The sequence below is a fragment of the Sparus aurata genome, chromosome 17 (genome assembly GCF_900880675.1).
Source record: "Sparus aurata chromosome 17, fSpaAur1.1, whole genome shotgun sequence".
In the NCBI taxonomy this organism is placed as follows: Eukaryota; Metazoa; Chordata; class Actinopteri; order Spariformes; family Sparidae; genus Sparus; species Sparus aurata.
The window spans coordinates 13387381-13448328 of record NC_044203.1 but is presented as its reverse complement, the minus strand read 5'-3'; the positions used below and the strand labels follow the sequence as shown (position 1 = coordinate 13448328).

At 40.5% G+C, this 60948-nt stretch overlaps 4 protein-coding genes across 5 annotated transcripts; all 4 read right to left on the bottom strand.

Moving 5' to 3' along the window:
- Positions 1 to 6260: 6260 nt before the first annotated feature.
- On the bottom strand, positions 6261 to 13153 carry sult2st3 (sulfotransferase family 2, cytosolic sulfotransferase 3). 2 transcript variants are annotated; one of them, XM_030392497.1, is made up of 6 exons: positions 10279 to 10707; positions 8814 to 9022; positions 8579 to 8705; positions 8365 to 8459; positions 7778 to 7958; positions 6261 to 7611 (listed from the first exon to the last, which is right to left on the bottom strand). In XM_030392497.1, the coding sequence occupies exons 1-6, from the start codon at positions 10415 to 10417 to the stop codon at positions 7496 to 7498; spliced, it is 867 nt and encodes a 288-aa protein (XP_030248357.1). In that variant the 5' UTR covers positions 10418 to 10707; the 3' UTR covers positions 6261 to 7495. The 2 variants fall into 2 exon arrangements, with proteins under 2 accessions (XP_030248357.1, XP_030248358.1); XM_030392498.1 differs by lacking the exon at positions 10279 to 10707 and adding an exon at positions 12712 to 13153 and having other exon boundaries at positions 7320 to 7611.
- Positions 13154 to 15807: 2654 nt separating this feature from the next.
- tmem147 (transmembrane protein 147) lies at positions 15808 to 21555 on the bottom strand. Its single transcript, XM_030395241.1, has 8 exons — positions 21439 to 21555; positions 20512 to 20614; positions 20020 to 20089; positions 19786 to 19851; positions 19539 to 19675; positions 19358 to 19442; positions 18123 to 18244; positions 15808 to 16749 (listed from the first exon to the last, which is right to left on the bottom strand). The coding sequence occupies exons 2-8, from the start codon at positions 20586 to 20588 to the stop codon at positions 16629 to 16631; spliced, it is 678 nt and encodes a 225-aa protein (XP_030251101.1). The 5' UTR covers positions 20589 to 20614; positions 21439 to 21555; the 3' UTR covers positions 15808 to 16628.
- A 797-nt stretch (positions 21556 to 22352) lies between these two features.
- Positions 22353 to 25077, bottom strand: LOC115567197 (macrophage mannose receptor 1-like). The gene is made up of 3 exons (XM_030393550.1): positions 24791 to 25077; positions 24063 to 24705; positions 22353 to 22977 (listed from the first exon to the last, which is right to left on the bottom strand). The coding sequence occupies exons 1-3, from the start codon at positions 25075 to 25077 to the stop codon at positions 22768 to 22770; spliced, it is 1140 nt and encodes a 379-aa protein (XP_030249410.1). The 3' UTR covers positions 22353 to 22767.
- Positions 25078 to 27616: 2539 nt separating this feature from the next.
- Positions 27617 to 40949, bottom strand: gapdhs (glyceraldehyde-3-phosphate dehydrogenase, spermatogenic). The gene is made up of 11 exons (XM_030393839.1): positions 40847 to 40949; positions 31755 to 31808; positions 31195 to 31291; positions 30653 to 30759; positions 29805 to 29895; positions 29591 to 29709; positions 29341 to 29422; positions 29053 to 29204; positions 28766 to 28928; positions 28243 to 28340; positions 27617 to 28117 (listed from the first exon to the last, which is right to left on the bottom strand). Exons 2-11 carry the CDS (start codon positions 31781 to 31783, stop codon positions 28048 to 28050), a joined length of 1008 nt encoding a protein of 335 aa, XP_030249699.1. The 5' UTR covers positions 31784 to 31808; positions 40847 to 40949; the 3' UTR covers positions 27617 to 28047.
- Positions 40950 to 60948: the final 19999 nt, after the last annotated feature.

Here is a 60948-nt window from a genome sequence, read left to right as displayed (position 1 = left end):
GAAAAGTGTGTTAAAGGTTTGGCCCAGAAAAGTTACTGTGGTCCTGATGCAGAATCTGTTATCAACAAATGAATGCAGAAAGGACAGTTAAGTTTAGTTAATCACAGTCTCAATTTATTTCCTGCATGTCTCATTTCCATCTCAAGATGAAGCACAACAGCAGGTGAATTAAATGGATGTCCTCTCAGGCCATTTGCCTGTAGGCTCTTTCCACGTCCTCTGTTCTCCCAGGCTTTTTCTCTGACGCCGCGTCTGTCTCTACGTGACTGGTCCAGGGTCAGTCAGTGCCAGTGGAGGCCGCCATGGCAGCAGATAACGCTAACTAGCTTCCTGCCATTACTGCTAATTGCCCCACGGCCCGGAACTGTGCAGACACCCAGGGTGGGGCGTGACTGAGGAGTGTGTGTGTCTGTGTGAGTGCTGAAAAAATTTGGGTCAATTTATCACTGCCTGTCCCCTGTCACGGAGAAACATGGTGGATGTGCTGTGCCAGTACTGTTGGTGCATTCATATTAAACGGAAAAGCGGATGATGGAGTGTAGACAGAGGCAGGATGGATGGGAGAGACAGCGTGTAGCCGGACAGAATGTGTGTTGTTTGAAAATCCGTTTTATTTCAGGGAAGATGTGTGTGTTCAATCCAGAGAACATAGACACAGTGTATGTATAGATGTCACACGGATGTGAAGTATTTATTTTAAAGATTTGGATTTAGGTCAAATCAGCAGTTAAGCAATTTCATACAAAACTTAAGAAACACAAGTACATAGAACCACCATTGTGAGGTCCCATATTGCTGTGTACTGTATATAACAAGAAGGCATACAGGGGTGATGGTTCATCAGTGTTCCTAATGACTTTCCTGTGTCATACAAAAAGGGAGGAGAGGATGTTTAGATGTTGCACTGTATGTTATCACCGGCCAATCCGCAGCTGTCCACAGCAGGCAATATGACCCAGGGGAGGGTGGCAGTGGGCTGTATGTATCTAACAAAGACATCTAGCATGAACAGTTTAGCTATGCAAATGACACAGATACATAATGCATAAAAAAAGACAGCTTCATGTGAAGAAAATGTAAGTAGCGACCCAAAATGTTTGATTTTCAGGCCTTTAGGTTTAGACGTGTATTTAATGTGTGAATCGGTATGTCGTTTTTGGAAAATACTTTTATACGCTCTCTTGGCAAGATTTAGAAGATTTTAGATTGTAGAAGGAACATTGACAACAAACATCAACATTGTGCAGAAACGCTTAAGGCTAAGTATCATGTAACATGTCAGCAGCCAGTTAGCTTAGCCTGGGGAAACAGCCAGCCTGGCGTTGCTGAGCTGTAACAAAATGTTACGCCAATGTATCTTCTTTGTTTACACTTAAACAGGTGTAAAAAAAAAAAACACATCAGTTTGCCTTTTTATGATCAGCTGTGTTGCAGACATTTACTTGTCATGACATCGATATTCCTGACTTCTAATCTAAAAGCAAAGCATTGCATTTGCTCGGAAGATTATGAATGCTTGCTGCAAATGTGTGTTTGAATGGCAGATCTGCGAACTTCAAAAGCAATGCTGCAGCTGATTTAACAGTTAAGGGCACTTAACAGAAAGACAAGAGGAGTTGGCTCCTACAGATGCTCCCGAAGTCTTCCATTGAGTACACATCAATTAAATGAAAGTAAAAATGACAACTATAAAGTTGTATTTCCTGCATGTTTCAAAAACAAACACTTTATACAGTAAGAAGTGATGAAGAGGTAAAAAGTCGTGTTTCCGTCTTGGAATTCCGACTTGGATGACCGATCCATTGCACTTTTCCGTGTCAGAGGTTGTTTCTTTCCCCCGAGTTCAATGGAATGCACCATTAGACTTAACAGTTTTCATTTCCAGGTCGTGAAATGACCAGCTGACCTGGAGATGAGACTCAACAATGAATCTTACAAATCGTACCTTAAGACAAGGGGAGGACATGCAAAAACATTTAACGTTACATTGGCCCAGAAACACAGGCCTGTTAATCAACCCAAAGTTTCAAGCATTTTAATCCCACACATGATCTTTTCCCAACCATAAGCATGTTGTTTTTGTGCCTAAATGTAACCAGACCAGAGGCACAATGTTGTGAAGACATAAAGTGTATAATCTAACCTAAAGAAACAAAAAAAAAAGTTACAGTTCCATGAAGTGAATTTCATCTTGGACAGCCAACTCCAAACATTGCAACGGATCAAAAAAACCCAAAACATTTTGTTGTCTCGACTGGAGCTTCATTCGAGAAATGTGAGCATTGCTCCGGGCGGAGGAAGTCAACGGACTTGAGAGGTCTTGGCTGACTGAGTGTTATAGACTTTAAAGAGATTACAGGATCTTCTGAGGAGTTATAGGCTATCTATGTGTGTGTGTGTGTGTGTGTGTGTGTGTGTGTGTTTTGGTGTGTGTGTGTGTGTGTGTGTGTGTGTGTGTGTGTGTGTGTGTGTGTGTGTGTGTGTGTGTGTGTGCGTGTGTCTCTGCAGTCAGTTGATGAGAAGAGGGCATCAAAGCAGGCTAGCATCCTGTGGGCCAGCCCAGGGCAGGACCAGTGGGCACAGGGCTGCAGCGAGGTGGGTGTCCTGGAGCAGGCACCGCACCGTCTGCCTCAACAGATACACACACACGTGCACGCACACACACTCAATTCCCCTCCTGGGCACAAAAGGCCACCGTGTAATTGAAGTAGTGTCAGAGCTCAGGGGACGGAGAGATGGGAGGGACACACAAACACAAACACACACTCAGCAGAGCTTCTCTTCAGCATTAACCGGTTCAGCTTTAAACACAGCGATTTACACTAATGTTAAGGACAAATTAAATGAAATGAGGAGTGTGCATTACCACTCACCGGTGGCTCAGTGGTTTTAGTCAATCAACATTAATTGAAAAGTACGTACTGAGATTCAAGGCTTTCCATACGTCAATAAGCAGAATTCAGTAAGCTTGAGATCACATCATGACTACATACACAGTCTTTTGTCACATTTACATAAGTTTACCCTGTAAAGGACCACCACATCTGAATCCTGCTAGTAGAGGAGTGTGTGTGCTTGTGCTTAGTGTTTAGACATGTTGTTAGCAAGGGAAGAGAATCTGGTGTATTATGTGTATAGAATCTAAGTTACGGAATTATTGATTACATATAGGTACAAGTGAAATTCTGTTGATTTGAAAAAAAATATATTATCATTTCTCCAAAACATCCAACTTGTATGTATTCATCCATGAATCAAATGATTAGTAACCAAGTATGAAAAGTTGAGCTTTTAAGTGCACTCCAGAAAAGATTTTGGATGACGAAAACCTGCCTATGACTGATGGGAATTAAAATCTCTCTTATTGGGGCGCCATTTAGCTCAGTTGGTAGAGCGCGCGTCCCATGTGCCAAGGCTCTGCAGCAGACCCTGGTTCAACTCCTGGCCTGGGTCCCTTTGCTGCGTGTCATTACCCCTCTTTCTCCCCCTGTTTCCTGTCATATCTTCAGCTGTACTATCAATAAAGCAATAAAAGGCCAAAAAATACTTTAAAATAAAATCTCTCTTAATGTTTTAAAATCAGCAAAATTGATCTTTCACCTCCTGAATCGTCCAGTCTCAGGAGCTCAGGCTGACGAAGTCCCACTTGTGTCCACCTTTCATTTCTGTTCCCCTTTTTGTTGAGAGTTCTAAAAAAATGAAAAACCCCAAAACTCCTCTTGTAGCTGTGAGTTCGAAATACCAATCACAATTATTAGAACAAGAACTATCACAATTCTTGTGTGGTTACTGGAACTGCAACCATATTTGTACAATATCTGTACAAACCTCCTCCTCCTTTGTCATCCACCAACCTGTCAAATAGTTTGGAGGAAGCTGATGTCTGATAACACACACAGATATTATACAAATATGGGTGCAGTTCCAGTAACCACACAAGAATTGTAATAGTTCTTGTTCTAATAATTGTGGCTTTCTTGAATCTCTTCTTCCCACTGTCCTCACGGGCGTGTAGAGCCTCATGGTGGCCTTTGCGTCTTGGATGAATGAATGTTCACCCTGCATCCTGATGTTGCCTCAATGTCAGCAGGATCTACATCGTCAAACCAAAGGTCCTCTTCTGTTGGTTTTCTCTCTTCAACCGCATACTTGTTTTTCTTGGCTGACTTTCCACTCTCCTTTTTCCTGTTTGGAGCAGCAGTCTTTGTCATCTCTGAGACACCTGGGACCCTCAGGTTCACCTGAGAGTCCTCAGGGACAACACTGGTAGGAACTGTTTTGTGCTACCAGACACTGTTTCCTTTTCTTTTTCAATGTGAATTGTTTCTCTGAAGAACTTTGGGCGTCATGTTTTGGCTGAAGATTCTGTCTACTTAGCCTGTACCTTTGACATTATGGCCACTTTCCCCAAAATATTCTGTATTATTTGTTTAAAGTCTGTAAAGTCTGTTACCTATGCTCAGCCATGCTGGACCGCCACAGCTCCATCACTCGATTACCAGAAAAACGTTTAAAACAATCAGTACTGTCTCACCGAGAAATGTTTCCCGAATGTAAGTTTACCCTGTAGCAGCCCCGAAACAGAATAGTTGTTCCTTAGTTGTCCTTAATAGCTGAGAAAATTGCTCAGTGGTTCACTTGAGGTGCTCCAAAGCCATGCTGAACTGTGTATTTCTAAAATCAAAATCTGTTGATTTGCATGAGTCGTATAACTGTTAAGTCGTCTTCGGCTTGTCAAACAGTTGTTTTCCTGCAACTCGAGGAGATGGAAGTTGGAACAGATTTGGGAGCTGCTATACATTTTAAAGAGATAATTGGTTTAAAGGGGTCTATTTCATAATTTTGTAGCAATTAAATCTTTAAACTTGAAGCACATTCTCAAGTGCCTCGTCTCAGTGAATCTCTGCTCTGCGAACAGAGAAATAGAGGAAACAGAGGCAGAAGTTTCACAGAGCCCTCTTTAAGTGAAGTACATTTTTAATAGATATTTTACTAGAAATTATTTATACAAGTGTTTTTTTTTTTTTTTTTTTAAAAGATCACTTTCACTGGAAAGACAGCGCAGAAGATTAATAAAGACAAGACACGGAGCAATGGTCCATTGTTTACTCAAATTCGTCAAGGGTCAGTGAAAGAGCCATTTAAAGTTTGTGAGAATTGGTGAAGTGTGACAGTTACTGGTGTTGAGGCAGAAAACTTGCATACCTAACTGTATATTGCCATCAGGAAACAAGCCTATTATATTTGTTTAATTGTAGATCATGTCAAACCCCGATCAATGACAATGTTGACATCCCTTTCATGACTATGTCTTGAAGACTTTCTTTGCCCTGGTCTCTTTAGAATACTGGGCACAGTCCGCAGAAACAGTGATGGTGTTTGGCTGCCACCTATTGGTTGAATCAAGTACATTTCAAGTAGATAAGTGATCTCTAACCCTAACCTGCAGCATTGACTTCAGTGTCAGTGAAATCATGCCCTGAAGTTGACTTTCTAAATGAAAAAATGCGTGTACCCATGTCAAAGATGCCAGATAGGATGTGTCTCTTTCATCCTCCCTTTCTTTTGACTGCTGAGTCCAGACATGTTTGAACATGGTGTCCCAGGTTTGCTGCCCAGCTGTGATGCCACTTGAGGATTGATAAGTAAACATGATGATGGATGGATGATGAATCCAGTGAGTCATAAAAAAAAAAGTGAGTAAGTGAAAACATATTCAGATGTACATCAACACAGATTAATTTGATTCTATAAAGGTATGTAGAAACACTACCCAAAGTTTAAACGGTCGTCTAGTTTGACGGAGTTGTGTTTTAGGACTTTTAGTTGGATTTAGTCCAGACACTTATGAGTAAAGCATCTTTGCCTTTGAATTGCTCGAAGCTAGAGCCTTTTTTTTTATTAACCCACCACTACTTTACATCAGCTCCTTGCAACTTCATACCAGATGTGTCCTCTGCACTCGACTTGTCTGAGCTTGTCTGCTGAAAACAGATACCTATGGTTGAATGTCAGCAAGACTCAAACATTCAGTCTATAGCAAACGTAGCCTCAGTGGAGCGTTAAAAACAGATAATTTGTTAACCTTTAAAAACCTTATCAACATTGACATTTTAATCATACATGTCTACCTCGAGGAGGTTAATTTCAACTTGGTAGCAAGTTTGTGCCTCTAGGTAAAAGTTCGCTGGTCTATGCAACCAAACGGACCAACTTCTACATACATACTCTTTATACACCTGAAGAAAAACAGAAACAGATGACCAAGTAGACTTTTATTTCAGTATATTCTTAAAGGTGAAGGAAGCATGCAACAATCGCAATTGAGATATTGAAGGAATGCAAATCAGTCCAGTAATAATTCAATAATAGTGAACTCAAACGTGTAATAATGACAAAAACGTGATTAATCAGTCAATACAAACTTCACTAAATGTTTCAAACACAATACGGAGTAACAGTAAAAAATTGACAGCTCAATACAAGGAAAACAAATCATTCAAACTCAACAATAAATTAACAAACTACGTTTCTGATCCTTCTGTTTGCTGGTGTAAAGAGTTGGACAGATTGACACTGTTGGGAAACTTTTAACTATGCAAGACCTCCTCATTGAGAAATTGTTATTACTTAGCAAAAGACTGTAGTAGTAGTATTATTAGTAGTAGTAGTAGTAGTATTAGTAGTAGAAAAAAATTAGTACAAGTAAATTATGCAGTAAATAGCACCAAAACATTTACTGTACAAAAGTGACATTGTGTAGGGATATAATTCAAGCTAGCATGAAGCCAACAATGTGCGTCCAATCATGAAATCTGTCCGGTCACGGAGCTTGAGGGTGTAAGAAGCTCAGCTGTGAGCTTGTTGTAGCAGCATTTCCTTGTTGGTACCTTAAAACAAATTACGGGGATGTGTTTTTTGCAGACAGTTAACTTTTGTAAATGCAACATTTACATCCGGGGTACATTAAAGGTGTAATTCGTAAGAAATGTACATGATTGAAAAGGTAGCACCAAAACGTAAGGGGGCGGAATAACCTCTTGCTGCTTACTATATACCCTTTGCTGTAGTTATCTTTGGCTGTATCGACTAGCAGCTGTTAGCAAGTAGCACACTTAGCCTTGGAGCTACATGGCCCCATTAGCTGACAGGAGTCTGTCCACACTGCAACCTCAGATGACAAGGGGAGTCCCAGCGGTCAATTGAGACAATCGACTCTCGTGGTCAGTTAAGGTCTCTGCAACCCAATACGACGACGTCTTTTCTGTTGATGATGAATGTTCTTAAAATGTTTTGAATGAGAAAATATTTATCCTGTTAACAACTGCAAAGAAGTTTCTTGTTATGTGAAAAAGTAAAAAGTCTATCAAATGCTTTTCATAGTATGACTAATATTAAAACGATAACTAACTCTTTGTACCAAATGCCTACATGCCTGATATGCCTTGATTTTATTTCTACAGCTTTCCTTCTTTGTCTATGCGACAGCTGCTGTTCAATCCAAGCTCCAAGGCAGAGAGAAGCTCTCATTCTCCAGCTCTTTGCGAATGACTGATGTGAATTTGGCCAGCTGCTCCGGGTTGAAATGGTTTCTCCAGTCTCCAACAACACCTAACATAAAAACACACAGATGTTCAGAGGAAATCTAAACCACCAACACACCTGATTGGATCTGGAATGACTAATCACCTTTAACCGAGTTAGAATTGTAAATCTATTCTGACATTTAAATTAAAGCTAACCCAGAGAAACTAATAATGAGCCCACGGATCCTCACCTTTCCTGAGAAAAGGAGATTTGTCGCTGTCCATCAGTACCTTTGGGACCAGGTTGAAGTTGGACATTGTGTTGACTTTCATTGCCTTGAAAGAGCAATGTTCTGCTATCTTCTGGATGACTTCCTCGCTCAGGTTACGGCCCAGGAAGTCTGACATAGTCCTGAGAGCTGCAGGAAGGTCCTAAATGAGGGACACGTGGACATACAGTCTTTTATTTACGTGGAGCAACCAGCGTTTGCCTTTATTATCTGATGGACATCTCAAATAAAGAACCTTTAATGTGACGCATGTAACTACACTGACATATCATTTGACCTGATCAACTTTGGTCTGAGACTGTTGCTCAGACCAAAAGATTCAAGACAGCAGTTTGTTCTCTGGTAACATATTTTCCAATTGTCAGATGTGGCCTTAAAACACACAGGAGAAATATCAAATGGAAAATCTTAATCGGTTTCCTGGAAGTGTGGCACACACACTGGCGGCCCACACAGTGGATGTTGTAAGAGACTATTCGTTCGTTCAACAAGACATTTAATGTTCAGAGTGAACCAGCACCTCTGGCCTTTAGATAGGAGTATGTCACCTGAACCATTTCTTCATATGTGATGTACAATATTCGATCTCCCAGCTCTGTGTGCCTCCAGCTCTTCACATGGTCTGTCCATTTTCCAAACAGCACTGCAGACAACACAGACAGTATAAATGCAAAAGACCACTGCTCTGACATGGGCAATAATGACAAACATGACCTTGTCCTAAAAATGCTATCAACATGCACATTCTAAGTAACCTCTGACCTTTGCCCTCCAAGAATGTGTCCATGAACTCATCAAAGGTTCCTGGATCTTTGAGGAATCCGGCCATCTGGTGGAAGTAGTATGAAGACACCATGACGTCCTTCGGGTTCCTCATGACATAGATCACCTGCCAGTTACAGACAACTTAGCATGAATAGACACTTTTGTCACAGAAACACGGCAGTCAGGAGCTCCTCGGACAATACGTGGTGACAATAGACAATCAACCATTTACCTTGGCTTTGGAGGCGTGGAAGGAGGGGGGCATGAGGTGGTAAGGAAAATGTGTGACCATCGCCCGTGGAGAAGTCAACTTATCAACAACCACTGCTAATCTCTTCTCCTCCAGCCAGGGCACCCTATCCCAGTTTGGGATGGTTTGGATCGGCGTCAGATCTCCACCACTCAGCACCAGAGGGAGGATCTCCTGCATCCAGATAGTACCTGCAGAAAAGAATCGTAATGAGTAACAAGATGACTACAAGCACTGACTTCTACAACAAGGAAAATACGCCAACAGAGTGATAAAGCACTCAACACTATATGATCCAAATTAAGGGTCGTCAAAATCTGACACTGGGTGGTTCTATTTTTGCCAAAACTGAATCATCTGCACCTCACTGAAACAAAAAAAAGTACAACAGCAAAAAATATTCTCTCTTTAAGACTGAGGCTACACAGTTTTCAGTCCAATGTATCCTGGGAAAGTCCCTGTGGCCATGAATAGGAATAAGGAGGTAAGGAAAGTAATCTATGAATGAACAGAAGAGCACATTCCACCTCCCCCAGACATCACGCCCAAGGACCACACAACACTATGTGCTTTTGTTTCCTTAACAAGGTTATACCCCGTGGAAACAGTTCTCAGTCTGCAACTTACTCAGATTAGTCTTTCTCAACTGATGGTTGTCAAATGTCAATATTTCTGTTCCGCACACAATCCAAAGCACAGCTGAAATCTGTAAAAGTCTATGCAACATTGAGATGATATGTCACTTTAAATGATCCTGAAGCCATTTGGAAGTAATGTCAGATTGGGTCACCAGTGACTTTCACATGCAAGGAAGACCTCTTATCGGTAAATTAAATCACATGACCGAGCTGAAGTTAATTAGAAGCATGTGGCCGCATCACTGTTGAATACACAAACACATACTGGAGAACAATCGACCGGAGGGTCTGAAGAGTTGATGCAGTGAAACAATTTTTTAAATAGGCCTTCTGACTTGTCATGTCTTAATTCAGGGCTTGCAACCATCAGAGGAATTGAAGACCAACTTATCCCAATCGCTGTTGGGAAAACTAGTTTTGCTCAAATCTGATTGGAGCTAAAAATTAATTACAATAATCAGTGTTGGTGCAAGCCCGCCTTCATTTTGACCACATTTTGGAACCGTTTCCCCATAAATGCATCATGACTTTCTGTCTGCTGGTGCCCATTTGATTTTTTTGGCCCCTGTCCCTCAGACAGCCTGAGCACGCCACTGTTGGCAGTCACAGCAAAGCTATGCTCGCTGTGAGCCAAACTCTGTAACTCATAACATGTAGTATAACAAGAACAATGCACCGTTCGCGGAGAAGCAGGACGGACCCAAAGCAACGCAGATAAACACTTTGTCACGTTACATGTCCACAGTAGGTTTTTACTACGACTCCTCGGTGAACCAATACAAGTTTTAGTCTTCCAGACAAACACCGACCTGTCTTCGGATACGTAGCAGCCACGACGTCATCATCTTTAAACGTGAATTCGTCCGCAAACTTCAGGCTCTCCACGGAGTGAGTCTCTCTGGGCAGCAGCAGTCCATGATACAGGAAATCCATCTCCTCAGAAGACATTATAGAACGCGGATTTTAACGGATCACTAAAATCACCGATAGAGCCTCCACTGCTGCATTCAAGTGATGTGGGAGAAAGGCTCAAGCTGTACACTGGGTGGTGCCTGTCAATGACTGACTGAGTGAACAGCAAATGTAAATTCTTCAGATAAAAAAAGCGAGTCAAGATAAGACTTACAATGTCAGTAGTACCAAGTGAAACAAACTGACGGCCTAGAAGCCACTTCAATCAAGCAATACCGTTTATAGCATCGATTTTCCGACAAGGACTTGAAGGCAGCACATCCAGTGCTGGTTCCACCTGAATGGTGACTGTGGCCATTATCCAAGTGTGTTTACCTCTTTTAAACTGAAAACACGAGATTATGACTTCAGAATACTTATACCTAATACTGATGTAGTTATCAGACATATAGTTCACAAGACTGAACTTAACTACACAGACAATAAAAAAGAATGAAAATAAGAAAATATAGCATTTGTTTGAACATGTTTACATAAATAAAGTGAGTAAAGTAAAATAAATAAAGATAGTGAAGTTTAAGTATGATGTGTTAACTTAAAGCCATGTATGTGTCCCTTAAAGTCCCAGTGGTTCCCCCTTTACCTGAGTTCCCAGTGGCCTCTGTCTCACCCTGTGGCCAGACAACTTCGAAGTGTACTAAAGTTTACTAATCTTACACAGTAAGTATACTCAGAAGTATACTTTCAGAAACTGACAAGTGGTTGAAAGAGTTGGTACGGAGCCCCAGACATGACATGGTAAAAAAAAAAAAAACTAAATTGTTGCCACAAAGTAGGTATAATGTGCACACGAAATACTAATTAATAATATAAATATCATTCCTGGACAGCTAGGTAAGCAAATCAAGCGCACTGAAATACCCCAGGTGATGTCCTTAAAGTGAGTGTCTTTTCTTATTCTGTTCTAGTCAATATCTTGTTATCCTGCATTTGGCAGTTATTTAATTAGGCCTAGAATATAGTGAACTTTTTATCTTCTGGGATTTTATTGAAAGGACAAATGTCCAGAGAACACTACAGACAACTTCAGTAGTTGAGTCAGAGCAACAAAAACCTGCAAATCAATACAAACTAGCTTCTGATCACTGATAGCCTATAGGTTCCCTTGGCAATGTGACACATAATGAGCACTACTGTGAGTCCATGGCTGCGTTCGGTGGCTCATATAACTTATGTATTCTCTCAGCTGAGAGTCTGACACACATGATGCTACTTTCAAAGGAGATGATCAGTGAAAGATGATCTAAATGCGGTATAACAAGATATTGATTGAAACACAATAAGAAAAGACACTCAATTTAAGGACATCAAGTAGGCTATTGCAGTTTGCTTACCCAGCTGTCTAGGAATTATGTTAATATTATTAATTAGCATTTTGTGCGCACATTATACCTACTTCGTGGCCATAATTTAGTATTTTGTGGCCATGAATTAGTATGTGCGCACATTATAGCTATATTGTGGCCACAATACATTTTTTTTTTTTTTTTACCATGTCATGTCGGGGGCTCTCTGTAAATTGGGAAATATAGTTGAACTGAATTTAATGTACTTAAGTTTACTTGATAAAATTAACTTGAAGTGTACTACTTTTTCTGTTGTTTTATTGAATTATAAAAAACCTTTGGGATAAGTTCATTTGACACCCTGTGTGTCCATCCATGTTCAACAGCATCATGATGTTAGACTGTTGTCTTAACTGCAGGCTGACACACTGGATTCATTCATGTCCTGATGTTGAACTACTCCATATGATTCACATTTTTATTTATTAACAAAAATTAAAAACAACACATAAGAATGACTGTAATGAGCTGAAGTTAATGCATGTTAAATCCAGTTCTGCTTTCAGGCTGGCCCACTGAGAAACAACAGAAAGACCACTGAAGGATTTGCTGGTCGCAAAGAGTCACTTTGGTAAAGTTCCTGATGCACATACATAAATGCAACACTAAGTGAAAGACTGACACAGAAGCATAGTACAGGTTATAGATGGGCACCTCAGTAGTCTTCTGATGCTCTAAAAGCTGCAGTACCTCAATGTCTTTTGGTGGTCTAAGCATCTGATCTGTAGTCCATAAATCTGGGGCTCTAGGGCACTAATAACATGAACAACATGGATTCAGACCATGACATTGCATCATGACGAGTGTATGTGTATGTATGTGTATGCTGCTGGATTGAGGATGAATACATATAAAACACAACGCATCCCTCAAGATTTAGAGTGACAGATGATAGACACATATATGACAATTAAAACATCATACCTGACTTGGGGTAAGTCACAGCAAACACATCCGTGTCTTCCACAGAGAATTTTTGGGCATACTCCAAACTCTCCATAGTGTGAGCCACAGGGGGCAGAAGAATACCCCGGTAGTGAATGTACTCATTGGAGAACATGATGGTTATAGCTGCCTCAGGGGTGTTTTAAGGCTCCTGCACGGGGTTAGTCTGGAAAACTGAAGACTTTCTCTATGAGCCAGTTCTGGGAGTTCTTCCGGTCTTACAGTCTCTTTTCCCTGAGCTCCTCTTTAGTTGCCGCTCAAGCCCATTCTTGTTAAAACCATAACATGTAAGGTATGCAACTCGTGTGTGCTCAGCTTGGCACCACCCTCACGTAGAGGCACACCCCTCTCATTGGAAGTCACAAGTTCAGGCTCATGTCAATGTGTCAGTGCAGCCTTCACTCTCTAGCAAGCAAGCAACCTTTTCAGCAGTAGCACACAAAAAGCAACAGTGCATAAACAGAAAGTAGTGTGTGTGTGTGTGTGTGTGTGTGTGTGTGTGTGTGTGTGTGTGTGTGTGTGTGTGTGTGTGTGTGTGTATTAGGTAACAGGAAAGCCTATTGTGGCATTTCAATAATGCGAGCATTGTTGGAGTCCAGAGGAGGCCCCAGCTGACAGGGGAGCAAGGGAGAAGGAGAAAACACATTCAGACTGTAGTAAACTAAAACACGAGGAGGAAGCATACAGATCTCTGACTTAAAGTTGTAGTCTGTAACAATTTTTTTGTTATATTTGCTAAAATTGTCATTATGATCTGACAGTAGAATAGTAATTTGCTTACAGAAATAACGTTACTCATGCTTCAGAAAGGCAGCATGGCAAAAATGTTGCAGCATTAATGATTAGCTGGTAACTCTACCGCGATGTGAGGAATATTATTTGTTACTCGTGATATCCACAGTGATCAGCATGAGGCATTCGTCATTGTAATTTAGTTGTATTGGTCAGGAAGAGAACAATCAGGGCTTATGTTGTTCTTGGTTATCTGGCTTCCTCTGTTACTATGGTTACAAGCCTGCTTGTGCAGGACAGGCTCCTCTGTGAGGAGGGGCTTTGATGGCAGGGCTGCAGCAGCAGAGAGCAAAAGAAGGAGGGACCTGGGAGCTGTAGCATTTCAACTTTCTGATTAGGTCCACTTTTTTCTCAAAAACAGACTGCAGCTTTAAGTAAAAGTAGTAATACCACACTGTGAAAAAATACACTTCGAAAACATCCCATTACATTGTAAATTATTTTTATCATACACTTAAATGATTAATTGGCTAGGATGAATCATCACAGCAGTTTGGTAGTTTAAATTCATGACAGAAACTTCAGAAGGTCTGAAGAGTTGATGCAGTTCCTTTTACGCTGTCTCAACTCTTCTGTGACAGAAACAGGATTCTGTGAGATAAATTCAGTGTTCTAAGGGTCCACTTTCTGTCTGTGCCCTCGACGACCATCTGATAGGGAAAAAAAATCTTGCATTTGACTGGTGTGATACTGATTTACAAAATTGACACGCTACATTTATAAAACTTGTCCCGTGTTTTGTGCAAAGCCTCTGGAATGTAACTAGGTTCATTCACTTCACATGATTCAAATTTAACCTAGATTCTTTAGTAAATCAAGGTTTCTGCATCATTCCCCTTCAGACTGAGCTTCTCTCAAGTTGATAATTGTACCCACTTTTTCTTGACATTTTGTGGCATGAGAAACCAAACAAAGAATGTTCCATTAAATGCTATTTCCAGGGTTTTCCTTCAAACATTTCACTGGATTGTCACTTTTGTTCTACACTGAAGGTGTTTTCGAAACTGAAGTTTCTCAGGTACATTCATCTCATTGTCTCGCTTATCTTTAACCCGCCTGCTAAATGGTTTCACTCCCTCCCATCCTCGCCCAGGTGTATTAAAGTTGTCCTCTCCCTCTCCCAGGTTGCTGTTCAGGACTTCAGTGTGTCTTTATCAAGTGTAATAGTAGAAGTGTGGGATCAGTGAGAACTGAAGAAATGTGGAGTTAAGCAAGAAGGCTCGAGACTTCAACATTCTAAGTGTGTCACCACTGGATAGTTTAAGGAGACCTCTGGATAATTTCCAGCTGTGGTTGTAGGGAGGAAAAAAAAGATATTTTTGACTAAAAGTCGGGACATCTCCAGTCGTGCTTGTGGTGAAAAGAACACGTATTTCAAGGCAACATATGATCTTTTCCTAACAGGTGGTGTTTGTCCAGGGGTTGTACACATTTTTCAAGGTCAAATTCAAGCACTTTTAAGGGTTATTTACAACATTTTCCAGCACCTTATCACTGGGGTAAAATACATATCTACAGGAATATATATACTCGTGATTATTTTTTTTCACTTTTTATCACAATTATGTACATTGTATTATGCTGTAAACATCTAAAATGATGATTCATAATAGCAAAAACTTTAGAAATTAAAGGAGAACAAAAAAAGGGAAGCCACTTGACATTCTTCAGGTACACTTGCACCGAGAAAAAGAAGAGACTTGAGAGCACCCTGTAATTTTCTTTTTTTACATGAACTTTTATAAGCTGTTCGCTTATTCATCAAAGTTTATTAATATTGAACGTGTCATCAGTCCAGATTGCATCAAATTCACCTTCTCCTCAGCCATCCTTCTCTATTGCTACCAGGCTGCATGTGTGATGATACACACACACACTGATTTTATTTCTACTTGTAATAAGCAAACTATCCAGTCTGATCCCAATGTTGCCAAGACACAGAGTTATAATGTCAAGCACTTTAACTAAAATCAAAGCACTTTTCAGACCTTGAAAACTCATTTTTTGAAAACACATTTTCACTTTCAAGGATTTCAAGCACCCGTACGAACCCTGTTTGTCCCTAACCCATCAAGACCATAAGCACTGCGTTGAACCTAAAGCAAATGCAAACTGCAATATAAAGACATGTAATGCTTGAACATGTCCATGGTTTGCAGTAACAAATCTTTCCAACATTTATTCTGTTGCTATGGTACGTTACAGTGTGTAAGAATTTCCCCATCAGCCGTAGACTCACCAACTACAAATGTAATATCTACAGTACATTTACTGTAAATTAAAGACAATTAATGACATGATTTTATTGTAAGATCTTTTAAGACTTTAAGAGGCCGCTGGAACTATGGATAAGACAAAGAGACATCGCTTTAATGTCAAAATCACAGATTCTCACAATTTAACAATGTGGTCATAATGCTGAGTGAACTGCAGCGTATTCATACTGCTGCTGCATTCAGGCTTTCAGTAAATCTTTAATACAACTTCTTCATTAATTAGAAAAAAAACTGCTAGTTATTTTTTTAACTACTTGTAATATTAACTTGAGTATAAATAAATTGATAAACGTGTGGCAACACAATCAAGGAACTATCATTGTCACTCGTGTTAAAAATCAGTTTACCGTTTAACCTAAGCATTCACGCTGGCTCATCAGACAACACATAGAAAAGAATTATGTTATTTATAGTTTCAACTCACTTGTGGTCGTTTCAATACAAAATTCACCTTTTAACAAAACCAACCAGTTTAGTAAACCAGTCATATACAGAAGCCTCCTAATATCACCACTCATCCTGCAGTTTTAACTGGTTACCTGAACGCAAACAAAGCTTCACCCTGAGTGCATGTTTTCCATCAGTTATCTGTGCAGACAAATCAAACCGGAAAAGCTGGTTGTTTTAAAAGTTGACAGCTTGTCAGTCGCCTGTTTTGTACATCAGATCAGTCCAACGAAAACAATATCAACAAGCATTTTTCAGTAGTCTTTGGTGCGATGGTAAGACTGAAACGGTATCAGGAGACAGCTTCTTATTCATGATGACCCCGGTCCAATCTGGACCAGAGAGACTGATGAAGGCTTATCCCAGGGTGCTGAGTTTTACTCAGTTACTGTGGACCAGGGTGACGAAGAGAAACAGAGAGCAGAGAGAGATGGCGCCTGTCAGCACGGCTTTGACCAACAGCACTGTCCAGCTGCCCAACAGGAAAACATGGACGAACAACCTGACGACAAAACAGAGAGGAAACGCAATGCAGGTTATAATGTGAAAGAATAAAACAAAGCATTGCACTGCTCAAACCATCCAGCAGAGCCACAGATAAAAAAAAAAAAAAAAGTTTAAAATTGACCTATTTTATTGCTCACTCTGTTGCTGTTACCTCGTACCATTGTGTTGTCTGTAAGGTAAAGTGCAGCCACAACACAGGAGGCCAGTTGAAAATACACTTATATCAGTCATAAAAAGGGGTCAGGGGTGAAAAAGGTGAGAAGGATAAGCCCCCTCTTGGGGGGTTCGGGGGTATGGTCCCCTGAAGGAAAATGTTGTTTATTTCATATTTAAAAGCATCAATCTGATGCATTTTGAGAGAAAAATCAAGCAGAATTACAAGACAGTATGAATGTATGATAAAGTATCTATCTATACATGGTCACATTATGCTGTCATCTTCTTCTTGTGCACTTCTGTTTGACAGTGTGCCCGCAGTGCATGGCTGCCCTTGTTTGCATAGTTAATGTCTTTCTGACAGAGAATGCAACATGCAAATCCCTGCTTACTGATCTTCCTGAACACATCTGCTAGACGGAATGCTAGCTCTTGTTCTTTTCTTTCTGTGACTTTGCCTTCTAGCTTGGGCCAAGACCAGTTCCAGCTGCACCTGATCCCTACATCCAGTTGTTTGACAACCACAGCATCTTTCTCTCCAAACACACTCATTCTGGAAAAACAATGTTAATGTTAGGGTTAACTTCTAGTTTAGCCCAACGTTAAAGTTAGCTAGCTAATCAGTCTGGAAAAGCTAGCTAGCACGAAAAGCTAATGTTGTTAGCTTGCGCCAACTTTACCTTCAGCCTCCAATCAGTCCCCTAGAGTTTAGATTCTCTACCTGAGCCCTACCCCGACCCAAGCCTGACCCGGGTCGATATTTCCCGCCACTATCCTCGGGCCGGGCCCTTGATCAAGCATTTGTGTTTGTTTTTTTTTTTTTGCTCAAAATATTGACTGTATTTCCAGCTAGAAAATGCGCATCTCTCTCCTCCCTCCATTGTTGGTTGTGTTTGTGTCACTGCGAGGTGTTACACGAGTTGAGTTGTCCTCATGATGAAAATGTGACTTGTCATGTATGTGACATCATTCCCCGAGACTCAAGAAGAAAGCAAAAATATATGTTTTTACTAAGGAAAATGACAAAATTTTTTGCAGTTCACTGATAATCTCCGATATACCTCCATGTCCCGTTTTTACCACTGAAATGAAATCATGAAAAAAAAACCCTCCACTGAAGATAAACTGTTTTAATTCATCTTTCTGTGTACTGTACGTAGTGTGTCTGAAGGTGTGTGAAGCACATATGAGCGTGTGTAAAGTCAGACTTACTCCATTAGGAAAGCCTTGTAGACGCAGAGAGCCAACAGCACAGTCACGGGAAGCCTGAAGCTCTTAGGAAGGTCATATCGTGTGAACATCCACACCACTGCTGCCATGGCAATGTAGTGGACCTATAAACACACAGAAATATTATATCATAAATATTATACAATTTTAACAGACTCAAGTCCCATTGTATAACATATATAATAGCAAAAGAATAGACCTTTAAATAGCCAGAAAGAAAGCACATTGAGAATTAAAAAACATAAAAAGAAGAAGACTGCCAAAGATGATTTTAAAATGTTACAGGGGAAGGAGATGAGATGGCCAACAGAAAAGACAACAGATGAAGTGAAGAACAAGACAGTCTGATTACAGCCCCTCAGAACTCTCTCCTCAGATCTAACGCAGGTATTACCACCACCTGCTGGTCAGAGAATGTATCTTCTTTTCCTTCAGGCCAAAGTTCACAAAATATAATTATATGAACACTATGGGCCTTTAGGAGACATCTAAAATAGTGATAGTGATGATACAGACCATTATATGTATTACAAATATAAAACAACACATCAGTGTTGAATTCTGAACTGCAAAAACAAATAACAATGCATTCAAATTAATAATTTAATATATATGAGTGACTTTTCAATAATTCTAAGCTTGCTAGGGTCATCAGAGCAAGGCAGCACAACCCAGAGTGACTACACACATCAGTAAAGTCAGTCTAATTCTACTTTCATGGCATCAAATATTACAATAACATTGATAATATATTCATATTTGTATTTAGAATAGGTGCATTTACAGTTTGTCTTGCTTTTTTTTCAACAGCAAAGTGTTTATTTTGAATACAAACATGAATACATCATCAGCATTACTGTAATATATGACGACATAAAAGTAGTGACTGGCGTTACTTACATGTGTTTGAGGCTTTGCTGTGTCAATGTCCCTCACAAGCCTGAACGGCCAAGAGAGCAGCGGTAACAGTCATGGTAACTCTCAGCTGAAAGGTTGCTCGTAGCGACAGCTGCTTTGTGCTAAATCCTAGCTCATAATAGATTCACAAATCATAATTTAAAAGGACTGTTCTGAATTTCTTATGCATTTCTCACCTCCGATTTGCACAGACACAGATTTCGTCCGTCTGGATAAGGTGAGATAAGTTTACATTCTTACTTTGTGCAACGGAACCCTACTCTGCTATACAGAAGTAGCAGAAGAAGATAGTTACTCACCAAACTAATGTTGGAGTCAAAGCTCATCTGGATGTATTTCCAGTCAAACTCAATCCCTCTGGCTCCCACCCACAGAGGAAGACACCTGCAGAGGACAAAAACAGTGAGCTTCAGTGTTTACATATGGACAATAAATTGACAAACTTAAGCTTTCTTCTGCAGAGAGCACTGTTACTGTTACCTGGACATCACAAGTTCTGCTGTTGCCCAGCCCATGGCAGCCACCATGATCTTGTACTCTCCTTTACCAGCATTGCGAGACATCACAAGATGGAGGCCCAACAGGTCCGCCAAGTCCACTGTTGCCTTCATAAATTCCTGGAAAACCAACACACATTACAGCCTCCTATGTAAGCTGGTGATAGTAGAGTGAGAAAATGTTAATCTTTCCTTGTGATGTCGTTACTATTACTAAGTTTCACACTCACCCCTACAAAGTCATAAACTCCAGCCCCTCCTTCCCATGTGGGGAAAAATGTAGCCAGGAACAACATCTGAAACACAGAAGGATACACACAAAATATTTACACTCTCAAACACAATGAAGCTAATGACATTGTTTGTGCTTCTTCCTGCAGCCTCCCCAGCTCAATTGTATTTGTTTTGTTCCAGTCGCTTTCAAAATGATGAAAAATAGTTTAATCACCATGAAGCTCACTCACCTTACAGAGCTGGACGAACAGGTAGGTTGCTCCAGCCTGGACACATCTCCAGAAGGCATTGTACTCTGAACTACAGATTGAACACACAATAACAGTTAGCCAGTTAAATGGTACGACTGTAAAACAAGCGTGCACAATATGACAAGTTATTATCAGACGTGGCAATCCAGGGATGCACGGTTTCACGATTTGTAAAGCGGTAAGAGTGAGTAAAGAAACAAAAGTTATGTTGTTCAGCAAAAGGCCTCCAAATTCAAGAGCACACCACACCTCACTAAGAAGATTACACGGACCCCTACCCAAACCTCCGACATTACTAAGCAGATTATTAAGAGATTTCTTAGTGCCTCGGCATATGCTGCTACAACAGAGGAATACAAAAGAAACCATAATAATGTGGTACAGCACAGTCATTTCTTGCAATCATTTATTCGTATTACGCTTGACTGGCCATGGACACGTTGCGGATCCCTGATTCAATCAGACACTTACAGGCCACTGCACTTGTATGTTATGAAGTAAGGGAAATACGCCAGGGCAAAGCAGTTCCCGAAGTGAAACAGCGTCATTATGTCTGGTCACAAAATTCAGCTCCCTGGAGAGAACGAGAGACACAGATGAAGAAGAACATTTATAAAAACAACTGGTCACACAGATTTTTTTTAATTCCAATCCCATAACAATGATAATAATGAAATATGATAGTTCCAATATCACAAAATATTGTGAAATGCCTCTAACAAATTTCAGACGGCAGGGTGACATGTTGAAATATTTTTTTCAGCCCCAAATATGAACATTTTCAATTCACCATGATATAAAACAAAGACAGGAACACATCACTGCGATCCAGGAGCTAAAACAAGACAATTGCATTGAGGTTGTTCACTGGTCTGATTGACTAATTGATTATTTGTTCAACAATTGTATAATAAATACCTGCATACATATTTTCTTTTTAATTATTTCTAATTTGAATTGTTCATGTTCTTATCTCCACAAAGAAAACTACTTTAACAGACTGTCATTACCAGTTGCATGATGTTAAAATGCCAGATGTACCGTTTCATCCATGACTACTGTTACAAATCAATGTAACAAGCTAACAGGCTATTTTACAGCATTTACAAAGCTATAGCAAGTTTGTCAACGCCAAGCAATATGTTCAGCAAGTGTCTTTTTAATCAACTTGCTGGGCTATAAGGCCATATAATGTCATTAAGCACATGAATAATCTGTATGTTAGCTAGCTAAGCAAAAATCCCGTCACCGGTGTGGACACGCTCCTGCTGCTAGCTAAAAAGCCTTGATGGTAGCTTCTCTGTGTCGACTTTAACTATAAGGTCAGCTTTCATTACGTTAGCATTTAAAACATATGGCAGCTACTGTCAAATATAACCGTTCAGAGCCAGCACTTACTACGTTTGAAGGGCTGAGATGAAGCAGACTGTCGTACTGTCGCGTTGAATGACAAACGGAAGTACGCTTGGCTCCACCTCGAAATGGCTCCGACAACTTCACCGGTCGGAACTTAACAATGTGGTCCGCAAGATGCTCTCCTCTGTGTCAGACAGCGTGTGTTAAACTGCTATTACTGTAAATGGACTTGATTTAAATTAATAAAATGCTTCATTGAGGTGTGTCTGTGTATATAGTCACTAAAAGTAGGTTTAAATGTGCTTGAGCAATTCCCATTTTCAAACTTGCAATCTGTGGTGCATTCAGGACAGTCCGACATTTGGAAATTAATTGTTGTTGTCAGTAATTAAACCCTTGTGATAAGCTGTGTACGAAATAAAAAAATAAAAGATGAAAGGTAAAATCAAGAAATCTTCATTGCACTGGACTCAATGACTGATGAAATGTACAGCTCCCTAGTAGTAGAAATCACCTATTAAAATCATTTACTAAACACGGAACACAATAGTATTTGAATGAACTGCAAACTTCTTAAAACAAGGTTAAAAGTTGTGCAGTAAAACAACATGCCATTTTTTCTTCTCTCTGTAACTCAGCCTTAAGGCTACGTTAACGGTTACATTCGTAGAACTGAACGGCATGAGATTGCAATTTCTATAATTAGCTGTTGAAGAATAACCTTGTTGTTTTGCCTCAGAAGTCCATTTTCACATATTTCATGCAGGGTAAAGTGAATTACTTTCAGGTCAGGTAATTGTTAAACTGAAATGTCTTAAGTATCTCATGACAACCTTTATAACTTGTGACAAACACAGTTGCAGAGACATATTTAAGCAACAGACAGTCCTTTTTAATCATCTAAACACAAGTCAGTTTCACGGAAATGTATTTATTATCTAACTTTGGTTGCCAACAAAACAAAACAAAAACAGAACAGTACATGAAAACCCAACAGCAGATCAGCAAGCACCCAGCACAGAAGGTATCTAACTGGAGACAGTAAGAGTTTCATGTTTTATAATGACAGCTGAAATGAAAAGTTGCCAATTATGTCTCTGTGTAAATTTCTATGTGAATTTCTACAGTGCTGACTACACAGATATAATGTGTAACACAAAACAAACACTCTATGGAGAAATCAACAGAGAAACATGTTTCTGAGTTAGTACCACATTTTCTTTTTTCAGAAATTACTACAATCACAACAAAACATAGAGAATATAGGTCCCTGTGATGGAGAGAGCTCCATCTGTTAGCTACATTAAACACATTAATAACACAATAATTAAGAGCAGTGAGAAACCTAAACTCTCATCGCAAAATTCTATTTCATGTTTCTAACATTTCTTTGACGCCGTAGCAGAGGAAGTTTCTTCTTTCGGAACAGTCCCTGATGATCCAGTTGTTTGTGTCGTGTTTGGACAGGGTGCCACAGTGTTTCCACTGGGATGGACAATCTGGCAGCTTCCCCTTGTCCGTCAGTGTCTGACCATCCACCCACAACCACTCCCCTCCCAGGAAGCGCAGGCCCGTCCACACCTGAAGAAAACAGGGCAAGCTTGTAAAAGGTTGTTTTTTTTTTTTATCTGTGACTGCTCACACTTTCATTCACTTCTTGATTTTTCAGTCGAGATTTCAATCTGTTTTTAATCCGGTTTCAATCTGTTGAGATTTCAATTGAATAACGAAAACACAGTGACAGCAAACCAGGTAATGCTGCTGTCAATTTAGGGTCCACCAAATATAAACAAAGTCAAAACGTTTGTTTATTTAGTTTGTTTAAGCACAAACAATCAGTCAATGAAGATCTTTCTCTTCTGAATCAAAAATGTTGTCCCCTAAACTATGCAGTGCACCTTTAAACAGCTTCAACAAGAAACAACATATCTACAAGCTGGTATTTAGCTTTTTTTTTACATCTTGATTGTCTTTCAGTAAATTGAACTTGGAAGTATTAAGCACGTCGATTCATTCAAAATGTGCTCCTGCTCTATAAATTAAAGCAAGACACCCTTAAGTCTTTAATGTCTCATGTATTTAAAAAACAATACATTTAAAAGAGACTTTATCATTTGATTACTTGCATTTATATTCAAATAAAAAAAAACTCATAGTAATAAAGTACCAGTTACTAAATGTATTATCATTATTATCGTTATTATTATTATTATTATTATTATTATTAGTAATATTATTATTGTTATTGTTATTTTTATTATTATATAGGCTTTCTGAAGTTGACTTCACGTTCCTTTTAATAATATATCATGTTCTATCCCAGAGATTTCTGCAAAGGGGCTGCGAGATAAACCTGAAAGGTTGTGAGATCAATTACAAGCAAGGTAATAAGAAAAAAAAGTTGACTTTGATCATTTTTCTTCTAATCTTAATGTCTCATGGTTTGACTTCTGTATTCCTCATATGGAGATTCAAATAAACTATTAGAAAAGTGAACATTACTCATGGTTGCTGCTTTTTTAATATGCAACAGGTGACAAAGTGCGGCAGGTACACACATTGCTGGCCCAGCCTCATCAGGGGAAAAAAATCATTCTAGTTACTTGATTTATTTCAAAAATTTTTAGTGCAATTTAGCATCTTTTTGGCTAATGTGTGTCTCGAACCTCATCGGTCGTGGCAGTGTAGATCCTGTCTCTGACATAGTCGTAGTCAGACAGAAGCTCCAGGCTCAGGAGATAGTATTTGAGTACGCAGGGCCCCGAGGAGTCAGAACATTTGGTATCAATGTTCTGGCAGTGCGTCAGCGCCTCCTCCCATGTCTTGTTCTCTTTCACCACCAACAGTTTGTCATCATAGCAGACAACCTCATGCCTTTTGGAGCACCCTTCGCTGTACCACTTCTGATTGACAACATTAAGATAGGCACAGTCTCTGTTTAGTGGCTCGCCTTCTTCCCAGTTTCTGTAGTCAGATTGCAAGTCTCCGATCCATTGCCAGGTCTCATCCTCCCCTTGGTACAGTCCAATCCAGCCGCTCATCTGGAACTGACCTGTGTTCAGTCGGGTGACGGTGGCTAGTTGACCAGACTCGGCCTGACAGTATTGAGAAGCACTGTACCAATCAAGGATGTCTGCATGATGAACTATTTTGTCTTTGACTGAGCAGTGGAATCCGTGTTCATTCAAACACTGAGCAGTGTACCACTTTTGATGCTCATCTGACACAGCGGCACACAGCTGGCTCTCGTTTCCGCTGGCCCAGTTGGCACTCTGTGAGACATCGCCTCCTGAGACCCCCTCTCTTGTCCTGAATAAAATAAAAGAGAGATTTCTGCAGGTTAGAAACTGTTTTGCATTGTTACCTTTATAAACTGATGCATTTCAACACTCACTTCAGATTTATCCACTTCCAGGCTAGGGGATTCTCAGGGTCTCTGGTTAGACCAAGCCAGACATTTTGGGCCGCAACTGTGCTCAGCCAATCAGTCACCGAGGCAGCATCCACTGCGCCCCAGGTAACCATGTCAGTGTGCTTCTTCTGGCAGTACAGTCTGGCCTCTGTCCAGGTCACTGTACGCGGTGAATAGTAAACCCACTTAGTTATGCGGAACGCCTCGGAGTACAGAGATGCCATGAGCAGGAGTGTGAGTGTGAGCTCAAGGCTGCTCCGTTTCCCCATGACTGCTCCCCTCTACAGGTCGAAGCAACAGTGTGTCTGTCTGCGGAGCCTTCATTAGCCAGCTGGGAGAGGAGCTGTCACTCTGTTCTTATAGCAGCTACACACAGTACCTGGTCACTCCCACGTAGACACACCTCCAAAGGTCCAGCTCACCAGTACCACCTCTCCACACCACTCCAGAGTTACAGTCATCCTAGTGACGCCAACCAGTGGTATTTATGCCCCCAAGGGAAAGATGTGTTCCACTGGATGACTTGGCTTATTTGATACCAAAGTAAACAAATAATAAATACATACTAGAAATTATAATTCAGTTGTGAAAAAAATCACAGTCTAATATTTGTGCGAGGAGGAAAAAAAAAAATTAAAAGTAGGATTACAAACTGAGTCGTCACAAACACAAGAGCGACAGGTGTTAACAGTGCAACCAGATAAAATTACCTTTTAGTTATATGAGGTACGGTAGGCTATCTGACTACAGATTATGAACATATTTTATGGCTATATGGCAGAAAAGAATCAGGTCATAGATAGCTGACATTTGGGTTTGATTTCATTAAAATGTTAAGGATTATAACTTTATGAAACAGTTTTGTAAGTAGGACCGCTGGAAAAGTAACGTATCTGAAAAATGGGGGTAAAAAAGTGCTAACAGAACAAATGCCAGCCATGGATTCATGTGCAGCCACAGATTCATCACAGCCAGTGTGTCTTCTCGTAGAAAAATACTACCATCCCGTCTATCAGAGAGAGAGTTGCAGAAACACTACAAGGTATAAGGTAAAAGACAGATTTATTTATGATATTTAAGATTAAGCTTTAGCTCTTGGGTCCTACTACCTCTATCTGGACTGACTTGACTGGAGGACCATCAGTGAGTAAGGTTGTTAGCAAAGAAATGTATTTTATATCTGATTTTTTTCACTTTTTTTTGTCCACCATGTATCAAATCTTCAGCTCTTTGTATGTTTTTCAATAGCTTCTTTCCTCCAGCCTTCAGTGGAATCTCCAGATATTTCCATTAACTCTAGAAGACTAAAAAAAAATCACTGGATCTACACTCCCGAGAAGCAAGCAACGAGTCACATTTAAAAGAGGTCAGAAACACTCGGGGTAATGAAATAGTCACAGGTGTTGGTTTGGCTTGAATTTGCTTTGCATGTGAGTAGATGGTGCACTTGAACACAAATGATGAGGAAAACAAAGCGGATCCAAATCCAGTCATGTGTGGTGATGTGTTCCTCTTCATCTTTAAGCTGAATCCAAATGATCTACATTCAAAACTGCCCAGTCTCCTAGCCTGGATGGGCAAATCAGGCTGTAACCAAATGACAGGATTTGAATCTTTTAAGTCAAGAGATGCTAATGACCATGTCCTTGTGCTGACCTCTGTATACCAGACAAGTCTTACATCAGCATGATATCATCTCTTCAAAGATCACGTGTCACTGGGAGCTGAAAGCGGTCTGAAATGAAGATGTCTGCAGAATGATGAAGAGCAAAGACAGGGACACAAAGTCTTCTCATGACAAAATGTCAACACTGTTCCATGTTTTGGATTTAAATCTTTGTTAACCTGACTCTAAATAATGTTTTTAATAGTATGCAAATCCTGTCTAAAACCAGTTCATTCTTGGATCTTTGATTTTTCTTGTTCCAATTGCAGTATGTTTGATGAAACAGTAGGTGGCACTGCAGCAAAATCATTACAAACGTTGTTAAAGCTTCTCATGTCATGTCAGTTCCTGAAAGGGGAGAAATTTCAATAATACCCTTCTCAGAAATTTGGCCACGCAGGGACAAGCAGGAAGGAAACATTTCTTCTATATTAGGAAGCAGCAGCCTGCGTTTGAGTCTTGCTGCAGTAACCTACATTAGACAGCAGATGGCTCTGAAGTCTTCCTGTGGCTGCTGTCCTTTCCCCACAATGTCTCCTACCAGACTGACTGAAGGGAAGGGAGGCTCACTTCCCTTCGAAGAGACACATTTTCTGTGTCCTTAAACCATATGTTCTATACATACGTAGTTATTATCATTCGTCATCATGCGGTTATATGGTTTTTGTCTTATTATAGGATTCCTCCCCTTTTTTTTTTATTATTTAATGCACATATTTGGTTCGACATCACTATGAATTCTCAAGCCTCTATATGGATGATGTAAGATTTCTGTTAACATGGAGGCAGATTAGATCTGTTTCCATTTTTGCAAAATAACCCTTTCTACACAATTGACAATTTGAAATGACATAAGGAAAAGGGTATGTGGGGGAAAAGGGATGATATGAATGATAAATAATAAATAAATGATTGTGTACCAACATCAAAAATGTGAAAAATACACACAGTAAATACACTAAAAGGGCGAAAGTGTAAAGATTAATATTTCTTGTGTTAATTTCTTAAACAATATTATTCATTGATGGGTCCAGTTACATTTATGTTTTGTCTCATGACCTTTTTATAAATGTTGTCACCTCAAAGCTCAGGACACAGTGTGAAACAGATCATGATAATAACGACACAGGACAACTTCACAGTTTGAGGTTTTTCAAGTTTTTATTTCTTTGTCTCTTTACTCTTAAGCGGAGATACAGTAGTTCTGCCTCTCAACTTCATCTTTCCACTGATGAGTAAGCCTTTAAAACACACCAACAGGGAGATGGATACGGTAGTTACCATAGTACTGAGCCATAACAACACATCTAAAGTGGCAGTGGGAGGTGGAGGGGGGGCACACGGACACAAATACTGTCACTGACCGATCGTCTTGTCATTAAAGGAAAAAAACAGATAAACTCAGAACACTCCAACACACTGTTGCTGCTGCCTACGTATACTGTAGTAGAGCTAAGGGCTGTGATACTATGACTTGGCTATGAGTGGGGCCTGTGTGTAAAAGAGGTGGGAGGGGGGTGGGAGAATGGTTGGGATGGTCCCTTTCTTGACTTCCTTTTTGGACAGGAAGTGTTTAGTCCTTGGAGTGCATGTACAGCAGGAGGTCAGCAACACGGTGGCTGTAGCCGAACTCATTATCATACCTGCAGAGAGAGAGACAGAAACAATTAATGGATTACTTTAGAAAAGATAAAACTGTGTTTCCTCTTTAGATCAACACTAACTCTATTTTACATGTTGGACGGATAAAGACATTTGACAAACTAACCAGGAAATGAGCTTGACAAAGTTGTCGTTGAGGGAGATGCCAGCGCCAGCATCAAAGATTGAGGAGTGGGTGTCACCGATGAAGTCAGAGGACACCACCTGCAGAACACAAACCACACTCCAAGTCAGAAATACTATATTATAGCCAGGCAAATGCAAAATGCAAACTCAATCCCACCTAAACAATCCTCACAGAGGCCGTTTTATTTCTATTTCCATTTTCATCAGTAAAATAAATCACAATTAATCAAGAACAAGAAGGGACAAAGACCTAAACCTCTTTACCCCACCTCACCCTATCAACACTAATGTTGAATGTCATCAAGACCCAAGTAATAAAATCCTTAATTTAAATCATTTTACATTTTTGTAAATCAACTTTCTTAAATCAATAAAACTGAACCAGACTGGATTTTTCTTCAAAGTCTTTGTCGTAATTGGTATAAAATTGACATCTGCTCTGCACAGACTGACCCACAATTTTGTCTGTCAATAATATGTAAAAAAAAACTTTTGAGTCTTACAGAGTCCTCGGTGTAACCCAGCACTCCCTTCATGGGCCCATGTGCGGCCTTCTTGCAGGCTTCCTTAATCTCAGCGTAAGATGCAGGCTTGGACAGACGGCATGTCAGATCCACCACTGACACATCAGCCACTGGCACCCTGAAGGCCATGCCTGTCAGCTTACTAGAAAGAGAGGATTGGCAAAAGAGAGACATGTTGGATCTGTGTCACCTTATGTTAACTTTTTTCTTAAGCCACAAAAGGTGCCTGTGTTCATCAGCTTGATAACAAATGTGCTTCTTCTCACCCATTGAGCTCGGGGATAACTTTGCCGACTGCCTTGGCGGCACCAGTGGAGGCTGGAATGATGTTCTGGTGGGCACCACGGCCATCACGCCAGGCCTTGGCGCTGGGACCATCCACTGTCTTCTGGGTGGCTGTGTATGCATGGACTGTAGTCTACAGACAGGAGGGTCACATTACAGAAAACATTAACGCAATAGCATTGGAAGCGAAAGCCATCTGTGAAAAAGTCCTTTTGATACTGCTTACTGCATTCAAAGTGACGCTTTAGTTCAGATTGACTGCAACTTACCATGAGAGCCTCCTCAATGCCAAAGTTATCATGGATGACTTTGGCCAGGGGGGCCAGGCAGTTGGTGGTGCAGGAGGCATTGCTATCAACAGAAACACAGACAAGATCATTAACTACCAGACTACTAGATTCAGTTCTCCTCACATACATGAAGTAAGTACATCATGGTATTGCTCTGCTTACATCAAAGAACAAGTTTGTAAGGATTCAAAATGTAAAGCGTAAATGACCAAGGCCAAAGGTATGTTACCTGACGATCTTCATGGTGGCCGGGTCATATTTCTCCTCATTAACTCCCATGACAAACATTGGAGCATCGGGTGAGGGGGCGGACACAACCACACGCTGTGCTCCACCCTGGATGTGAGCCTGTGATTGGCCGAGAGAAAGAGGGCACAGGTTAGAAACCAAACCACCTGGCAGCCTGTGAATCTGTTTCTATATGTGTGTATGTGTGTACATACGTTGGCCTTATCCACACTGAGGAAGACTCCAGTGGACTCAACAACGTACTTGGCTCCAGCATCGCCCCAGGGGATCTCTGCTGGCTTCATGCTAGAGTCAGAGAAAGAACAGAGTCATTCAACGATGAAATGGATTATCACTACTGTTAAGTATTGTTAAATATGTGGGACAAAGATTGGCCAGTAACACTGACATACAGCAAAAGTGGAAACAACAAAAACAAACAGATATAGAGCAAGTTACATGAAATCTTGTCTGAATAGTAAATCCTGTCCTTTCTAAATCAGTGTGCAGAGCCTCTTTGGAAAATGACATACTAGTGAAGAACAGGGGATAATCTATTAATTAACTACTTGAGATGTAAATGGTTGATATCCCTACAAAAAATAGATCCTAAAAACAGGAGACTCAACTGGGGAAATCTTACAAATTTACACTCAGTGCTCAAAGAAAAACAGGAATGTAATCGTGCCCTGACCCTTCTCTTTGGTGGTGCTGCATTTTGCAGGGATGAGGCCTATTACTCAATGGACTAAAACAACAGTCGGTACAATTGAGTGGAGGGATAGCTATGAAGCTGAGGCCCCAGGCAGTAGACAACCTCATTCCATTGTCTGGAACTCAACTTCAATCAAAAATAAAGTATGGAATGATTCCAAGTGAACACTTAGCTGTCTGCTTTTATATCAGAGACCTCTCTGATACAATGAAAAATTTAACTGAAGTGGCACTTCATTAATCAGCTGTTCTCTTTTAAGCCTCACTTAAGCTTGTTGCCACCAGACATCATCACATCAACACCTCTGATATCTGCAGTAGCTAACCACTGAACGCTGGCACCACTTACCACTGGTAGACAGCGATGGCGTTGCCGTCGACCATGAGCTTGCCATCTTCTTCACTGACCTCACCATGGTAACGGCCGTGGGTGGAGTCATACTTGAACATGTAGACCTAGGGGGTAAGATGAAATAATGGGGTTATAAAGGTAGAGTATTGACGGGGCAGGTGATTCTGGTTGCTTCATGACAACAACAAAACTATTCGAATACAATATTTTCCTATTTCATACATTAAGCACTATCACACACAAACACAAAAGCCTGAACAATCTATACAATTCTAGGAGTCACTGGTAGTGTTCTACCATAGCACCTGACATGTTACTAAGGAATTATAATAATTATTTAACTAAATAATTTCAAAAATAATGTCAGCTATGTGTTTTTTGTTATTCTGTAGACAAGCCATTTTCAACAATGCACACCAAAAACTTAAATCTTGTTTTCTATTCCTTTTTTGCATGTTCTCATGCAATAGGTGCTCCACAAAAATCTAGATAAATTGTTAATCATTTGTAAGTAAGTATGCACATGCACGTTTTCTCACCATGTACTTCAAGTCAATGAAGGGGTCATTGATGGCCACAACCTTGATGCCCTTCTGAAGGCAAGCCCTCAAGACCAGACGGCCAATACGACCGAAGCTGTGAGTGGAGAGAGAGAGAGAGGGGGAGAGAGAGAGCAAGAGAGAGAGAGAGAGAGAGATTAATAATAGTTGTTTTGGGAAAATGGTGGGAAACTTCCTCAGGATGTGAAACCACTCCTGGGACCTTACATGAATCTTCTAACAAAGCCTAAGACGTAAACATCATGTCATTACAGACTTCAACAAAACTTGCAGTGGTTTATTACCATAGAGAAGACCTGCCTATTAATCCACTACAGCACAGAAATCCACTCATATACACCTGAAGCTCCACTGTTGCAAAGGTCTAATTACCGTTATGGAAGCTGGACACTTTGCAATGGCCCTCTCTTCCTCATAAAAAATACTTACCACCAGAAATTGAAATTGAAAAAATGTGCTACACTAACATCATATCCTAATTATCCTTACATCAGTCAGAACCATCCTATTCATGAAATATGTGTGTGCTTCAAACTCACCCATTGATTCCAACACAGAGATCTGACATGGTTGCTGCAGTTTTGGGGAGTTATCTGGTGAAAAAAAAGAAAAAACAGAGAAACCAATAATGTTAGAAAAAGAAAGTAAAAGGCCTTTCTTCTTAACAATGTCAGAAATCACTGTAGTATAACAAGAAGCCAGAAAATGCCCTCTGTTCTTTTCCATTGAGTTTAAACACAATGTACAATGGTAGGTTCGACAACAGGAACCACAGGTACACACAGGTGCTTGGACAGAGACAAACTGTTGGCCTGGCAGCAGAAGGTAGCTTTAATCAGGTTTGTCAAGTTGTTGGCATTATACAGTACAGTGACTGTGTGTGTGTTGTTTAAATGTGACCATGTCCAGTCTGCCATTTTAGTGTGAACCCTGTTTTTCAGGCTACAAAAACCACTAGAAAAATCTGTGTGTATCTTTGCTTGTCATCGCAATTCACATGTTTTCTTTATTTGGCAGCTCTTCGTCACCCTGTTACATACACACTGACTGTCACACGGTTACCATCTGCCCTCTCCTCATGCTCTCTGCTTTCATGCAGCTCCACGTGAGAAAGTACGCGTTTGAAAACGCTCTGTGGAAACCATTTGAACATCTTCTGAATGTTCTCATTGTTTTGTGGTGTCTGCTTTTACGTCTGTGCAGCAATGATTAAATAACATGGAGGACAGTGGTGGCAGTAGCCTCACCACAAAGTAAGCAGGTGCTGTGACGCATTAGCACTAAAGAGTGAAACAACACCAACGTGGTACAGTACGACAGAGTGCTCAGATAGTTAGTATGCCAAGATGAGCTGGGTTGAAGTCAACAGCAGCTGTGCAAGGGTGTGTTTCTGTTTGTTGTGAGTGACAGAAAAATACAGGCTGTAAAATTGCATACTTTAGGTGGATCTGCTGCAGGAGCAGGGAGCTGTTATATTATGCAAGCAAGGACATGTTTAGAAAACAATGGGAAAAGAAGGGAGGGAGAAAGTGGTAGGTATGCAACAAACAGAGACTTGTCTGCTGACTATAAAGAGAGAAGGCCTGGCCTTGACTCAACTATGTGGCCTCCTCCTCGCTCTGCCCTCCTCTCCTTTTCATATTGTACACTAAACTGCCCGTTATTCCCCTCCACACCTCCTCTGTCCTCTCCTCCAACTTCTCCTGCCCATTTTCTGACTTTCTGTCTATGCTGGAAAGCACACTGTCATATTTAGCTTCACAAATCTAAACCAAGACATGTGACTTGTATTTTTGGTGCAACTACCTGAAACTGCATTTAAGATTTAGAATAGGTAGAATAGGTGGCTGATATGTTAATATAGGATTTAAATTCAGCTCTGTCTGAACATTCTATGATTAAGATTATCGTTAGAGATGTTTCAGAATTAATGAATCAATTTTTGGACTCATTTATTATAGATTTCTGTCTACAACATGTATCCAAATACATACTCAAACAGGTAAACAGATATGGTAACTGTGACCAGGTGCTAGCCTGAACAGTAACTAACGTGTGTGGTGACAGGCGCAGGTAGTCTAAGCAAGGGCAATGGGGATTGTCCTTGAAACTGGTTGGTTGTCATTTTAGACTACTGTAATCTCCTAATCTGTGTGTGTGTGTGGGTGAGTGTGTGTAGGTGTGTGTGCGTGTGTGTGTGTGTGTGTGTAAGAGTGTGCATGTGTGTGTGTGTGTGTGTGTGTGTGTGTGTCCATGTGTGTGTCTCAGTGGGTGAATGCAGGGCAGGCTGTCGATCTGGTGAAATGCATTATGGGAGCACTTTAAATAGACTAAAGGAGCAGCCAGATTAAGGTAAATTATCTCTTCTCACTCTCCAACACTCTCTCGAGGATGAACAATAGTAGATCATCTTGGATCTACTTTAATCTGGATTCATTAAGCACAAATGGATGTTTGGTCTCACTGACACTGAAACCACATTGATGCAAGTGGAATTCAACGTCAGATTTCTTGCATGGTTATTTGTAATATGGTCTTATTTGGATGGTTTTTCTCGTGTTTGCTAATTTGTGGTACCTTTCTTCAAGTAGGGCAGCCATTTTGTGTTCTGCTGTTTGTATCAGTGATGACACAAGGTCGCCAAAGGAGAGAAAGAGGGTGCACACACGCACTATAACAATGATACTCACATATTTCCTTTCCTCCTTTCCTCTCCTTTATAATTGGTTCTCACCATTACCCATTGTACATTCACAGCTCTTTCCTCTCTTTTGAACTCTCCTTTCCTCTGTTGTCTGCGCACTTTTTAACAATTTGTCTCACTCGTTGGCTTTTGGTCTCTTTTCAGTTCCTCTAAACGGAGCACTTGCCCTGGTTTTCCAACATAAAATGGCTGCTCTACTGACAAATGACACTGCTTGGCTTTTCTGATTAGCTGAAGCAGATTGAAAATGGGACAGCAGTGGAAAAAGAATGGTGGAGCCACATAAGAGAGATCTGGTGGGACTCAAACCAAGCCATGTTGCTCTAAATGTGGAGAATTTAACAATTTGAATACTTTGTTGTGCATGGAAAATAAAAATATTCCGCTGCTTCCCATAAAAATAGGTGTGAAAATGTGTTTTAATAGCATCTAAGGCCAGTTCATGTGTGTGTGTCTGTGTGTGTGTCAGTCTGCCCTGATGCACTTGGTGACACTCCCCCTCTACATGTCCCTTATTGTTGCCTAGCAACAATGTGGCACTTTTGGCCAATCAATGGGAGAAGTGGGAGGGGTTACACTGGGCAGCCAGTGACCAAGAATAAAACACCAACGGTTTCAATGGTCATGAACTTTCTGATAAAATTGAAATGTGTAAGACTGTGCATAATTGCTGGAGTTAGGTTAAGGGACACTGCCATAAAAAAAACAAGTCGTTGACTTACTCACAACTTAAATGGTGATTACCATTTTAAAGATTTTGTAATACAGAAAAAAGTTCATAAGCCATAGTCTGTAATATCACATGTATATTAGCTTTAAGAAAAACATATTTTCAAAAAGCAGCTGTTGGCCACCACAGAGTCCTGACCTTAACCCCATTGAGAATCTTTGGGATGTGCTGGAGAAGGCTTTGCGCAGTGGTACGACTCTCCCATCATGAATACAAGATCTTGGTGAAAAATTAATACAACGCTGGACAGAAATAAATCTTGAGACATTGCAGAAGCTTATCGAAACAATGTCACAATTATGCGTGCCGTAATCAAAGCTAAAGGCGGTCCAACGATATATTAGAGTGTGTGACCTTTTTTTTTTGGTGGCAACTTTATTTTGGCCAGGCAGTGTACTTGTGCAGTTTTTGCATATAATTTGCACATTATGCGGTAAAACAACCTATGAAAACATAGATTAGATCATGTAAAACCAAAAGCAAAATCCACTTTTCCTTTGCCAGCAACCTTTCCCATGTCAGTCCTGCCCCGTATGTAGCCCAATCAGCCCTTATCTGGTATTCAGCCCTCACACAGACATGTCTCAGCACACAGAGGTAGCATTGTGCAGAGCAGAGCAAAGAAGTTACATGCTGTTAACTGCAGGCTGCAATCTGCTGACACTCATTAAAATGTAGGAGGAAGAGGCAGACGGCCAGACATGAGGTGCAGCAAGTTTCCTTCGATATTTTTCTGACCATTTACAACCCATTGCAAATTTACTACACTGCAGCTTCACTAGTTTACAGCGGAAGAGTTCTATGTGTGAAAACCCACAATAAGCTTGTTTCTAAAACCCAATCAGCTTGCATCTATGAATATTATTTTGGATAAAGTCAGCTCTCTTTGGCAGTAGTGTCACCATCTGAATTGATTTATCTGAACTTCCTGCACTGGTGTGAGCAAAATACATATTCTGAATCCTGCATTGCAGCCACCTCCTCTTCTGATTGGCTGGCCAAACAGCATGACAGAGACCAATCAGAGAGAGAACTGTTGCAGTTTGAGTAAGATGGGCAATGCATATCTCGGTTCAAACTTCCTCTCTTCACCTTCACTTGTCTCTCCTCCCTGCTCCATAAATCTCACATCTCCATGATCACCAGCCTGAGAATATACCGAACCGTTACAAGCCAGTCAGCTGGCAAGGGAGGAGCAACCATCTCCTCTCCTGATTGGTTAGACAAAGGGAAGAACCAGCAAGTCAGAGAAGCTTTAATGTGCTCAATCCTAATTAATGAGGAAGTGCACTAGCTACTCGCTTGTCTGCCCCACCTACTTCTCTTCTGTCTCTTCTTCCATCTGTACTAATTTTTCTTTGTCGTTTGATTGACATATTTACTTTCTTTTGTTGTCCACCGGTTTTAGTCTCCCCCCTCACTTTTTTGGCTTCATGAGTACCATACCTCGCTTCCCCTTTTCCCTGCCACCCAAACTAATCATTAAAATTCAACACCCTCCCTCCAGCTATCCATTTGTCTGTCCTCGCCACTCTTTGTCTGCCCAGTCCCCTTCATTGAGCACAACGCTACCCTCCCTCTGAGCTGCGACCCATTTTCCTCGCACAGACACATTTTAATCGGGTGGGTGGGGTGAAAGGCAGGGTCACGGAGCCTGTGCATATGCATGTGGACCGGAGGGACCGCTGGGGGAAAAGATGACTCATAACCAGTCGACCAGAAAAGGACAAAGATAACAGGCTTCTGCATCAGGTGATAAAATCTCATCGGAGACAAAAAGAGCCAGTGACAGGAGATGGCACAGCATTTCACTTCTGCCAACATCTCCTCTGATGTCAAGCACCAACACTTCACTGGACAGACACTCATTCTTCTTTCCTCTGTCATGTCTCAACACTCTTAGAAGAGCATTTGGACAGCATGTGAACTCTTCAACCCTTATATGGACCTACGTTTTGAGGAGCACAGATAGCCTACACTTAATCTTTCTAAAATATCATGGTTCAGATGGTTATGGTTTCAGACAAGATACATAAACCGTTCACATAATTTACTATAGTGATGACTGGGTTAACTATTTTGTATATAGTGGCTGTTTTCTTGAGTTGTTACATTTTAAGAGTAAAAACTATTCATGTAAGCAGAAGCTTGATTCAGACTTAAGCTTGTGTATTCATTGGAAATTCATCAGTGAGTGACTGAACTCAATGAGTCTGCCCTGCCCACTATGCCATTCCCCCCCAGCTTTCCTCGTTCAGCTGCGTTTCTTATAGTGTCTCTTGTCTATTCAAACCTTCCTCCAGCTTTTACTCCCTTGTCACGCCCTTCTCTCCCCAGTGTTTTTCCACTGCAGTGCGTTGATTGGCTGGAGGCCAGGCAGACTATCCAATAAGGTAATGTTTTCTCTTGCCCGCCTCTCTGTGATTTCAGTAAATCAAATACATTAGAGACTGAACAAAAAAAAATGCCCATTACACAACCTCACATGCAGGTACGAGTAAAGCGTTAAACTTTCTGTGTTGTCTGCATCTTGAGGAACATTCCTTCTGCTCATCTTTTCTTTAGCAGCCTTTTATAGTCTTATCACAGATACAGTGTCACTTTGATGTTGTAAACTAGTCAGTTAAATGCCCAGTACTATCACATCAACTGTCAGACACATGCAGACACAACCCCACAGCCTGTGTCGTCCTCAGCAGCAGGCATGGTCTCCTGCTGACAGGGACAGACAAATAATAAGGTCACTGTTTCTATTAGACATCTAGACAAAGAAGGTGGTTTGATAAATGTGGTCACTTATTATTGCAGTTCAACACAGCATATAAAAGTGTTGCACTGCAATAGTTAACATGTACACGCACACACCAACCATCATGAATTAGTAAAAGGTGTGCTGTATCAAACTGCAGAGGATTCAATAGGAGACTGACATCTGACTACTCGGAGGAGGTAATGCTCGACCACACACACACTGTCTATGTATGAGCTTGAATCAGCAGGCAGATCACAGTTAACCTTCCCAAGGCTCAGAGCCCGTCACTTCCCTTCTCCTTCTTTCAACAGTAGCACAGTTTAATGCTGTGTTTCCTACTTTATTATATCCTGCCTGCTAGACAAACACCTGAACCTTTGAATAACTGCAATATACTGTATTAAAAGAACAAAGCAAAACGTATTTTTTGTACAAGTAGGGACCTTTAACGTCCCAGCTGTGTATGTGCTCCCATACTGGAAGGTTTATTTCCTTAAACTGGCGACGGTTAGGTGCAGAGTGCTGAGTCACTGCAGAGTTCCTTCTCTCTTACGCACATCCTGGACAAGATGGCTGGTTGTTCAGTCGGCTGCCGGGCAACATAAAGAGGGACACTCACACCAACATCGGTATATATACAACTGCATTACCTCTGAGAGGAAAACTTGTGTTAATCTAGAAAAACCGAGTCATAACTAACTCAAGACAAACGCATGACTCAAGGCTGCATGTAAATTAGTCCCACAAAAAATGCAAAATTAGAAGTGGTTGTTCTCGTAATGCAGGGTGAGCTAAACTAATTTGAGTTGATTTTGAACCCAGCCTCTAAAGGGGAAGAGGGTGACTCTCTACAACTAACACAAATTGCACGCAGATACTAATCTCATATCTGAAAAACAGGCTTAGGAATCCAGTCCACCTTAAGACCAGAGGCACGAAGGTCCCATGGCTTCTCACTTACATACCACAAGTATCTTGTTATATGTTATTATCCATAACTCCTTAATAACATGGTTGGAGTCCTTGTTAGGCAGGAAAACATTTTCCGGTGTGTTGCTAGTATGCTCCAGCTATTCTCATTGGCTAGAAGTAAACTACTTGCTCAGCAAAGTGGCAACATGCTGGTAACAAAGTCACAGCCATTTACATGACCCTGATCTGTAACACCTGCAAGTAAGTATGAGCTACATGAAAAGGAAATTAGTTTGCAGCATATGCAATAAATGTCCTCATGTCTGATAAAAAGTGATAATATAGAGTAATTCAGAACAAGTACATCTTTGGCCTGTCATGACATTTCAGTGTATTATTTAGGAACCGCTAATACATAGATGAAACTACTAAACTAATTCTATTTTTAGATCTTGTCACAATTACTATCATCATTAATATATTGATAAAAAGAAGGTTATATTGGTACTTCAAAACTCTGTTGGAGAAATTAATCTAGAGGGAAGTTATAATCATGAATCATGCTAATTGGAAAAACTGCTAAATCATTATCTGCTAATGGCTGCTAATTTCTTTCCAAAATTATAATCATTGTGCCTTAGCTTTGCCATAGAGCTTAGGCTACGACACTTAGCATCTCCCTTGCAAGCAGCACTGGGCCTGTTTACTGGTCACCTTCAGTTATCCAGGGCCTGAGCAAAGAGGTGTGGCCCCCCATCTGCAAGTACAGTCTGAATGACCATTTTCAAGCTGCCAAGGAGTTTGAGAATAATGATGAGCGGCAGGTCAGCATCACTACAGCAGCTCCAGGCCTGCAGTGACCTTCCTCAGCAGGAGAGATGACCTTCAACAGGGAGACTAGGCCAGACATGGCTGCATCTGCATGTACCACACCTACATGAGATGAATCAAAGTAGCTGCTAGATAATACTGATTACTGCAATTAATAAGGTGTGTATGTGTTATTACTATTATTATTAGAAATGTTATTACATATAAAGACGAATAATAAAATAAATAAGCTTTCCCAAATGTTTCCATGACAGGGCTGTGATGGTTTGACATATGTATTTCGCAAGAAAATCTTCTTTTTCTGTTAGTTTCACCTACTTAATCTGACTGGTTCTAATATTCAGGTATCTAGTTTAAGTCTTTTTGCACTTATACACTGTGCGGCTGGTTAAGTAGTTTAAAAAACTGTATATAACCGTGTGGTATTGCTGCTTTATAAAAAAAACAGGCCTCTTTGTAAACCGCTTCAACAGGTCCGTCGAGTAAAAATGCGGCAGAATCATGCGACACCACACCGGCTCGCTGTCCTTTACAGGAAAGTTTCAGCACGACTTCATCTTTTACACATGAAATAAAAACCCACGTTGTTAAATCGTTTCGGTTCTTGCATCACTGTATCCTCTGTTTCTCGTCATTGCGAGAGAGCGACTCATCTGTGAAATCTAATTGCGCAACGACGACAGACTTCATCATGAGGACCAGGGGAGGCACGTAGCTTCACCTCCGTTCAAGTACACTCATTCACCCCGCCTCAGCGGCCCCCCTTACAGCTCAGTGCACCAGCAAAGGCTGAATTACAGTCAGGTTTTACAGGTAAAATCATTTTCCTTTCAACATATGTTAATACATGCCCTGCTCAGTATCCTCTTGTGATAAAACGCGGTAATATATATGTAGTAACGTTATACGTTTCTGGATTAGGTTACATAACATGGAGACTAATCCACTTCCGCAAAGATGCAGCAATGGGAGCTCCCAATGTCACGTTACCCGCTCAGTAATAATTTAGCTTCAGATGAATGAAATACATCATGAGTGGGCCATGCTAAATATTCGCAGATTTTCGTTACAACTGCATCATTTCAGTGTTTCGGGGTGTTTACAGTTATAGTTGGATTTTCGACTAAACTAAATGATGCAACGGCTGTGCAGAAAGCATTACACAACGACCAGCCTCCTCTCGGACCGCAGGGCCATGGCCGCATCCCCTCCCATCCTCGCTTCCGTATATCATTAACGTACGCATCCTGCGAGATAAAGCCCTGTAACCACCCTGTAAGAGCTTTGATCTGTTAAAACTCTCTCATCCACTGGCCTGCTCCTCCTGCGTGTGCGCCACGTTACACGAATACGTGGCTGATTAAAATTAAGCTGATGAACGGTATTCAGCCGACAGGATACAGGCTGACCACTCGCTTCCGCAAGTCGTCTAGTGCAGCCATTCACATGAAAATATGCGACGAATTTAACCGTAAAGAAGAGGAATTGTCATTTAAAGAGGCATTAAGTTAGCTAGTTACCCCAGCTGATGAATGAGAGGCCGACATTTGTGCACCAACAGATGAGCTAGCATTTGAATCTGTGGTGAAGCTCCGTCGTGTAAAACGATTTCAACGTCCACAATGTACATAATTTGGGCAAAATAAAATAGCTGGTCCTAAGGCCTCTGTGCGTTGGAGGGTAAATCTGTCTGGCAGCTTACCTCACGGCCGATGCTTCTTCAGTCTGTGTGCGCAGTTCACGGTGCCGCCTTCCGCTTTTATACAAGACACGTGCCTCGGGGAGCCTGGTTGCTCTGGCGACGTGACGTCATGCCATCCTTTGCTGCTAGGATCCATTCGGAACGAGGGACCGGTCACGGTCTCCCAGCGGCTGTCGGTCATTAGAGGGATGAAACACTGGTCTGTTTTGCGTCTTATTCACACTTCTTATTTATGACACTGGCCTGAGGGCTGTGCCGATGATGAAAGATAGTATTCATAAGAGAAAACGACACAGACAGGTGAGGAGTAAGGGAAAATGAGAGAGCATCTGGCAGCATCACAACGTGGATGTGGAATGATGAAGCATTTTGTCCCATTCCCTCCATGGACAGGCTGCAGTTGGTCACGTGCATGCAATGAAATATGAGGGAAATGTAGCTTGATACACAGGCGTCCTTCATGTGGGTCAGGGTTAGAGCAGAGACAGGACACAAGCTAGACAATAGTCACAGCAACCCACTACTAATGTAATTGGTAGTCTGGTCACTCTGCATGTGGCGGGGTCCTGCTGGACTCAATGTTCTTTAGAGGCAAATGTTTTATAAGCAGGCCTCCACTGTGCAATGATCTGTAAAGGACTGCATACTGCATCGCCTATGGATGCTGTGTGTGTGTGTGTGTGTGTGTGTGTGTGTGTACCTATAGGGATAGATGCAGCACTCTTATATAAGCAGTCATGAAACTAACATGTCACGTACCCATGGAGGCAGGATGCTCTGCTGCTAAAAACTGGCTCGAAGAACTGTGTGCTTGCATGTGCCATTATACGAAATAAAACAACCCATATCAATAAAAATAAGAATATTTTGAAATGAGACTACATTCAGTAGTTGCAGTGTGTTATTTTACATCCAATGCCGCTGTTCCTCCTCTGCCCTCTGTTCCTCCTCTCCTCCCCTCTCCTCTTCTCTCCTCCTTCTCGCTTCATGTCACAGCACGTGTCAGGCTCAGAGTGAGGCTACGTGAGAGATGGTGCGTACAGTAGTGTAACATGGGAAATCCCTGCAGTGCAGTAGTAGGAAGTAGCCCAACGCTCACTGACATGGACATCATTTCCACTCACAAGCTGCACATCTTACATTTCGTCATCTCTGGTTGGCGTTTGATTTCCGCATTAAATCGTTTGATTTCCGCATTGGAAAGCAAACTACATTTTACAGTAGAAAGTTGATCCTGCTCTTGCAAATAGGAATGTTCGAGATAATACGCCGATAATTTCATTAAATAATTCTCATCCCATCGTTGTTCATTCATTTATTTTACCTTTCAAATGGTCACACGTGGTATGGTGACGTGTATCAGGGAAAAAGTACCATCTATCTATCTATCTATCTATCAATCTATCGTATAGAATATATGATAGCAAAAAATAAAGAAATAATCCTAGATAAATTATGTATACAGTATACAAGGAAACAGATTTATCAAAGTATAAATAGACAAAACTTTCAATATTTTGTTTATTAATTTTTTAAGTGGCTTTTTGTCTATTCCCTTATTCTTCTAAAGTAGTTGTTAATGACAGGATAAAGTCAAATCAAAGCATATCGTAATTAGGACGACTCATTTTTCTGTGTTGTGGCACTTCCAAGGGGGCGCATTCAGCACCAGAACTGAAACTATGGCGCCATCTACTGGACTAACCACCATTCTGCACACCACGACTGCTGTGCAACTTTCCCTGTGAATGTTGAGAAGTAAACTCAAATAAAAAAGTGCTGAAATGTTGTGCAGGTTTGTTGTAAAAGCCAGGCTCGCTTTGTCCTAACAAGACTCTTTGACACCACTGTTTCCGTCGACTGCCAGCATTTTTGGACATTACCGCATGCCAATGGTTTGCCTGGAGGTCCTCTGTTTATTTTCAAAGTGGACCTCTTTTGTCTGTGGTGCTCACTGCAGTGGAAACACTCCATGAAGAATTATGGCAAGTGTTCAGATTGGCAAAGACAGAATGTTGTTGCGAAAGAAGTGGGTCTGTACATGTTGAACCTATCATTATGTTTGGTTTGACCTCGCACTGGGTCTCACCACAGCAATGAGGCCCTTTACTAAACAGCTCTGTGCAAGGTGATGCAAGGAAATGTTGGACTGAATAGTGTCTGGAGGCACCGGTGTGGATGTGCAGTGGTTGGAACATTCACTTTGTCCATTGCCTTCAGCCTATGGAGAAACATTTGCTGTCAAACCAATGTCAGTGACCATTTCAGTAAAGTAAAGCAGCTCCACAGGAAGTTGAAATTCTAAAGTTTTCCTCATTGCTCAACACACTGGGCAGGCTGCACCCTTGCATAAGTATGATTGTCGGGTAATTGTGCGGATTTCAGTTCCACCGTGTATCCGTGTGATTTTCATAATATTGCCTGCCTGGTCCCTAAACCTTCTTTTAAATTGCACCATAATGCACTGGCGTTGTGTCCTCCCCACAGAGGGATGAAACACAAAACTGACTCATTATACACAGACTGTGCAATTTTCTCCTTTGTGCAGCAGGGGGCGAACTTGCCTTTACAATCAACTAGGTTTATGAGGCAGCATCAGTTGGAGGGTCAGTGTTGGTGTCTATTCACTCTCGGTTAATTGTAATATGTAAAAAGTAATTTTTTTCAACCTGAAAACAAATATAGGAAGTGTTTAATAAATGCACAAAACTATCAAGGTGTCGAGGGAGTTAATATCTTTACTGCAACATGCCTTTCATTTGATAATTTGAAAAAACTGTAAATCATGAATACTTTTGATTAAGTGCAGAGAGTTAAAGTTATTCTCTCATATAGACCATAACGTGTGTGCTTTGTTTGGCCGCATAAGGACAAAGTTATGTGAAAATCTGTGAATTACTGCCATAGAGTTATTTATTTTAAGACAGGCCCTTTTAATTCACCCTTATAACTCAACAACCCCATTCTGACTTCTTGCATTGACAAAACTCTCAACAGACTTTAAATCACTACGTACAATGGGAAGTTACCAGGAAATGAATATAGAAAAATAGCAGTCTGCACAGTTGAACCATAATGATTTAGCTTTTTATTTGATCAAAATTTATCAAATATGTTTAAAGACAGTATATAGTTTATTTATGCTGTATATGTTGTGAGGAAAGCCTTATATTTTAAGTGTGCTCTGTATGTGTTCATGAGGTCAACCTTTCTTGGTTATTTTTCAGTATTTTCTTTCCTCCACACTCCGTAGATTATGTCCTGGAAACGGAAAGCACCTGTGCTGCAGAACAAAGTATTTATTGATATTGAAACTTCCTTATGTAAACTGTCAGCTGAAATGAGCCACTAGCCAAATGACAGATCTTTCATATACACCTCCTACCACTACTTAACAGGAAATTTAGGTCTGAGGCGAGGTGTGTGGGGGCGTGTGCAGATGTGAACATATGAGAAATCAGCCTTTCCCTCATACACAACACTGGAAAAACAAACCATTCGTCATTACAATCCAAACTTTTGAAATAATTTCCACATGTTCCAGTCATGTCAAGGTTTTAATAGCTGGAGCATTATCCCTAATTTTCACGTTTAGATTACTCCGTACACATATGATTATAACTCATATAGTTTTTCTTCACATTCTCAACCCACTGAAAGTGATTTAAGACAAGCCTAATGCTGTGAGCTTGAACAGTTCAACACACCGAGCCCATGGTACCATTAAAACAACCTCCTGACCCCCTCAGGCAGAGAGCTGGCCCTCTCAGATAATATTTTCATAGGCTGTGAATTATAAGTGTTTAAAGGGGCACTAATCTCAGAGTTACACTCATGCCAAGAGCTGCTTAGCATCAGTAAACCACAAAGTCTGGATGGAGAGCCTGGAGAGCCAGGTTTTAGCCAAAGTTAAAACATTCATTATAACAATTATTTTTATGGCGTATCTGCCTTACAGTGGAAAATAAAAGATGTGAAGGACAGGGGATAAAATACAGCAAAGCCATCCTTAGTCAGATTTAAATCCTTGACAGCATTTCTATAAAGCGTGTGCCTTGGGGCTGCAGCGTTTCCAGAGTTTTACAAAGTTTCTGGCAAAGGCGGCAAATGGTGGAAGGCAACGGTAGCCAAAGGCTTGAAGGTAAGAGCGCTGGCTTGAATCCTTGGGCTGGCTCAGTAAACCTGATGGAGAAAGGGTATGTTCCTCCCCCTCTCAACAGCTAACGTCAAGATTCTCCAGAGGACAGTGCTTCGCCTCCAGCATATGGAAGATAAGAAATACCTAAATGAAAACACATAAAGTGTGCTTGATATACACTCTTCACATTATAGATGAAATATTGTTGTAATACATAAAACGCCGCATATCAGCATCAAGCTTTTACTTGACTCCCTGATGAAGGCCGGATGCTGTGACATGTATATCAATTTATTGTCTCATAATGAAAGTGAAAATGATTTGGCTTATTTTCTTTAATACAACTTGAAGACATTATTTTTGGTGGTGACAGGAATTTTACCATGTGACATTTCAAATCATATCACAACACAGACAACAAAGTGATGAGCTGAGATGCATTTCAGCACCGTCCAGCAGAAGGCAGCATAAACCTGCAGAGCACTGACTTTAATGTGAGTGAAAAAGTGCAGGCCAGCCTTTAGTTTTTCAGAAGATGACAAATCACCAAAGGTCAAAATAAAAAATATAATAAAAAATCAAATCTGCTGTCCAATCGCACTTTTGGGACGAACAAACATTTTTTTTAGCTGATGGCAACCATGGCTGCGGTCGATCAGTGAAAAAGAAAACGTCCCATGTCTTTTCCTAAACTTCTTGATGGAAAAAGTCACGAGGTCAAGGAAAAATGCGAGGGAGAATTCAAGAGGACTCCTGAAAGGACGGCCAACGTGCACTTACAATAGGGCTGCACTGACTTGTGGGACTGCATTATTTCCTTTCTTATTGTAGAAGGTCCAGTGTAGCCTTTGGTATGTGAAAGTTGATCTCAAGTTGAATTTTAAAACAGGTATCACATTTTAATGTCACATTGCAGGGCGTTTTACTGTAACTCGAGCTGTATGGAATAAGTCTTCCATATAAAAAAAAGAGTTGAAGCATTTTTCATTTTGCATTCTTTAAAGTTTAAGCATTGTAGGCTGTCTTTATACTCTGTTGAAATTTCTTTGAATCTCTCCATTGTTGTCTGTACCGTATATTCTAGCGCACAACTCTCTCAGGGAATAGATGTCCTGATCTGAGGCTGCTGTGACTATGAGGAGGCAGAGCGGGTCATCCCCAAATCATGATCCCTGGCTCTGGCTGAATGTTGAAGTGCCCTTTGGCAATATAATGAACCCCAAAGTGCTCTTGATGTTTCCTCGATTAGTGTGTGAGTGGTTGTTGGACTGGCTGAGCGCAGAAATATTGTGGGGTGCATCACCTCTGATGAGCAGGTTGGCACCATGCATGGGAGCCTCTGCCCTCAGGTAGTGAACTTGAGGGTGAATAAGTAAATATGGCAAGTGTTGAGGTGCTTTGAGTGCTCGGCAGACCACAAAAGTCCTATGTGAATGCAATCCATCTACCATATAAGCAGGTATAGCCCAAGAAGGGTGTATCTTTTTTCCGTCTTTTTACTGTTATTTTTTTTTATCATTAAAAGAATATCATAATGGTCAGGCTCTATGTGTGAGAAACATATATAAAAATGACCTTTCAAGTCATACTTGCAGTTCCTTTGTCATGTTGTGCAAAAAGGGAAACAATGGAAGTTACGACAGAGGAAACCGAATGCAGTTATCAAGCTGTTAATGTTCACTCACCTTTTAAGTGTTTGATTTGATATCATGTGTGATTATTCTTCTAAATGGTCATGCATCTCATGGAAAATGCTCTATAAATAACTTTAATAAAATGTCTGGTCAAATGTTAGCTATATGTGTGTATTATATTCTTATTCTTATGTTCATGAATGACATCTGCTTGTCCATCCACCTACATTCCTACCTACCTGTCTCTCTACTGTATATATCTCTTCCACTTCCTCTCCAGCCTCTCCCGTTCCGCCGTGTTTTCTTTGGCCCGGCGCTGAGGGACTGGAAGTGTCACCTCATCACAGCAGAGTTTTGTTTCCCTTGGAGGCTGCAGTGGGATGTCTGTTAATCTGATCTGAAATCCTCGACCTGGATTTGGCAGCTACCTACAAACAGCGTTGGCTCAGAAACGATGAACTATGAAGCTCCTCTTACAGCGTTGTCTATCGGAGAGATAGACTGCCTGTAATAACTCTACAATCAGCCCTTGCGGTGTGTGGGACCGTGCCAGTTTTAACCTTTCCTCACTTTGGCTCAGTTTCACTCTGGAGGCAAACAAGCTATTGTGTAATAAACTGCTCTCAGATTCCACTGAGATACCCCGAAGATGTATTTGACTTTCTGGCAGCCTGGATGGACAATTTATCAGTCAGTGGGCGAGGATTAGGCTGTATGACAGGAACTGGTTAGATACAGGTGTTCAGTATGAGACATCACAGAGCAACCGCAATATAAACGTTTGAGCCTGTTCATTCAAATGTATTACAAAATACTTGTGGTAAAACAGTGAAGCTGAAATATCTCCTCGTCTGCTGCCAACACTTTATTGGACAGTTTGTTTTTGGGGTGGGGGGGTCAGAGACTGAGCTGCATGAAATATGATTTTAAAAAAGCCTCAAGTGATGTCACCCAAGGCAGTGTCGGTTGAGGATGAGTCTGTGAATCTGTGTGGGTGTAAAAAAAAAGGTAAGCTCAACCAGACTGTAGTTCATTTATTGCCACAAATTTCTCATACTTGAGTACATTTGATATCAAATACTTTAAGAATTGTACTCAAGTACTATTCATCTGCGTGACCTTCACCTACACCAAAGTAATATTTTTACATGATATCTTTACTTTTACTCAAATATGTGTTTCTGGTACATTTTACAACACTGACTGGTGGTGGAGTTGTATTGTGGTCTATGTGTTCTGTTATGTGCTGTAAGCACCAGGTTTTGACAAGGATAAAGAATGTAGTGAATAAAAAAGACAATGTCTCTGATTCTGTTGCATCCTCTTTTATCCTTTTCTAAAACCCGGAAGAAAAATGCTTTAGATATTGCAGAGGCTGACCACACACTACTCAGTTTGTAGTTTGACACAAACTTTGATTTCCTTTCTTACTATGTTTTAATCTCTGTCAGCCGTTGCCTTCAGTTTTCTCTCTTTTTCCTGTTTCTCCATCCTCATGCATCTCACTTTCAATTCACTCTTTAAGTCTCATTTCCTCGTTGTCTGTTGATATTCATTGATAACCCCACCTCCAGTCCAATATTTGAGTGTGACATAAAAGAAATGTATCCATCATATGTTCATTTGCATAGGTAAAATGTGTGTGTATGTAAGGGACTGTTTGACATCTAACTAGTTTTCCAGTTTTGAGGGTTGTATGTGAAAAAGTCCTGCATCTATTAGGAATTTCTACTTGATTTTGGAATCATTCCTATAGAATTTATAAAGGAATACGCTACAAAATCTTACAATGCTAATTAAGAGTTCCAAAATGTTATACTCTCATAGGATTTTGAAATGTAGAATCCTATATGATTGACAGTAGATTATTTTAATCCAATTCTATAGGATCACAGATTTGTTTGTGTTTAGAAATAAAACCCACAAAACTACAAAAATGTACAAAGTTGTAGTTTTTTTCGTACGTCTGTTCAACCACTTTTCGCGGTTTGAATGCAGCACAAGAGCAAAAGTTCAGTAATCTAGTGGTTTTAGATTCAAACAATGAAGCAAGTCAGTAAAATGTCCTCACAAATGTGTGTGTAGGAGTGTTTGGTGTGTGCGAGTGTGTGTGCAAGAAATCTGATGAGTGTGTGTTCGTTAATGTGTGTGTGTGTGTGCGTGTGTACGTGCATGTGTGTGTGTGTGGGTGTCATCGTGTGTGCGTGCGTGTGTGTCTTCAGGCCGTGGTATGGCAAGGTTAAGATGACATTCTTGAGAGTACAACGTGTCTCTTCTCTGTTGCTCACCTTCTGTCAAAAACATCAGGTGGTTCTCTGGAGAGATGAGCAAACCTTCTTGGAGGAACAGAGAGCAAGGTAGAGAGAGGGGCAGAGAGGGAGTCAGCGAAAGAAAAAAAAAACAGAGAGAGAGAGATGAGCAAACTCTGATGAGAATAAATAATGACTCTGGTTCTGAATAACAGCTAATTTTAGACGGAAAGGAACCGGTAGCTCACAAATACCCAGTAAACGGAATCAATTTAGCAGACACACTTTTTTTTTTTTTTACCAGAGCAGCGCTGACCAAAACTAACACATTACTAACATGATATAAACAAAAGCAAATTCTTTTATAGCTGTTTCTGAGCAGCTGTAAAACTCATTAGACGGTCACAACCTGCTCCACACCACAGTGTTTCATAACAGTGATTTACAGTGTCACCACTCAAATCAGTGACTGGCGTTTTAACAACGGGACTAATGCTGCACAGAAATACATCTAAGTTATTTTTACACAATTATCAATATTTTAATTGCTGTTTTGTCTTAATGTTTTTAAACAGCCCCAAATAGAGTGTAGATATGTTCCTTTTAAAACTAATTTTAACATAATATAACAATATATGTTACATGAAAAAATTACAGAGTGAGCATTTAAAGAGGCACTATGTCATTTGACAGAAGACATTCAAACTCAGAATTTAAATATTTACAACATGAATGAGGTCATCTTTTCCATATCCAAATAAACAAAATGTTCTCAGAGGAATATAAGGTCCCCAGAACACTGCTTTGGGTCTGCCAAATATAAACAAGTAAAACAGTATGAAATTGTGTTATCTTTTAAGGTCAGTTTGTTTATTCAGTCATGAAAACAAAGAGTTTCTTTATTCGCTTTGTTGAGGCATAAACAAAATCAGTCAATGAAGATTTTTCTCCACTAATTAGAATTTCTTCACCAAAACTACGCAGTGCACCTTTAAGGTTGTGTAAACTTTGTTTTGGCGTCTTCAGGCCTTCATACATCTAGCAGTCGTTTAGGTTACCATTTTCCTTGAAATGTTCTCAGAAGCTCTCTCCGCCAGTTACTGCATGCGCTATGTTTATTCCCATTCATCCTCATCATTTCTTTTATTCTTAAAATATTTCATGCAATAACACACTGTGTATGAAAACAAGGAGAATTTATTACTGTTTTCTACCACAAAAGAAACCACCACAGGAAGGGAAGTTCTTCAGGGATATTTCCTAAAGAGCACTTTGTACCGCTTGGCTTCCTCTGAAAAACTTGTTTGATTTTTTTCTTTTGCTTAAAACAATAAAAGTTATATATGAACTTCATATAAGGTATTGTAAAAGCAAATAACATGTTACAGTATAAAGCAAGGAGAAAGAGCTGTATGATCACAAACTTTGACATGACCACACTTTTTGTTTCGTCCTGCTGTACTGTCCAGACCATTTATATCACCTCAGACTCAATAAGGGGGACACCATTTTACACATCTGTTTGCTGTTCTATTGACATCCAATTTCACATGAAGGGAAAATGTGTTAGGGATTTATACAAACTTTTCAAATCACATCACATCAGGTCAGTGTTTTATAGCAGAGTTTGAACTTGAGAAAAATGATATTGGTGACTGATAGTAACAATTTCAGCACATTCAACAAGCATGATAAGGTACAGCTATACTAATATGATACTTTATTGTGGCAATTAGACACATGATTTAAATGTCTGTGTTACTGTCCCCCCCTGCTGTTGAACAGAGCAGGGTGTACAGCACCACATTTCTTCAATCTGTCAAAATTACCTCGTTGTCACTGCATTGACCATGATACTGAAACGCTGCAATATGATAAAACGATCTGATGGCTCATGTTTTCAGAAGAAAAAATCTAATAAAAACTACTGCAATGAGAGCCATAGATTGAATGACTGTAGTTTAGTTAACAACAACAACAACAACAACAATAATAATAATAATTACATTATTATTGTAAATATTATTATTATAATGATTATTATTATTACTAAGAATAATATGAATAATAAGAATAATAACATACATTTATTTTTCACAATGAACACATGCAATGAAATCAAATAAGATCCAGAACTCAATAAGACATTTAATGAAATGAAATAGTTCCTGGTCTATGAGAATTGTGGCAACATATATTCCCAACAGCAATATTAGGAGTTGTTGTTAGTAATTTAAAAAATAAAGCAATTTCAAACCTGAAATGTGTCAGGAAAGTGGCTCTGGGGTAGGAGTGTGTGTGAGGGATTAAACAGCCAGAAAAAAAGTGGCCACTGTCAGTGAGACATATCTTATTATATAAGATATATGTATCTTATTCATATTTATATATATGGAGGTCTTTAAACAGATGTGGAATGTATTTGTCTATCGGTAACCAGTATATTCTAGTTGGAGCTATGGTGACCTGTGTTAAGTGATGCCTGTTGCCCCCTTGAGTGCTGGTTTGAGCTCCCAGTGGTAACACGTACATGCTAACACCAACTAGAATAGATGTTAGCCTTTTATGCTGTTCAATGCAAAGACTTTTAAAAGTACAGCAGAAAAATAATATGTTTTTAACAAAAATGAAGAAATGCTTTCCTGTTTGATCGAATACTTCAGGCTGTATTAAGACACACGCAGGGAATATTTGATTAGCATGGGTGCAGTCAGATACAGATGAAATCCTCCATGCTGAATTCTCAGTCACAAAGTCTTTAATTTTGGGAATTTTTAAACACCCCCCTCCGTCACGTCATCCTGGCGCCAGGCCTGCTGTGGCCTGCGAAAAGAGGCCTTGACCGTATTTTTTGTCCTGTTTTTTCCATTTGAAAGACGATTGATTGGTTTCTCTAATCTTAAGTGTCCTATCAATGACTTGCACATGGAAAAACACATTTAGTGTGAAGGCAGCTATTTTATTCTCCATCGTGGACAATCAACAACATCTTCAGATATTTCCTGGAAAAACAGATCTAAATCTGATTGTTTTATATTCCTTAAGATATTCCATTAATAACGAAGCACATTCTTACATATACACAATAAACTATGAACTACTACGGTGTTTAAACAGCTGCAGAATCAAGTTCTTCTCCAGAAACCAGCTTCTCCTTTTTCCTCTCCTCAACACTTTTTTTGTTCTCTTCTCTCCTCTGTACTTTTGCCTCTCTGTCTCTTCTATTCTTTCAGTACGCTCTCCCACAACCCCTTCAGTATTAACACCTTGACTTCACTCATTGTGTCCTCCTCTCGCCTTCGTGCATCAACACCCAGTCCTGCGTGTGACCTCCCTCCTTTGTTTGACTCCTCGTCTGTCCCTCGCTCTCGTCACTATCACATCTGCCACTTAATAAATCAGGGGCTGTTAAGTGTATTAAACACATCGTCCAGCAGCTGGCCACCCAAGAAACATATTTGTGCACTTTCCCTGTGTTTTCCAATTGTGTTATTTTTTAAATCTCCCTCTCATTAATTGTCTTTCGCCCCCTGTTCCAACTCCTCTTCTTCTCCTCCACTTAATTCTGCCAATTTGTTGTTACTGCCTCTCTTTGTCTCACACTTCATCTCTCAGTCTCTCTCACCACCGCTTTCTGTAGCTCTACTGTATGTCTCTCTCTCTCTCTCTCTCTCTGTATGCTGATGTCATGTGTTTACACTGGACTGCTCTGCACTCTTTGACATATATATGGACCAAAACATGTGATAATGTTTACCCAGACATATCCCTTAATTGGCCGTTTGAATGTCCAAATACAATAATTCAAACTGTTAAATTATTGAGGAAAGGGGCGAGTGACTGAGCACGTGCAGGAGAGCGTTTGAGCTGGAGAGCTGGCTCCTGGGACAGCCCTTTGCTCTTAAAGTAAAACTTATCGAAGCAACCAATGAGTGTAAATACACAAAAAGCTGCAACCTGCTTTGCGTTACCTTGAATAAGTCAACATGGACAAAAAATGTGCCTCTTTCTCCGTCCTGTGCATCTTCCCAGCCGTGTCCTCCAATGCAGAGGAGCAGCTTTGAATTCACACACCGAGGGACGCTCTTCTGACCGCAGCTGCTGCCGCTGATCTACGTTCAACAAAGAAACCGATTTTCATGGGTAACAACAGTGGCGTATCTCATTGGTCATGGGTCCTCACGGGCCTCCTCTCAATCACGTTTGGACACAAACCTCGCCTCCTCCATCAAACACGCAAAAAAATCAATCTGCTGTGGTACGATGGAGGTTGACAAGACTGTTGTGTCAGGCAAGAATCAGACCTTGACCACCAGTGTAGATTTCCACCACCGAACCACCAACAATAACAAACCTTAAAATGTGAATTCGATCCACTAACCTGATTAAAATTGCTTGTTTAACTAAGAACAGCAAAATATGCTTTGGTCCCTGGGCCACTTTGTGGTTGAGGGACAGTAATTAGTGGAAGCCTACACTTTGGGCCCTATACGCTGTACTGTGTGACAGTAGTGGTAACTTAAGAAAGATGTGTATATACTCTTTGAAATGTATTCAGTTTTCCCCAGAATCAGACAATAGTATCTAACTCAATATTTCAGTTACATTCATAATCTCGCATATTTAATTTTTTTTCATCCTGCGGTCATTAAAGGTGCTGTATGCTGCAAGGGCTCTCTCAATCAAAACAGTGAAAAAAAACACGTACTATGACGATGTTGTGAAGAAGTGTGGGATGATGGGAGTTGTTGTCTTCATTGTGAAAGCTGCCCTATGTGATTTCTAAAAACATTTGTACTAAAATAAGTGCTACATTCAAACAGCAGACAGTGGATCAGCGACTCGAGTTTCTCCTGCCCCTGCTCATGCAATAAAATAATAAAGACACTTTTCTAGTATCTCTGCCCCTGCCCCCTCTATCCAATCAGGACAGAAACTCCATAAAGAGGTGGTCCTATCCACTTGTGAATGCGCAGAGAGCTCTCAGGCAGAGATCCGCCTGTTTGCTGCAGTGTGTGGCAGTTACCACAGAGCGATCATATGGTGACGTACAGTAGAGAAAAAGGAGGGGATTGCTAACTGCGAAATGGACAGGAAGCTAGCTAAAACGACACCAACGCTTACAGCAGTTTAAAAAAAAAACACCATTGCTGATGAAAATCTCTCTGACATGACTCTGGCATAACTCTGGTTCACAGACAAGGTGATATATTCAAGTTTTTTGATATGTTTATTAAGTTTGATGACTTCCTTCCTCACTAATGTATCATCGAGCATTCACCCATTTACACAGGCGACCATATTAAGAGCACTATTACACGGGATACAATGACAATTTTCTCTAAACTCTGCTATGGATTAAAAGATATGGGATTAAATAAGCAAACAAAAAATACATTTAAAAAGTGAAGTTGTTTTTTAAACTTTTGAATGAGGAAATGGAAACATTTGATATCTTTAAAACCAGCAAGTAAACTTCACATTGCAAATCACCAGTGTGGTGAAAAATCTAATTCCAAGAATGAATTCTGAATGTGAAACATATAGAAACTCTAAAAACTGTCTATATATGACGCTCTTCCTTGTTTCTTTCATCTTCTTAACTACAGTCTATTATTAACCGCGTTAGACTGTGAAAGAGGACAGTGAAGTGACTGGTTGTAAGCTGAGCTCAAACCCGTGTTCTCGCCAGCACAGGGCCTCGGCCCGCTGAGCCACACATCACCTTGTTAGTCTTGATTTCAGATTCTGACCCAAACCTGGAAGTTCCATCTGTGTGATTCACTCCAAGGTTGACTGAAGGATCAGGTTGCCCCGCTGGTTTCCTCGTATGTGTGTCTCAGTGTGTATTTTAGTGATAGTTCATGCGTACATACTACATGTGTCTGCATGCGTGCATACGGCTTCGTATTTGTACACGTGTGTTGCTATCTGGTGTATGTGTACGCTTGCGTGTGTGTGTGCGTGCGTGTGCTCACTGAACGAGGGCCAGGTATGGGTTGAGGAGAAGGATTGATGGTCCTGGAGGGACTCGGCAGCTGGAACAGAGAGCAGCAGACAGACGGACGGACGGATGGAGAAGAAACGGGAATAAATCAGAGGGAGAGAGGAGAAAAGGAAGGTGGCTGGAGGAAGGAGAGAAGGGGAGAGGACAGGAGAGATGAGAGGAGAGGAGAGGAGAGGGGAGGAGAGAGGGATTTGTCCAGACAAACAAACTGCAAATTCTTCAGAAATGATGTGATGCAAGATTTCAATAATAGACCAGTAGGCTTCAATATGTGCCGTCATTCAGAAATGCCAGGAGACCATAGGAAATATCATATAATACTAATGTATCTGACCACAACCATTCTTGACTGTGTGCAGACACAGACAGACACACACACATACACACGCACACACACACACACACCTCATATCCCTCTCTCTTCCTTTCTTTCACTTTCCACTTCTCTTTTCCTCTTTTTACCACATCCCTTACTTTCTCTCTCCTTTTTATTCTGCTGCAAACCCTTTCAACACTCACACGCACACGCACGCACGCACACACACACACACACACACACACACACACACACACACACACACACATGCACACACACGCACACACGCACATGCTATATGCCTCTCTCCTGACCACATCCCCTCCTCTCTCCTCTCCTCCCAACCTCAGGTCGTGTGGTAATGAGTGTGTGATGGAGCCTCGTGGCTACCAGACTGGCAGAGGTATTTTTAGCACTTCTGGTGGTTTCCATCACTAAATATGCTCCAACTTCATATTTCAAGATTGAAACAAACCTCAAAGGGAGAAGTGGATAGTTTGTTGCAGTTGGTTTAACCTATTAGACGTCACAGTTTAATGTAGCGGAGGAGATTTGTGGATTGACGTAACTGGTGATAGCTGAAGAAGCAGCAATATGGACTCGGATTAAAAAAAAAGAAATAAGGTATGAAACCTGACATGAGGAGAAGTAGAAAGTAGAAGTTACATTACCTCGGTGCTACACTTACGTACCTTGAGGGGAAATAATGAATGGAAACGATCATCACTTTCAATCAGTCAAAGCAAAGAACTTTCCTGAATGTGGCAACCGGTTTTATTTCAAACAGATGCAATGCATTGCAGCTGTAACTGTAGTCCAATTGAACCTGGCATAAGCATTTTACCTGTCAATACATTACACTACACTGTATGTCCGCTCACCTTTAAAGGTGGCAACCAATTACCCTTTTAATGTTTGATACAATCAGGAGAAGCACTTTTGATTAAACAGGACAAAAAGTAGGCCTAATAATAATCACAACCGCCTGGTGGAGGTGAGGCACTGGTCTCACTGCTCTGTCCCACTGTTGTATGGAGGCAGCACCAGAACAAAAAACCAAAGCCCCAGAGATCCTTCTCGAGATCCCTTTGCACCATTTCCAAAAAATCAACATAAAACAAAACAGACATACAGAGGCTTAAGAATGAGGATCTTTCCTAACATAGTATGCTTAGCAGGTATTGTGTTGCACATGTGCTCCAAAACATAATCAATATCAACAGTTTCCTTGAAATGATGGCTGACCTAGCTGCTCAGTTTGGCCATGCTCACGTGTAGAAAAGTTGCTGCCTCCACCACATTTTGTGCCGATAAAAAAACCTGTCATGCATTGCTCACTTTGTTTCCATAATGACCAGTCAGCTGCAGTTGCCACTAAACAGTATATTTAACTCTCAAACACTTAGCAGAAACTCCCCTAACACGGCCAATTTGTTCCCACAAGGCTCCCCCTACAAACTTTCCTCCACAACTTTTTCCATTTTCAGCGTGTTGTTGTCTTTAGCTGTTATCAGCCTGCATTGTGAAACCTCAGTGAAAATCCTGCCGATAAGCCTGCGAGTCAAATGGGGGAAACTACTGAATTTTGTGACGCAAATTGCTTTTTCGTTTTGTTGTTTTGTTTTTTGGTTTAATTTTGGTCGTGGTTAAAGCTGTGCAGCTAAAACAATTTGATTGATTGCACCACAAATGTCAATGCTAACTTAGACAACTTTGTGAACAAGACAGAAAAATGCTTATAGACTTGCTTATTGTTTTCACCCGTGTCCATTTGTTGGTTCGTTTGTCAGCAGGATTACACAAAAAATACTGAACAGCTTTCCATAAAACTTGGATGGAGGATGGGTCTCAGCCCAGAACAGACCAAGGAGACAGATCCAGGGTTTCTTCTCATTTACTTTAGCATTGTTTTTCGACATTTTCATGAATTTCCCGGGGAATAGCGCAAATATTTGGCCACTAAAATTAACTATTAATCATAAATGAAAAAATGTGCGCTGTCACTATTTCTTGGTGAACAACAGCTAAGCACAATGACTTCCCAGAGTCTTTCCATCTCCATGATGTTGCAGGGCACGTAAGTGCTGAGCAAGTGGGTAAACTGTTTTTTCTTCTTTCCTCAAAAAGCCTCTGAAATTGAGACCACAGTTTCTGGGGGTTTCAGACAGTGATTGTGAACAGATTCTACACACACACACACACACACACTGAATAAGCATTAGAGCAGATGGGTTGCCGTCTCCCCCTGTTTTCATTGTTTATGCTAAGCTAAGCTAAGATAAGATACGCTAACCACCTACGAACTTAGCAGACACAAGAGTTGTATTGATCATGTCATCAAACACTCCACAAGAAAGCAAGTAAATGCATTTTATTAAAGTTAGATAATTTCATTACCCAACCATAAGTGATTTAAATATATTACTTTTCCATCATTTAATTTTTAATACTGTTCATCTTTGAAATTTGTAACTGTGTAAACATCAACTCTTAACTGTCAACACAACTGACTTTTCTGTTGACTTGATCTATACCTGCTCCAACTTACATTTAATGTTTTTCCATCCAAAATAACACACTTTTATATGAGTCAAATGAATCTGTTTGAATGAGACATAAAAATGTCAGAAGATCTATGTTTAGATTCCTGTTGGACACAAAATTAAATGTTAGAGAAATCCTGCAATGCCAAGAGTCTACTTTACTCCCTTTTGTTGATGTTATTGATTTTCTAAAGCCAGATTAACAGTAGATTTATCTAGACATATTTTGCCAGGTTTAATGTAACATGTGTGTCATGGGAAAGAAACAGAACATTCTGTAACATCCAGCGTCAAATTTATTCTGATCAAAATATTATCATTTGTTCTTCCCGCAAAAAGAAAGAGGCTTCTGACCTGATTGATGGCTCACAGTGGAGCAGAGATCTTATTATTTCATTCATTTTAAAACTTCCACATTTCTACCGTGTGCTCCAACTCCTCCATCTTTATTTCTGTTGGCAGGCTTGCCTCGTTCTCCCTGAACATCTTTGCTCTCCCACAAGGAGGCTCATTGTCCGTAGAGGAGAAGTTGCTTTATGGTCCATACAGAGACAAGTGGCAGAGGCACATTCCGTGACTTATTGTGACCTGAAATCCCGTCACTCCGCGTCTGCCAGGATACGTTTGCACTGTTTGACTGCTGGGGTCAATTCACGTCAAATCCAGTCGGAACACAGTGTAAACAGGAGCGGCTCTTTCTCTTCTGTTTTCACTCGATTCTCATATTTCCAAACACAATCACATTCTTGTAGCAACAACATCGAATCTGCAACCATGGTACCCATTTCTACTACGCCAAAGCCAACTACTGAAGAAAAAGTACTTCCGACAATGAAATGAAAGTAAATAGACTTCTGAGTCTTTACTGGAAGCATCTTTCATTCATTATGTCAGTGTGGTTCTGGCTTGGCTTTCTGTCCATCTTACTCTCCTTCTATTTGACTTGTGTGTTTTGTCATTTGTCAGTGGATTCATGTGGAGTCAGAATAGTCAGAAAAATAAGCTCCCGATTAAGGGTTAGATCATGTTATTTTGGGTCGCAACTTGCCAACTATTACGCCATCTAAGCAAAAGAACCTTTCCTAACTCGAAAAACGACCATGTAGGTTGAAATGGTGACCTCTAGTGGCGGTAGTAATCACTATAGCTGTGAAGGAGGAAGTAAGGTGAAGTAGACTGAAGAGTGAAAAGTCTGTGTGAGGGGGAGATTGGTGATGGATCGGGTTAAACAAGCACAGGACTTTTATTCAGGAGACTGCTGTAACTTAGTATCATGGTTAATGTCAGGCACATAAGGTGACAATAGTTACTTTGGTAACGTAAGCACATTTGTAAAGGAAGTTGCAGAAGTGGCGTAGTGATTGTAACCCAAACCCCAATGTTTCTCTAAACCTAACTGAGGTGGGAACCTTGTTTGTTAAGGCACGAGAATGTGTTGAAGCAGGAACATGGTGGATGACAGTAAATGTTTGACTGACGTATTGCACACACATTATTTTGCTCACATGGTTTCAGTGATATGGTATCAGGTTGAAACTGTTAGCTGCTGTCCACATAGAGTGACCTAGATTAGTTAGGACATTTATCTTCTTTTTTCCACATTAGGACTTTAGAAACCACATTAGAAACTCATGAACACACCGAAGTCGGAAAAACAACCTCCCAACAAGGGAATTGGGACCATCTGAGGAGCACGTGAATGCATTATGAGTCAGTGCAGGAGTCTTATCAGGCCTTCTGGGAAATAGAGTTCTGCTGGCTGTAATGCTTTCCACTCCAACCACAGCTTTATTTTGTATGTGCCTGTGAGTATGTTTGTGTGATGATTCAGTGATGACATGATAATGGTTTGTGGTCTGCTATGATAAAAATAGAAAAGTAATAAAGCGTTGTAGAATAAATGAAATCACATGTCAAGTAAATGAACACAGTATGCTGCTAGCTTCTGGCCGATGTCATCCATCCTGCGTGGGGTTGATGTTGACGCAGTGCCGAAATATAGGAGCTGCATTTGTCTATCGGAACCAGACTATCCTGTACTCGTTTAGAAACAGCAATTCGCAAGAGGAAGACATCCACCAAACCCCTGATACAATGAACAATGCTTGGTGCATTTTTTAATATACTATTTTATACATTTAACAATAGAGGCCAACATGTCAAATTAAAAAGTGAATTCCAAGAAAGACTGGTAATCTTTTATTTATTTGTTTAATCTCAAATGCATGTTTTATTTCAGGCCTCCTTAATATTTAACAGTTCTGCATCAATATATCTCAAAATGACTTGACGGTTGTTATATATTCTGTTGAGTTGTGTACTTGCATTATCAACAATTTTCCAACTATCTTAAAACTTGAAGAAATGAACAACAATTTAGTTTGGTCGGCTGTCACTCCTTCTAAGATTTTTTAGCGGCAGTGGTGGTTGTTTAATGGTGTGTTCACCACCAGCGAAGTGAGTCTGCCTGCTGGATCATTTGTGTTTATTCACTTATTCAAACAAGTGTTTATTCACCCCAAACAGCCACATTACTTTACTGTACATTTGTCAGGAGCTAGCAAGCAATGACATGCTGAGGGTGTGTTTGTCTGTATATTCAGATCACCCAACTCACACAGAATTCAGCACTCACCTCCAAATCGGGGTTCAAATCTCTTCTCTTTTATTCCCTTCCCCTCTGTCATTTTGTTAATGTAGTAGTAAACAGCTTTTCCCCTCCAGCTCCAGTTAGTAGTCAAGACTGGAGCCTGGATCACTGCTTTAGTCAGACTGATAAACAGGAGTGAAGATAAATCCACTTTTAATCCCCAAAGTTAGTCGTAGTTCTGTCGTTAAAAGGCTCTGGATCAGAGCAGACTGGACTCTCTCTGCTCACTCTTGGCAGCTGCAGCTATCATAGATAGTTTCACCAATAGTTAAACTTGGATGCTCTTGCATCAGCACTTCCTTTCAGATTCTGAGGAAAATGTGAATTGAGGTATGCATGTTTGACATGTTGGGAGGAGTGTGTTTCACTTTTCAAGATACCGGTTCAACGAAAACATTACAAACTGAGCAGAGGGTCTTGCTTTTTTACAAGTGATACACTAGTCTCAGCCCCAATAACAGACTCTAAGACTGATCTAATTCAAGCTGTGGCTCCACTGCATAATGACTCTGAGCTTTTTATTGTCAGAGTAAGATTAACAATGGACATTTTAACACATTTTAAC

Coding starts and splice junctions, on each gene's coding strand:
- gapdhs (XM_030393839.1), bottom strand. CDS start 31,783: ATGTCAGATCTCTGTGTTGGAATCAATGG. Junction 31,292..31,754: donor CTCTGTGTTGGAATCAATGG/GTGAGTTTGAAG, acceptor CTCCACTCACAG/CTTCGGTCGTATTGGCCGTC. Junction 29,710..29,804: donor TCAGTGTGGATAAGGCCAAC/GTATGTACACAC, acceptor GGCCAATCACAG/GCTCACATCCAGGGTGGAGC.
- LOC115567197 (XM_030393550.1), bottom strand. CDS start 25,077: ATGGGGAAACGGAGCAGCCTTGAGCTCACACTCACACTCCTGCTCATG. Junction 24,706..24,790: donor TGGAAGTGGATAAATCTGAA/GTGAGTGTTGAA, acceptor TATTTTATTCAG/GACAAGAGAGGGGGTCTCAG. Junction 22,978..24,062: donor ACACTGCCACGACCGATGAG/GTTCGAGACACA, acceptor TGTTTTCTTCAG/GTGTGGACGGGCCTGCGCTT.
- tmem147 (XM_030395241.1), bottom strand. CDS start 20,588: ATGACGCTGTTTCACTTCGGGAACTGCTTTGCCCTGGCGTATTTCCCT. Junction 19,852..20,019: donor TGTTCGTCCAGCTCTGTAAG/GTGAGTGAGCTT, acceptor TCTGTGTTTCAG/ATGTTGTTCCTGGCTACATT. Junction 18,245..19,357: donor TTGACTCCAACATTAGTTTG/GTGAGTAACTAT, acceptor GTGTGTTTATAG/GTCCACTACATTGCCATGGC.
- sult2st3 (XM_030392497.1), bottom strand. CDS start 10,417: ATGTCTTCTGAGGAGATGGATTTCCTGTATCATGGACTGCTGCTGCCC. Junction 9,023..10,278: donor TGCTACGTATCCGAAGACAG/GTCGGTGTTTGT, acceptor TCTTTTCTGCAG/GTACTATCTGGATGCAGGAG. Junction 8,706..8,813: donor TCCACGCCTCCAAAGCCAAG/GTAAATGGTTGA, acceptor TGTAACTGGCAG/GTGATCTATGTCATGAGGAA.